This window comes from Colossoma macropomum, unplaced genomic scaffold (genome assembly GCF_904425465.1).
Source record: "Colossoma macropomum unplaced genomic scaffold, Colossoma_macropomum, whole genome shotgun sequence".
NCBI classification, from domain to species: domain Eukaryota; kingdom Metazoa; phylum Chordata; class Actinopteri; order Characiformes; family Serrasalmidae; genus Colossoma; species Colossoma macropomum.
This window is the reverse complement of record NW_023494793.1, coordinates 7045624-7117062: the sequence shown is the minus strand read 5'-3', so window position 1 is coordinate 7117062 and position 71439 is coordinate 7045624. Positions and strand designations below refer to the sequence as shown.

Genomic DNA, 71439 nt, shown 5'->3' with positions numbered 1-71439 from the left:
AAATGATGTAAAAAGTAATAATAAAATTGCCAAAAAAATGAGAGATTATGATTCTTTAAGTAAGTAAATACTCTTTCAGTGATGTAGTGTCTGAGTATGCATGGTATGCACTTGCATTTGCGCCCTGTAATTTGGGGTCTGTGAATCACATCTGCTTCTTGTTTTATCAATGGACAACTCACCTTCGGCAGAGACACCTATGTTTGCCCAAAGGTGAGTCACTTTTAGTTTTGCGCAATTTTTATATAAGGCATAGACAATTTCTGATGTATTTCTCTCTGTTTCTAGTGTGGCTTTGTTAACGGTCCTGTGTTCTCTTGTGTTTTGCAGTCATGTTTTTGGCATAATAATGGGATGAATAGAAAACATTGTATAAAAATTATATCTTTTTCATCTTTCATTCAAAAATTATTTTTAAATCTTATCAGGAAATAATTATTTTTCTCAAATCTGTGTGTGCCACAATTGTTGGTACTCTGTGCAGATCCCCTTTGCTTGATAACAGTCTTCTCCTATAATGCTTAATGAGACTGGAGAACTCATGACAAGTGACAAGACCATTCCTACATACAGAACCTCTGCAGATCCTTCCTTCAGATTCCAAGGTCCACACTATGGACTCTCCTCTTCAGCTCAACCCAAAGTATTTTTATGGGTTTAGGTCAGGGAACCAGGGTGGTGTCACATCTGTTGCTGAATCTCCTCCTCACCAACAGAGGTCTCACTCTCCTGAATATTGAGTTTTGGGCTACACCTGTTCCTAATCAGTGGCCATTTAGTATTTGAGGTCCATTCAGAGATGGGCTCAGTGTGAGGTCTTGTTCTGGTTTTCCTGACAATTCTGAGTGTTGTATTTTTTTGTGCTTTCCTTCTGGTTATGATCTATAGCTTTGGTATTTGGGTTTTGAGAATTGGATTGTGTTTCTGGACTGTTTTTCTGATTGTTGATGCCATCTTGAAGGATTTGAGCCAGGTTGCTTGTGTTTTGAATGCCTCAATAAACCTGCACCTGATCCCAACCACTTCCTGGGAGGTTCATTGTCACAGGTGGCCATGGCGAAACCTTAATTCTGTGGTCAGTAAACCATTTTTGTGTTGATTTTGAGGTGTGTTTGGGATCATTGTCCTGCTCAAAGATCCAAACTATGGCCCAGTTTAGGTTTCCTGGCTGAGGCAGTCAGGTTTTGATTTTATTTCCTACCCCAAACAACTTGTGATTATGTAGGTGGTGTTTGGTTGTAGTTTGGGAGACGTTCTGACCCCAAGACCTAACTAATGCCTGCAATTCCTCATCTGTGATCCTTCAAGATTCTTTGTTCACTCCAACTATCAGTACAGACATACGTCCTCTTCCCGGGCAGATTCTCAACATCTCCAATTGTTTTAAGCATTTAATTATTGCCCTGATAGTGGAAATGGGCATTTTCAACTGTTGAGCTATTTTCTTGTAGCCTTTTCCTGATTTGTGCAGCTCAACAACCTTTTGTTGTACATCACTGCTGTTTCCCTGGTATTTCTCATAGTGATGGATGACTGAGGGAATCTGGCCTGTGTTTCAACTCATATATATTCCCCAGTAAAACAGGAAGTCATGGCTGACCATTTAAGTGTTCCAAATCACTCAGGTGATTTAAACTTTAAAACATAAAAAATGAATGGCAATCATTATGGTTGTAGATCCTGACAGCAGCAGAAAGGAAGGACCTGCGGTATCTCTCCTTTACGCACCACAGGCTGTCTGCAGTGGATGGGTTCTGCAGCAGATGGGATATGTTCTCCATTAAGGGTGACAGCTTGGCCATCGTCCTCATCTCCCTCACTGCCTCAGCTGACTCCAGTGTGCATCCCAGGACAAAACCTGCCCTCCTGATGAGTTTGTCCTGCCTCCTTTTGTTTGCTGTTGTGATGTTGTTTCCCCAGCAGACCAGTTCATAAAAACGGCTGATGACACCACAGAGTCATAGAGTGCCAACCAGAATTCTAAAAGACCTGAGGCTCCTCAGCAGGTAAAGTCTGCCCTGACCTTTCTTGTCCAGCACATTTGTGTTGTCAGTCCAGTTTGTTTGTCCCTGGATGTTCACAGGGGTTGTTGGAGGGAGTCTAGTCCTGCGGAAGTCCACTACCAGCTCTTTGGTTTTACTCATGTTGATCTGGAGGCAGTTTCTCTGACAGCAGTCCACAAAGTCCTGAGTAAGTTTACTGTACTTGCTATGACCTCCATCTAAATGTAGCCGACAATAGCAGAGGCATCAGAGAACTTCTGCAGGTGGCGGTTTGTTGTGCTGTGGGTGAGGTTGGCAGTGTAGAGGGTGAAATATATCATACTGACATTACGTCTAGAGGATTCTGTGCTAGTCATCCTGGTCTAAGCTGTTTTTTTCCAGCAGGGGAGGACAAGAACTTTCAGTCACCCATCTCTGAACACTGTCATTTCATGGACTTTTCATTTTTTTTGCCATATAATAATGAAATTCAGAATATAATGTTTAATAATACAGTGTTTAATGCAAAAATCCTTGTTTTGTAAGTAATTGTGCACATCATTTCCATTGCTACGCTAATGTTAATTTCTGCTAGCATCTTAATTCAATTTCCTCAGTCTGAACACAGACATTCGAAAGCATGTAAGACATTCAAGATATGTATTTTACTTTTTATTGAGTAGTTTAGCACTAAAGGACTCAGTAAATACTTCAGTTCAACACCTAACACTAACGGTTTAGCTCGTTAGTTATCTTTTAGCCTGTTTGCTATCTTGTAGCCTAGTTGTTTAGAATATAAGTTGTTAGCCCCTCAGTTTAAACAAAACCAGGTTTGCTTCATTAATCAGGCTACTCGGTGCTCAATATAAGAAGAATAACAGTCCTTTCACAATACAATGTTTTAGTGACTTGGCTCATTAATACAGAATTCAGCTGCTGTGCGTATATGAAGAATTTTACAAATGCGGCTCAGCCAATCAGATTTTTGGATTGGCTCTCTGTTTTCTTGCTACTTTAAATGCTATCGGGCCACCATGCCAGTTTTCCACCAGTATATATACTACTTTATAGGCTAATCAGTGACTATTAATGCAAGTCCTTCAATTCAGGCCATGAATGTCAAAACTTTAAAAACAATTACCCTCACAGTGATGCTAACTTCTAGTAGTTTGTTAGCACTAAGCTAATGGTGATTTGCATTACTTTGAGTTCTACATTTGAAGCTCCACATATTACTTAAGTTAAGGCTTCTCCTAAGCTCTTGAAGCCATAGCCAATAGGAGAGCTTGCTTAGCTATATCTACCTAGATACCCCAGAGTAAAATAATTCCTGATTGGCCAATTTCCTGTGGAACGTTTCAAGAATTTAACCCCTTTGTTTCCACCCAAAACTTAACAATAAAACAAGTCTAGGCCCTGCGGCTAATACTGGAAACTGAAACCTCCACTGATATGTACCCCATTCATACACATTTATATGTCTTCTACATTTTCTGCCATTATATTATAATGACATTACCTCTATGAGGATTCTGCGCTATTACATTAGGTGTTGTTGGGCTTATCTTGTAATGGTTGGTGAAAATTCATATAGGATGTAGTGAAATACTCATTTGACCTCACAGCTTCCTTTGTGGTACACACACCCTTCCACTGTGTAACTGAGGCGTTTCTACAGCTACGTGTCACTGAATATTCTCGACATTGAGGATGCTCTAACGTCATATCAGTGTTTCATCACGTCCTGTGTGAGTGCTCAGACCGCCAACGAGAATAGGCTACAGGATGTAAATCAGCACCGCTGTAGTGATTACGCAACAGATCACTGACTAGTTCTTGGCAGTTTGTGGGGGAGGTGAAAGAAGAATGTAGGTTAGTCTTCTGGCCTCAGGGTTTCACATCAAAACATGTCATAGAACAACTGAATCTTTGTGAGTCACTGTTTACATTCTCTAATTAAGATGCACTTTAAACTTTCATTTTGACTATAAAATCAAGGCTGAATCACTTGGGATTCTCTTTCTCTCAGTTCAAGATACCTTTATTGGAATGACTGTATCAAGTACAACATTTCCAAAGCATAATTGCAACAGCAACTATGAGAACATTAACAACGATAGTATTATTAATAATAATAATAATAATAATAGTTTGCAAGTTGCAAGTCAACAAGATATATTTCATTTCAAATGTATTTTAAATAAATAAATATCATTTGTTGGCATTGATAGCAGGACTTGGCATTTAGCTGAATTCCCTGCAGCCGATTTCTTTGTTGGCCATGTACCAGAGATGTAGAACAGAGATCAAAGGCATTCAAGTCTGGACCTTGAATCAAAATACAAATCTGGTCTTGATTATTTAAGATAACCAGTATAACACTTTGTCATCATGCCTGACAGCAGTAGTTGGGATGAGTTGGAGTTCTGAAGCTCCAGTAAACACCTCTGGGTTGAGGTGAAATGATGAATCTCCACTGAACATCTTTGGGATGAGTTGGAGTGATGAAGCACCTCTGACCATGTTTGGGATCAGTCAGAATGATGAATCTCCATTGAACATCCTTGGGATGAGTTGGAATGATGAAGCACCTCTGACCATCTTTGGGATCAGTCAGATTAATGAATCTCCACTGAACATCTATGGGTTGAGTTGGATTGATGAATCTCCACTGAACATCTTTGGGATAAGTTGGAGTGATGAAGCTCCACTGAACATCTTAGGGATTAGTTAGAGTGACAAAACTCCACAGTATTCGGGAGCCATTTGCCAGCCAGAAGCTATGTTAGACCAGAAAGTGTCTGGACAGTTTTAGACAAGCTGTGTAACCCCCTACTCTATGCTCATTATGATGTGAGAAAAATATCGTCTAAAGTCAGAAGCCAAGGTCAGGAGCTGAACTGGAACCAACCTCTATATTGCACATCAAAGTATAAAGAACAACCCACAAGAATTATCTGAATGAAACATAAATAACATTTACATTTACAGTATTGTCCTGTTGTCACATTGATCTCTCCATACAGATCACTTAGTAGTAGTGTAAAATTAGATCGATTTGTGTTATCCATATGCTATGCACCATGTTTTTTACAATGTGTTTTCCACAAATCTGGATCTCAGAAAGTCCTTATACCTTTTCTATGTACAATTTGAATTGTCCTCTAGCCCTTCATCAGTGCTGAGTTTCTGACCACATGACCACTGCTGGCTGGATAGTTTTGGCTGGTGGACTATTGTCTACCCACAAGTGACACTGACGTATGAAAAGCAATAATGCAATGACTGATATCTTTGTACCAGTGCAACACATATTACCATGTAAGCATCACAGATATGTTGACAATGGTCCACCATCAAATTAATGTGTGGTTAGCAGTGGTCCTATCGTGGTCCCTTTCCACTGAATGACAGGGTAGAAGAGTAACAAACTATGCAGCAACAAAAGGGCTACAGTCTGTAATTGTGCACTTACAGTGGACATATACAGTAGGTGTTTCTGATAAAATGGCCAGTGAATATATATATACATATAAAACATTCATAAATATATATATAACATTTAAACATTTTTAACTGTGTCATTTTTTGAATATCGATACTGGTTTGATGTGAAACAGTTCATTGTAGAGAAACTTACTGACTCCAGTTTTCTTCGCAGTGATGGCCGCAATATCTACAGCTCAAATATAGCCATTTTATTTGCTGTCCAAAGACAACAATGAATCTACATGTATCGCCTGTGTTTTTATATGTAATGTTGATAATAATGGCATATCTGTGGGCATATTTCTTTGGGTAATATTTTGTATTTGTCTGCATGTATCTCTCCACCAAAAATATATTTTAGGCCCAACCCATTTCTCTGAATAGCTTTCTGTGACTGAGCTTTTAGAGACATAAAAAATTTCAGACGTCTGGTTCCTATCACCACCACTGTGAACGATTCTGACTCTGAACAAGTTTCTCTAGAACGGAGTATTTCACACCAAACCACTTTAAATGACTGTTTATATATTAACCATTTCATTATGCAGATACTTTGAAAAATCCAGGAATTCCTCTTTAAATTCATCGTAGCCTCAAGAAATGAGATTTTGTTCTGTAACACTGAGCGCATTTACATGCATTCAATAATCCAGTCATAATCGGATTTCTGCAGTTATCTGATTATTCAAACAGTCATGTAAACAGCCTACTCCGATTTCTTAGATCGGAGTAAGGTCTAAAAATCTGAGTAAAAAACTCTTACTCTGATTTCTTTCGTATTTCTCAGCCTGTGCATGTGTGAAACAGACCGCAGTAGCAGAAATAAGCAAGCAGCGTTGCTGCAAGACGCAGCAAAACACTTTTGGAGCGACACTGAAACCAAAAACATGCTTGACGAAATGAAGGATTTAAATATTCTTCTCCTACTAGATGATGTATGTTCATATTTTCAGGTAAGTAAAAAAAAGTTTTACTTTATGTTTACATCACGTCTTCTTCTGTGAGTTTATTGACTGGTTGCAAAGCAGAAATCCGATTACTGTCTGACTCATGTAGACCCGGAGTTTCCCCATTATCTGATTACTCAAGTGCATGTAAAAGCGTTGATCGGATTACTGACAAAATCTGATTTTCTTCAGTTTTGGATTATGAAGTGTATGTAAATGCACTCAATGTCAGTCACAAACATGGAGGCTGTAGTTGTTGCCGTCATTGTTGTCCCAGAAGGCTTGGCTGTGTCCCTGCGGTAGATATTCCACGCAGAATTCGATGCGCTGTTGCGCCTCCAAGGCCACTGGCACCGCAATGTGAAACGAGAAGGAGTCTGTGTCAGGCTCGCCACAGCACCGTTGCAGAAAGGCGCATGGCACGTCCTGCTGGGTGCGCCATGAATCAAAGGTGATGCGGATGTGCACAGCTTTCTCGTAGCTGAGGTTCCACACACGCACTGTGCCCACGAGGGCTCGCTCCGTGACGCAGCAGCTCTCCAGCAGCACCGGGCTGTGGCGCATGCGCTGTTGGAAAGCCTGGATGTCCACACACGGCTGAGCAAAGCCCACACGTAGCCTGGGGCCCTGAACGCGCTCTCCCACCCAGTGCAGGCTCTTCAGTCTCAGGGACACTGGCGCCTCCTCGTGAGGCTTCTCCTCCTTCTTGGAGAACACGCGCACGGAGGTGAGTGAGAGGCCCTTGGAGTCAGCGAATACAACCCGTTTCTTCGCACAAGCGCGGTGCCGGACTTTTGGAGAAGGGGGTCTGAGCAGGTGACCGTGTGCTGGAAGGCCAAAGCCCATGTCCATTGATATGGCCAACACGCTGCAGAGGAAGGAGAGGGAAAGCATTCACAATTACGCACATATACACTTGTGTATACACGCATATGTATGCGCATTTTAGAGGAGCAGGTGAGACTGCATCCATGTTCCTCAATGATTTTATAAGCTGTGTCTTAAAGCTGAGGATGCAGTGGATGTAGCAGAGGTCTTCCTAGCACTGATGTATAAAGGCTGCTCTTCAGCTATACTGACATGTCACAGCTTACTGACATAAGCATGTTTAAATCTTACGTTTATAACATGAAATTAAAATGTGCACTTCACTGGATTCCACTGCAAACTCTGGCACTGCAGCATCTCTTCACTCACGGCTGATTCTTCTCTATGATTTGGAACTGAGCGTGAAGGATTATGGGAGACTAAAGGTCTCAAAGGATACTCTGGCTTTTAATTTCTTACAAATAAGGGATGCATTTCTTGGCTACATTTGAAGGGTCCTACAAAACCAGATGACCTTCAATGACATAACAGCCAAAAAATGCAGCCCTCCTTGGCTGCATCCTTAGCATTGAGACGTGGCTATAAAGAGCAGTTAGTTTTGTAGTAAATGTGTCCCAGAGTCTTAAAATCAGTGTGTAACTTGGAGAACGGTCACCACCGGAACATACTGTCTGCAGTTAAGTAAACCTCTTGTGTTTTAATGACTGTTGAAAAAGTACAGCCGTATTTGAAGTGTATTTCACATGCCCATGTATTTTCAGGTGGACTGAGACATGAATGTGAATGAAATAACAGCTTGTCCAACACTTACTTTGCACAGAACATGTTGAGCTGTAAGACAGGAGTTGCTGGAAGAAGCGCTGACCTAAACGGTGCTGAAAATGAAAAAAAAAAATCAGTTATGCAATTAAAAAGATAAACAGGACAAAAAGCTTAAGTAGTCTGACAGTTACAGGCCTGTATTAATTAGTATTCGTGTAAAGCATATATGGTTTTTCATATGATTTCATTTTGTAAGGCAATGATTTGATATTTAGTGGTACTTAACCCTTGTGTGGTGTTGATGTTTTTGTTACTCAGTGGTCTGGTGGACCCTCTGCATTATTGTTTTTTTAAATCAATAGGGTTCTCCTTTAGCAGCTGTAGCCAATCAGCAGACTGTCCATATACACATATACAAATACATACACACTCAGACACAGACACACACACACTAACAGCAGGTCATGTAGGAGGATAACAGAGTGAAGGACACAGCACCTCCACACTTTTACTCCCCACAGGTTCAGCCCAACACCAATATGTGTAATATAAATGTGTAGGGGGTGAACAGAGTGAAGACACTGAACATGTGTTATTTATATGTTCAGAAAGTGAGCAAAGGCCAAGGAATCTGAGGTTGAAATAATAATAAATCATCATTTTTTTCTTTTGGTCAACACTGAAAATGGGTCCCACAGACCCCAACACCACACAAGGGTTAACGTGCAATGTGAAGCAATACGATTCCTCCCAGTAGTTCAACAGCTCTACTTTTCTGTCTTAATAAACTCCACTGTCAGGTTGATGGTTTGCTCTGCTTGAAGCGAAAAGATCACTGTTCATCTTTCACCTTTGAAAAATGTTTTTTTAGCGCAGAGTTTAAAAAAAAAACTGTAATCGGTTTTCATGACAAAGCAATCCATCAATCAGACTCAGTGTATTGTTACACCTCTGTTCCTATGTATTCTTCTAGCTAACACATTAATAACTTAAAACAATAACACACTTAAATATTTTCTGTTTACCTGCAAATTTTAGCATATTGGAAAAATTATAAAAATGTAGCATATTTTTGTTATATATGACATAAACACAGTTTATGCGATATATAAATAAACAGTAATTGTGAATAGATTGGAAAAAATTGAATATTAAAAAATACTTCATTATATATATATGTATATAATTTTTATTTTTGATATAATTTAATACATTAAGTTTACTATGTGGTTCAATGTAATTGTGAGATGTGTTCGCTGCTAATTGAATGTAAAAAAATGCTATATTCATTTATTTATTTTTGAAATAACATATATATTTTTGATATCGCTGCTGATTGAAGGCAAAAAATTGCTATATTTATTTATTTATTTTTGAAATAAATTACCCAGAAATATATATATATATTTCTGTGTAATTTCAAAAATAAAAATTATATGCATATCATTTTATATAATTTATATATATATATATACAATTATATATATAATTTTTATTTTTGAAATAATTTCATACATCATCAACTTCACTATTTGTATTTCAATGCAAATTATATCTAAATATTATATCTATATATCTATATAAAGGCTTATGCTTAGATGAAAATTAAATTAGATTTAAAAATCTTGCACAAAAACAATAGAAGTATGTAAAAAAATCTTGTCAATGCGAGGTTTTATTCCAGGATCTCCAAAGCTGTCCCAGATATTATCACCAAAACCAGCAGAGAAGAGGAACTTACTTTCAAACGGTGAACTTTCACTGCTCAGAAGTCTTCAGCGTGATTTAAGCCGCAGGTCTCACGTACGCATGTCGCAGGTATAAGTGACTAGATCAAGTGTGTTGGCTCTCAACCTGTCAGACCCCAGTGATGATCCCTCCCCTACTTCTTCCTGTCCTCGCACTCCTCACACTCGCTGGCAACCTACCATATCAGGAAGTTTCCGCCCACTTCTCCTTATTTACTGAGAATGAGTAAGTGACGGTAAGTTCAGCGCCTTTTAAGAGTCACGTAGTACATGAGGCAACATCCAAAAAGCTGTTCTAACATGTTCATAAAAGAGTTCTAGAACTAGTGCAGGTCCCTGTGTAGAACCATAACATCATATTCTAATAGGTTTACATCAGGAAAACTGCAACAAAGCCTGTCAAATACAGAAATGACATTGAATTATCATTTCATCAGTCGAGTAACATGAACATTAATTCATTTAGCATTAAGAAGAGCAGCCAATTTGTCTGATCTCTAAAAGAAGTCTTGATTCATTCCAAACTTTCCCAGCAGTGATGACCCCAACACACAGGCCAAGTGGGTTATGCTCTAACCTGTCTTCAGACTCCTTTTAAGTCTTTTAAGTAGCCATAAAATGCCATTTGCACCTGTTTTGGAGATCCATGTGGTGAGATTTTATCAATATGTTTAGAAATTTCATTGACAAAGTGGGTTTTCTTCATTGTAGATGAGCTACCAAGCCAGCATTTATAAAGTGTTGGAATTATTTTTACAGTATCAAAAAAGCTGCAGTTGCCTGTTTTATTTCGGCACAGCCATCCTTGTGTGAATTGTTTCCAGAGCAGGGGCTCTTCCCCTTCCCCTTTTACCCCTAAAGTCCAGTCATCATTCTGTAGTCAGTGTCACGCCAGTATTATTAACTCTGAGGGTAGGCTGGTTTCCTCTATGACAGAAATTAATAGCTGCCTCCAAATGTTGCCAGAACCTTGAATTATGAGAACATATAAAAAAAACCATAACATATAAAAGGTGCATAACTGTTGCCTTTTTATATATTTAAATACATGAATGAACAGTTATTGTGCATTAAATTGTGCAAATGTGTGTTCACTGTGGACTGGAAAAAAATTTATTAGATTGAATTAAAATTTCATTGTTGAATTAAATAAATTGTGCATATATATACATCATCTAAACCGCTTATCCTTCTGGGTCACGGTGGGGTGCTGGAGCCTATCCCAGCTGTCATTGGGCAGAAGGCAGGATACACCCTGGACAGGTTGCCAGTCCATCGCAGGGCAGACAGACAGAGTCACACACTCACACCTAGGGGCAATTCAGCATGTCCAATCAGTCTGACTGCATGTTTTTGGACTGTGGGAGGAAACCCACGCAGACACGGGGAGAACAGGCAAACTCCACACAGAAATGACCCCGGTCGCCTGGCCGGGAATCGAACCCAGGCCATTCTTGCTGTGAGTCAACAGCGCTACCCACTGCACCACCGTGCCGCCTATATATATATATATATAGAGTTATTTTTGAAAATTTCGTACATCAACCTATCAACTTTATTTGTATTTTAATGCAAATTATATCCAAATATCATACCTATATGTCTAATATTTAAAGACATATGCTTGGATGCAAATTATATTTTTGCAACCTCAACAAAATACCCCACACAACCCAGACGGCTTTGTCAAATGTTGGTCGTTTAGAGGCTTTGGCAGTAGTAGCTACAGTCAGAGTGGTTGGTGTTGATATGCTGAAGTTTATTAGTACGCTTACTTTCATGCAGCACCATTTCAGTGTGCAGCAGCATTAGCTTGTTTGTAGCATGTATGTAGCATTATCCATATTTCAACCGGTGATCAACTTCATACATCAGTGGATTCAACGACAAAGCAGTGATTTTTGAAAGACGAGCTCCTAAAATGAGCATCATAGCTAATACAGAATCTCGCACGACTTCAGAGGCCTATTGTTAGCGAGCAGCTCAACACCAAGTCTGAACAGGCTAATGTTACCATTTGTTCGTCACATTATCTGCACTTATTTGTGGCATTCCAGTGTAACGGTTATGAGTAGTTTGCAAAATACCCCTTGGTATTCGGGGGGGGTCCCATGTTGGCTGGCTGCTCCAGCGCTGACTGGCTGCTAACTCACTTGCCGTCACGGATGCTAGCCTCAACCGCCACAAAATGCTTTTTTTAACAAACATTCTTCTGGAAATGCTCTTTTATAGTTTGGTAATGTGCTCTTTCATACATTACCTGAGATCTTACACATCTCATTTGTCTTCGGTTTGAAAAATAAGTAACAATTTCCACCAGTATCTCGGAAAATTGGGCAAGTTTTCAGATTTACGAATATGCTACAGCATATTGCGCATTTTTCAGAGGTATTCCGGCCACAGTTACAGTTGCTAGGCTATGAAGGACCAACTGTCTGTGTGAGCCAGGTTGCTACAGCGCCATCCTTAGGCAGACCCTCACTATATCTCTAGTTAGATAAGAATAATAAAGACAGAAGCTCACCGATTGTGGGTGAAGCAGCTAAACAATGGCCTTTCCCTGAAATTGTATTTGAGCATCTATTGTTCCCTAACAGATGTTTCTTTTCAGAATGAAATAAAATAAAATTTTGAGACAGGGGGCCCAAGAGGTTAATTCAGGAGGTCTTGGACCCCCCAGGACCCCCTGCATTTCGCACCCTGGTAATAACAAAACTCCTGAAGAAGAATTGCAAGATGAATACTGGACAAACCGGTGCACTGCCCGCTACTAATTGACTATATTTGGGGTGAGGACATTTGTTTTATTAAAATATGGCTTCAAGGCAGCCTGCCTCAATTAGTCACTACAGAAGTGCTACTAAGATTAGCGCAGTGGTGGGACCTTCGCTGCTAGGCCGAATTTCCAGGCTTCGGGAAAAATCAGATTCCACACATGCTAAAGCTTTGCACTCCTGTGAACACTGACAATAGGAATCAATGCTAATGAACGCCTGGAACTATTTATGCCCTGCTTTTTTCACCGAATGAACAAATCGCATGCATAAAAGCGCCGCAGTGTTTCATATAACAGAGTAATTAGCATAAGTGTGTCTTAAAATAGGAGAAGAGAGAACATGTGGACTTCTCAAGGCCGTTTCAAAAGAAGTGTGCATGTGTGAGCATGAATATTTTTTGTCCTGATTATGCTTCAGTCATTTCATGCGAATGTGTTTTGGTTCAGATCCAGATCAGATCTAAGCAGATCTAACACCACAGAAAGTCGCATAGCAGTCAACACTGGCATTGGCCATCTAATACATGATCTCGGCGGGCCTTTGAAATATATTTATAATCTTTTGAAGTGCATGGAGCTTAGATTTCAGGTTACATCAAAAGATGCTTCATCAGATCAACCCAAAAAAAGGCTTCACTTGATAATTTCACTGGTTTCATTCAACTCAAATTATTACAAAACATAATGTCTGTTAGACGGACATCAATTCAAACTTCAAAAGCCCTTCAAATCAGGTCCACTCCTGCTCCACCGCTCACAGTGTGGATTTTTAGTATGCTGCCCTTCAAAAATCTGGGGACATCTAGCTTTTCAAAATTTTTAATACAAATAAGCATGTTGTCTTTGTCGGTTTGCAGCAACTGAACATATTAAAGATGCAGGTTTATTTTGCAAATGTTTATGACAAAAACTAAAAGACATGTTTGATTAAATACCACTTAAATACTTCTAGCATTATATGGCTTTTTAGTGACGTCAGCATTCACCAGCGCTTAAGCCTTTAGGTGTTTAAAGCACTTTTGGGCCAAAAGAATTTCATAAGTACATAAAATGTAACCTGTGCAAAAGTTATAGCACATTTTATGCTTATATTTTATGTGCTTCATGCAAACGTATTGACCCCAGTCAATTTACATGTTTTGTTGATTTTTCAAGTGAAAATAAGTTAACACCAAATACAGGGAACACACTTAAATATGACATTTTCCCTCAAATTCTGCTGCATAATTTCTATTTCTTTGTGAAGTTTGACATATTGGAAAATAAAAAAAACATAAAATACAAAATGCACCTTAACTTTTGCACAGGCAGCATTTTGTGTTTAATTTTACCCCAGTATTTTATATTAAGCAAATAAAAAAAAATAATACATTTGGCAAATAAATATATGTGATGTCTTGGGGCATCGAGGAGAAATCTGGGACCAAACTTTGCTCTTCTAACTGGCTCAGCGTATCGGCTACTTTTTTTTTCGAAAAATAAAAAAGTTTTCATATCTTAGATATTTACAACAATATTATGATCTATTTAAAGCCAAGGCATTAATGGAGAAAGTACAAAGCTAAATATATTCAAAATCATCATTTATAGGGTACAAACCGTAACGCCTAAATTTACACTTATAAAAAAATAATACTTTTTTCGTAATTTTGTTCAGTCCTGTTTTTTTTAAAAAGATCCTTTTGATTTCCTTTAGGGTGAAATTGAAAGCTTTAGATTTGTCATGAGTTTAATTTCTAAACAAAACTTTAATTAAAAAATACTGCACATTTTCATGTCACTACCGAAACACAGAGTTTTAGTCCATAGGCGGAGACTTATTTTAGCCACGCCCCTGTATTTTAGAACAGGAAGTGAGACTGCATCCCTGTCCCTCATGGCCACATGATGAGCAGTTAGATCCCACTGTTTTGAAGTAAATGTGTCCCAAAGGCTGAAAATCAGTGTAACATTAAGAACTGTCACTACTGAAACACACATTTTTTGCAGTTAAGTAAACTTTTTTGTGTTTTAATAAAAATATTATGATTTTATGAGTGTAGAACTGTTCGAAGCTGTGTTTGCCAGTCATATAATAGCTAGCGTTGCTGAGTTATGCTTAAAATGAGCTAAAAAATGTCACCACCGAAACACTCCCTATTGAAAATTTTGGTAAAGTTATGATTGCTTTAGTAGTGACAAAATGGAAGGTATAATTAAGGTATAACGTCAGTCAGGGCAGAAAGTCTAAAGTCTAAGTCACCCTAAAAATTCAAAATGTGTTTTTGAACTCTGACTTTGAACCAGTTCAGTAGAGAGATGTGTATATACTGCATTGACTGGATTTGATGGTCATGCCAAGTGTGTGTGTGTGTGTGTGTTTTTAACTGTGGTTTATAGCTTCAGTCATTCCATACATATGACTGTTCAGACTGAGGAAGGAACACAGCGATTGTGGGCCCTTATTAGCAGACATTGTGGCATGCAGTTGAGCACGTAGCAGTCAGGCCAAACACAACTTGGCAAGGCAGAGGAACTGTGTTCAGACTAGACCCAACGTTGAGCGCAAGAGTGTTACATAAAGATGAATAGGCACTCTTGTTGGTGCTGATGAAAATGGACTTATTTCAAGGAAATTGAGAATCCACAACACAACTTCCTTTCTCTTCAGTGCATCCAACTGTTGCAAGCCAGTTTAAAAGTAAAAGTAGAGATTTTTAATGCAGATCTTTTGCCTTGTCTTCTCTAATGAATACTGTTTGTCATCAGTATGTTGTGGTAGCCTCAGTTGGGACCCTCAGGATGAATGACCTTTACAGTAGGGGTGTAGGGGGGGGTTGTCATTGATTCAGTTTAGTTATGATGCTCTAGGAAATGATTCAGCACATCATGAAATCTCTGTATTTCCAAAACAGGAACCAACTGAACTTTCTGTTTCTAGTTCATTTTTCATCTGCTTGAGACATTTAGAACCATTATATTAACCACAATTCATCACTTAATATTAGTCTTAAGCATCTAATAGGGCTAGTTAGATACGCTGCTTGCTAGTTAAAGTTAGCTTAACTTATTAGCTGATATGAAATGATACTTTACTTTTCTGAATTTCCACACTTGCACAAATGTCTACATTAACACAGCATAATGTGGGGAAGTCAAGCAAAGCATATATTTCCTCTGTCAGGTGTGAAAATATGAGTGAAAACAGTTTTTCTGTGGGTGCTAGCATCGATGCCAATAGCGTTAGCATTAGCTTCCCAACCATTTGTCAGCTTAACAAACTTTTTACAAAGTATAAATCCTACAAATAGCTTTTGACACATGAACATATCATTCAAGCTTCCCGCTTTAGGAGTAATCACTCCTGATGACTTTAGCTGGATTAATAAAGAATTTGCTAAACTGTTAAACATTTCAAAATAGACCCAGCTGAATCATAACTAGGCCTCAATTTGAAGAGGGGAGACTGTCTTGTAAAAAATAACAGACAAGAACCATCCCCCTTGCAAAACAACAACCCCACTATTATCTTTGAAGAAAAATGCGGAGTGCTTGGTACAGCACGTACCCATCGTCAGGGTTGCCAGGTTTGCAGTTTCCCCACCAAATTGGGCTGGTTTGAAAGGCAGTCGCAGAAGAAAATGATTAATCTCAAGTATCTGCTGGATGGCATTTAAGCAAACGTTAGGCCGGAGATGTTTGCTGGACCTGGCAACCCAAGGGTACGCTAAAACACAGCAAACAAAGAATTGGTGCTTGTAATCTTTGGGGATTATCTTATAATTTAGTCAAATAAAAGGTAAAAAATAATACAACCCCATTTCCCAAAAAGTTTCGACACTGTGCAAAATGTAAATAAAAACTTTTTTTATATATATGCCCATTTTGAATTGGATGCATTGAATTGGATGCCAGCAACACATGCCAGGGTTCACCTCTCTATGAAAGACTGCACAAGCAAATAGTGCAACAATTCAATAATAACATTTCTTAATGTAAAATAGCAAAGAACTCATCATTTATGGTACAGAATATCATTAAAAGATAATAAGCTGTAACCCTTCAAACTGATGCGTGACAATGCATTTTCACACCTTCAGCTGGGGCGTTATTCAGCACATTGTCAGAATACAAGCGTTCCCTGTTGCAACACAGCTGCCTGACCACATACACCCATGCATTAGCCAATACCAGCAACCTGACCTAGTTTAGCAGAGGCTAGTGCACAGTTCTCTTTAATGTGCACCCTTTTTACCAATGTTCACCACACACTTCCTGTGTTATGGTTAAAAGACGTGTTAAGAGTAAAGGAAACTGCAATGACATGTCCATTGGAAACCGAGAGAAGCTTAAGCTGAAATTGCTGACCTTTTTCTCAAAAACATTCAGCATCTTTGTTTTGGTACTTACAACTGGTTATATTATCAGTTGACATAGCAGACTTACAGTCACAGCTGTGTCTGAACATTTGGGGCCCTAAGCTTAATAATTCATTTTTACATGACTGTTTTCCAACCTTCTCTTTATCCTTTAGAAGTAAACAGACTGTCTTTCTTACTGTAACTTTAAGAACGTATATATGTATCCTGCCTTCCACCCAATGACGGCTGGGATAGGCTCCAGCACTCCCACCGCGACCCAGAAGGATAAGCGTTTTAGATGATGTATGTATGTATGTATGTATGTATGTATGTCTTATTTATATAACTGACCTCTGTTCTGATTGGCTCTCCTGTATTGAGAACTGTTCAAAAAAGCAGTGTGGGCTGAAACACTCTTTATAACTTTGGTGTAAGTGGGTGGGGTTAAATTGAGTGTGTTTACATGCACTCAATACTCCGATCATAATCTCTCATAATTTCTGCAGTTATTTGATTATTCAAAGGGTCATGTAAACAGCACACTCAGATTTCTTAGATCGGACTAAAGTCTAGAAATCCGATTAAGAAGTCTGATAAAGAGAGCTGGATTTTAGCTCAGTAATCAGATTTCTCAGTGCATGTAAACTCTTACTCTGATTTCTTTCATTTCTCTCAGTCTGCGCATGTGCAAAACAGACTACAGTACTGGAAATAAGCACTTTTGGAGTGACAGTGAAACCAACTACATGCTCGATGAAATGAAGGATTTAAATATTCTTCATCTTCTAGATGATGTATGTCAATATTTTCAGGTACACTGGCACGATGTTTTAAAAAAAAGCCGTGGCATGAAGTTTGAGTTTTATATTACTTTTATGTCACAACCTTTTCTGTGAGTTTATTGACTGGCTACAAAGCATAAATTATCAGAGCGTTGATCAGATTCATGACAAAATCTGATTTTCTGCAGTTATCGGATTATTAAGTGCATGTCAATGCACTCATTGTTCGGTGAAAAGGCATTTATTTGTAAATTAGTTGGCTTTTGTGACATCACAAAAACACTGTTTTCGCAGCTTAGCTTCCATATATGGACTGTATGGAGTTGGGAGTGAATGGTATGTTTTGAAACTGTCTTGAAACAACAATATTTACACACATCATCAAACTTTCATTTAAAAAAAAAAGGCAGGACGTTTATGTTTTCTATGATATGAGCCCTTTAAAACAAACAAACAAACACGAGAAAACACAAAAACTCCATAGCTAGGGTCCCCTGGTGACTCAGGGGCCCTAAGTGATATCATTGCTTGCACTGTTTATAGCAAGGAACATCCCTGCTAACAAGAATACAGCAACAAAAATGACAACAACAAATATTAAGAAGTAAATAAAGAAAGAATAAGAAGAATTCTAATGAAACCAATAGAGTTACATCACTATGTATTTGAAGCTCTGATCATAATAATAATATGAAAGAGGAAAAACATATTTCCAATAGTAAAATAACTTCAGATGCATCATATAGTAGATTCAGTAATTGGTCCTACTTAATCTGAAGGGCACCTACATAGTGACTTCATAACACATGTATAAGCATTGAATAACATTCATACAGCAATAGTTGTATAAACATCTTATGCCAGTAATTGCAGGTGAACATATGTTTTTTGACATCATATTGACATAGTAGAGCAAAAGACATTCATAACACTGTTATGAAGTATCATTCCCAAGTAATGAAACTTACAAAACAGAGCCCTAGAGACCATTTATTAGCTCTAATAACAACTGATTATTCAACAAACATTTTTATGGATTATGACTGTAGGGGTACTTTCAGGCCCCTTATGTCAACACAATATCATTAATACGCTTTATAAATATGTTGTAATGCTTGTCATGTGTTACGAAGTCTCTATGTGGGTAGTCTTCAAAAGAACGTGTTACTGGACATTTCCACATTTACATCTTAATCATCTGTCTTCATGTCCTCAGCCCTGTCTCTTTGTGTATATAGTGCCAATGTCCTTCATTTCAAGTGCAATTTCAACAGTGACTTGCCTCAGTAGAGTTCCAGTAGAGGTTCAATTAGGAGCCAGTTTAATCAAAATGTCCCATATTTTGTAATACTTCGCTGACTCAGGCTATAAACCCGCTTCTCTCAAGCTTCTCAGACATTCTAGCGGTTTTTACATTCCATCGAATGTTGAAATTAACCAGCCACAGACTACGAGCACACATTAATCATTTATATTCTCTCATACATTGCAATTCGAGACATTTTAACAAATAAGAAGTGTTAGAAAGAGAAATGTTCCATACTTTATGGTAATGTTTAATAGTAGCACAGAGAATCAGTCTCTGCAGCAGAGATGATATAGTATAGACACTGAAACCTCCTTGTTTCTACACTCATTGTCCATTTTATCAGCTCCACTTACTATATAGGTGCACTTTGTAGAAAAACTTTGTGAAAGGGCGCTAACAAAGTATGCAGAGAAACAGATGGACTACAGTCTGTAATTGTAGAACTACAAAGTGCTCATAAATGGTAGGTGGCGCTGTTAAAATGGAGGAGGAATGTAGAAACAAGAAGGTGGTATATGGAAGTTTTTTGGTGCAAAATTCTTAGTAAAATGCACAAACTATACTTTAAAAACCATTTTATACCCAAAGCAAAATTGTTGCACTTTGTTAAAAACAATGGGAACATTTTTTGTTCATTGTGATGATCCATTAGGATCTAAATCTGTTTTTATCACATGGATATTGTACTTATTTACATGGTTAACTCAATTTTTTCTGGTCCTCCAGATGGGCAGTCCAGGCCTACAGCGAGCTCATAATGAATGGCTGACATTAACAGGCTCGTTAGCTTAGTATTAGTAATCGACTTCCACTGGACTCATACTTCCTTACTGATTGTGGAGTTTTTGGCTACTTTCATATTCCAAACACATACCCTGGAGACTGGGTGGGTGAACCCTGCCGCAGCACGGTGACTTTCCATTGGCTGAATGGGCTGTAGACTGAACCTGAGGTCCATTTAACAGACACTTCGCTTCATACACACTTAAGAACAAAGTTGAACAACTATACATGGTTTCCCTATAAAAAAATAGTTACCAAGATTCTCAAAATGTGAGCTGGAATGCCGTTCCATCCCGTCTGTTAACTCCTGGAATAGGGTTCTGATGCGTTCCAGCCCATTTTCACCCCTGGCAACATGCTTATATAACTTACATTTAAAAACATTAGATTCAAACTAAGGCCCAATCACATTTCACCCCTCGCCTCTACCACTTAACCCTTTGCCCTCCATTTTGCATGTTCATGGGTAGGGTGTCCCGATTTTAATTCAGCTAGAGGGTGAAGTGTTAGGGCTACATGGCTCTCCAAATGGAGTGTTTTCAGAGGCTCACTCTAAACAGAGTGTTATAGGGGAAAAAAAAACTGGCAAGATGGCTGCACAAGCGACCAAAGACACCCACAAATGTGAGAATTTTCTCTGTTAAAAAATTATAATAACCAGGTGTTATTTTAGTTTAATAATGTATTATGGTCATTTTCTTCATAACAAGCATGAACAATTGCTAATGTCTTAGTAGCTAGCTAGCTAAATTTCCCGTTCCACCTTAAATAGTGCAGCAGTTCTGATGCCGGAAGCACCAGAATGTAACTGCTGCTCTACTAAAGGTGGAACCCCTTCCTTTTAAGGCATATGATGCCCTAAATGTAACTAAGGCCCAGCAGTGAGGTTCCTGAACTTTACCCTCCTCTGCTGTCACTGCAGACTGGCAGGGCAGGTAGGACTACAGAGCAGCGCTAGTAGCCTGTTAATGAAGTAACGTTTTTTATTTGAGAGTTGTTCCATTTCGTAAGGGAAGATTTCAACCACTGCACCTTGCAACTCAGTTTCAAGGGGCAAGGTGACACTCGAAACAAGGAGCAGGGGTAAAAATAAGAAACTGGGCCTAAGACTCCATCACAAACTCTAGTCGTGCAGAATCTTAAGGTTATTTTCCCAATTTTTAAAATGGTTCTCAAAACTGTTCACAAAGGACTGTAGGTGAAGGTTACACCAGCTGAGTCATTGGACTTCTTTGCACTTTGTTGACAATCAGGAATATCTGGTCCAGCAGCTCTGTTAATTACAAGACGGTTATATTGCAGAAGCAATTTGCTAATGTTGTATTTATGGAAGACGTTGCTTAGTTGCTTTTTGGACTGTGCAGTTTCAAATTAGGGCGTTTTCTTCATGAAGGAACTTGTTCACTCAACTTTTCACTTGGGAAGTACATAAAAGAAGGTTGTGAAACAGTTGTAGATCATTATCTAGTTATCAGCTGGTATTTATTGCTTAACACAAATGTAAATGTGAATAAATTGTGTTAATTGTGAATCCTCAAAAGTGACTTTGCCATTAGCATTGATTACTATTGGTACTAGGGGTACCTCACAATCCGATTCGATTAAGATTCAGAGGCTGTGATACGATTATAAAACGATTATCGATGCATCCTGGTGCATCTTTTTTTCTGTACAGGATTTCTTTTTTCTCTGTGTGAGGACTTGGTACTTTTAAAGCAAAGTATTTGTAATGATCTATAATGAATTTACTAATATCTTTTATTAATAAATCAAATGGAAGTGATGTGGCAAGTGAACTGGAAGTCTCTCATTCGCTGCTTTTGTTTGGAGCACACACGACGCTGCTGCCACTCATCTGCGATAAAATGCACAGTTACTGTGACATAAAATCTGTGGCATTGGGTGTCCACGAATCACATTACAGCTGTCCTACCCGTTTTATTCAGTGATTCCATAACTTTGGGTTTGGTCTCGTTGTAGAGAGTGTGGGGGAGGTGGCAGGGGGGGGTCGCTGTGTCAGTAAAATATCTTCGAGACGGGTCGCTGTATCTCGGCTCCAAAGTGTGCAACATAGCGCGAAACCCTGGATCTCAACGACTGAGAACAGACACAAATCCTTGGCAATAAAAGTTGCGATAGAGTTTGTAATTTGCTTCCAAGTTGGGTGGAAGTTTTGACATCGCTTGCTCAATGGTCCTCTGGTTGGCAGCAACTACAACCGGACGGAAAACGGGTGGAAACATGTAATATGGTTTCTAATGTTTGTCGTTTCCAAAATATTTTAGTTTAGTGTAACACAACCTGGCCCTTGTCCAGGTTCTAACGCTGTTTTAACAGTAGATGGTCTTAAACGCTGCTAATTCACCACCCTATAACCCTGAAGGTTGGTGTGCAGACTGCAGGTCACATAGCAACGCAGAGAGTTTCGCCTAGTTAGTAGCTAATGAAAAGGCAAAGAGAGAGATTTAAGACGAACATTTGGAGATGAATGGACTTATTCGCAGTTATAAGCAGCGCAGTTGGTTTTTTAGCATGGTAAATCTGCGACGAGAGACTGTCACACACTAAAAAGTTGCGAAGCTAAAGTCAGATTCTCTTTCGAATTTTCCCGTTCCACCTTAAAGGGTGACGCATTTATGTTCTGGCGCCTCAGGAAGAATTTAAGGTGGAACGAAAAAATTCGAACAAAATGCTGGAGAATGAGAAACGACTTCAGCTTCATAAAACAGTCAAACGTTGAGAGACATTTTACAAGAAACTTCTACTTTTGAAGAAAAGTTTTCTGGCGGAGATGGGAGGAAAGCGGCTGTAGCTTAAGCTTAAAGCAGAACAGAGTAAGTCGTTTTCGTTTATATTTTTTAACCTATACTAGGACATTATCACACACTGAGACATACTGGACATTAAATGTTGTGGCTCTTCTTAACATTTGGGTTGTGACTCCTGACCTAACCTAGCTTTTAATGCAGAGGGAGCCGGTCGGATTTCTCGCTCATCCAGTAGTGTTTTTGTTATGTGCCACCACAGACTGTCCGGGCGCTGCACATCCTCACTTCCAAGTTCCGCCTTTTGCGTTCCGTCAACATTACGTTATAAATTAAAATTTAGATTTTTTCCCCCACCTCTAATCGCTACAGTGTTATTTGATTGCTTTGAGGAACTGTTTGCTTCTTTCCTCCACTATGAAGAACATTCTGACTTTGACTTTGAGAATTACTGTTCACCAGACTTCATCATCTGGCCTCGAAGGGTGTTTATGTATTCCTCGATAAAATTGACACTACTTGAAAGCAGAGTAAGATGATTTTAACTCAGATTCCTCCTGCATTTATGAAAGCTATCGTCACAAACACTGTCTGTAGGAATTCTGTGAAAACAGACCTAAGATGGTAACTGACTGAATTAGAGAATGGTCAAAGATGTGTCAAGCACATCTGGTAGATCAGTCACCATCATTCTTAGAAGAGTCCAGCTGAGTGTTACTGAAAGGGAAGTTCACTCAGAGCTTAGTTCCGTGGAACGCTCATGTTCCAATGAAGGTGATTTGCCACACATATGCTGATAGGCGCTCTAAAAACAAACCACCTCTGATGTGCAAGTCATTTCCAATACACCACAAAGACCAAAAAACACCTTTAGAGTGTCATAAAATGACAGACAAAAATAGCACATCCTGCAGACGTCAGAGACTATACTTCAGTTTTATCATTTTTCAGCTTTAGGAAAAAAATAGAGAACATATTTACCATAAAAGTACACAGAAGCGCCAACAATTAAATGTAATATCACATTCTCAGTATTTAACGTATCCACTCTTCACCATAGCATCCATTATTTCCAGGAGACTCTCTTCCAGTTTTAGAGAAGCATCTGCAGAGTTTTCACACCTCCAAATTTCAGTTTTCGAAGTTGAATATATTTTCTGCTTCTCACAATCCAAGTAATCCCAAACACATTTAGTGATGTTGAGGTCTGGACTCTGGGGTGGTCAGTCCATTGTTCAGCTTTTTTGTTTGATGTGTCCGTCTCCTTTTCTCAGTGAGGCTTCTTGAACACATCCTTTCAGACCCATAGCGCTGAGTCGTCTTCTCACAGTGGAAGGATGGATGTTTTCCGATCTGAAGCAGCTTGATTTTCTTCTCTCTCTCAAAGATGTGCTGTTTATCTGATGGGGACGGTTTTGATGGTCTAAAAGGTCTTGCATCTTTATTAAAGTCTCAATTTCTTTGTATCTTTGAATCATTTTTTGAGGTCCAGTTCAAGGAAACTCCTGTTTTTTTCACTGTTTTTTAAGTGAAGAGTAGTCTGACTTTCCCCACAGGACTCTATGAGTGGCACTAACTACACTAACAATGCCAGCATTATTCTTTATTACTATGATAATTTATTTGTTTTTTTACAGAGATCATTATGTTTTGTAGTAAGTTCTAAGACAAATTCATAGTAAACATGAAAGTCTTTACACTGTAAAAACAGAAATGTACAGACAACCGAAAGCCCACGCCGGGACTGTTACCATCATGTCAAACAGCAACACTGTGTTAGCAGTGAGGGTGAAACCAAGTTATAATGGTACTACATGTACATGACTGTAAGACTTACAGTACAGCATTGCAAAGTGGAACACAGCCACTGCCACTTCTATTTCTCATTATTGCATGTTTTTGGGGATGGCCTAGTTCACACACAGAAATAACCCAGCATAAATACAGATTTGGAGCAGGAATTTTGCCCCTCAACAACAGGCCTAGTTGTCAAAACTAAATAGGCATAATTACAAGCAGCTGCTGAGGCATAACTGGAACTGTTTCTGCCCCAAATGTGCCAGTGGGCATGACACAACAGAGCACAAAGAAAAAGAGAACAAAGAGAATGAATGGAGAACCACCACAGAGGAAGGAAAACATCAGCAGCTTTGTTTCCAGTCTTCTAGATAAGCTGTATAGCACCACTGGCCACTAGAGGTGCTATAGTGCGATAACGCATCAAGTGCTGGGAGCCCTCCTCCAAGTCTACTACATACTCCCTTAAAAAAAAAATAAATAAATAAAATATAAAAGAGAAAGAGAGAGAGATTTATTACTTATAGGAATAGTTAGCAAAACAAGAACAGAACTAGAATATTACCATAAATTCTCCCCTCACCTAAATGTGGTCAGTTATTTATGTTTGTGTCTGAAGTTTGCCTCTTTAGTTTTGCACTGGAGCTGAAAGGCTAATGTATCTAACAAGTGTTGTACCCCAACAATTAGCACTATGCAAACCGACTGCCTAAATCCCATGTGTCAAACACAAGGCCAAGTCAGGTCCGTGACACAGTACTATTCAGTAAAATGATTTTAATTTTCCATTCTATTGAAAATTATGTTCTTTTCTATGAGATGCACTACAGTCCCCAGCATGCACTGCAACAAAGTGTGTGTTCTGACCACCTTCCATGCACAACAATCTATGGACCAGCACTCACACAAAAAGAAAAGATGCCTGATGTCTAGTTCAAGGAAACGGGCAGTTTAAAAAAAAAAAAAAACCTAAACAATTTATTTTTTATTTAGAATTATTTTTGAACAAGCATTCAGTGCCTATTTTGCTGTTGCAGTTTTGGCATATTTTGAATGAACAATGGTCGGTTCAGGTCCTGGTAAGATATTAAGTAAAAATGAAAATAAAAAAAAAAACAGCTGGCCCATGGATTTGCTGTGATAACTTAATATGGCCCTTTTAGTGGTTGAGTTTGATATCCCTGGCCTAAATCATCACACACTAGACTCAAAATCCATACTGCAGAATTCAGGCTTGGCTATATTCAGCCATATTGCATAGTTAAAAGCTTGTTTCTAGTTAGGCTATATATTTCTACGCTTTCTCCTAGACAACAATATGACATACAGGCTGTGACCAAAAGAACCCCATTCCTTCATTAGTATTGTGCTATATGGACCTTTCTACCACACTGTGTAGTAAGCTCAAACTGTGTTAAAAAAAAAAAATCAATCAAATATTCAGACCTTAAATATTTACAAGGAATATGTTATGACTTTTTTAAACCCAAGGGATTAATAGAGACATTAAAAAGCTATATATATATAAACAAAATCGTAATTTATAGAGTACTTTCTATAGGGAAGCGGCTGTCCCAAACCCTAACCCCTAAAACTTGTGAAAATAATACTCAATTTTCTATGGTGTTTTTTTTTTTTTAAAGATATTTTAAACTTTTTTTTCATTTTTTAATAAAAAACTTTAATCCAAAAATGCTGTCCAATATTTTCATGGCACTACTATATTTACATGTATTCTCTGCAGATAATGAGTTTAATTATTTTCACGCAAAAAATATGAACATGTAATTTAATTGGGGGTATTTAAAGTTTTTCAACTGTAAGCAAGTCTGTTTGAGATTACTCAACAATTTGATGTAATCTGAAATAACTCTGTGATGATTCAAGCATGCATTATGGATGATGTTAACTGCTGGGTTAGAAGCTTCCATTACTTGTTAACTGCATTAGCTTTGCAGCGTCAGTGCAAAACTAAAGACTTCAGACACCAAACCTGTCTTGGCTGATTGAGTACATCTGGGGTGAGGGGAGAGTTGTGTACACTGGACTTTTCACCAAACTATTTTTATAAAAGTGTTTTTGAAATCAAAGAAATCCAAAAGCCAAATCAAAAACAGCCTAATATCATGAGTAAAGCGTAATTTTATGACCATTAAAATGTAGCTGTAAGGTTAAATATTGGGAAGAACTCTACCTCTGCTCGTCCGTCTCAGGCTCCACCAGAATGTTCTCCTGCCTCTCCTTCACTCTCAGAAAAACAAATGAGTCCAGACAGGGTTCAGGAACTGCGCATACACAAATAAGTAAATAGGTTATAATCAAAGATATCAAAATATTTTAGTAGTCCTCCTGACACTAAGATAAACTAAGACTCCTGAGACTGAGAAACAAAGTGAACAAAAGCAAAGCAGCATTTTTTTCATGTTTTTTGGCAGCGTTATATGAGCTTCTGAGCATAGAGGAGACAGTAACCTCTGTGCCACTGTGGGGCCAAAGAGTTTCCCACCGTGGCATTGTGCCATTCTGTGCTGAGGCGGACTTGGCTGGTTAATTTCATTTATCGTCAGTTGTGCCACTAAATTAGGACTATGAATTACATAAAAACCTCCTGAGATGACAGCAGGTCAGACACAGCAGCAGTGTCAGAGGACCAGGATTTTTTCCACTAGGATTTTTGTTGCGGTCACGGTGGCCAAGAATGAGTACAACTGTGTTCATGTAACTTTCTTGTCGTGCTAATGTTGCCTGTGTTATCAACAATCAATCTAAGCACTACCCACTGCATACTCTCCAAAGGCCTTAAATAAAATAAAAAATAAATAAAAAAAAACTGTAAAGAAAATAAATATCTCCCTGTTTTGGCCCATTCAGCATGAAGCTTACGAACATGAATTTTCAAATTATGTCAAAAACTGAAAAATCACAAAACTACGAGATACGAGCAGCGATTTGTTGGCATGGCTGATAAGTGTTTAATTTTCGGTGTCTTCACGGCTGCTGCCAAATTAAGCTACATTTCCCCTGCAAGTAATGTATGATTTAGTTTTTACCCATTCTTTTGGCTGATTCTATGGAGATTTTTAACCATATTTAGTTTTTGGACTCTCTTTGGTTTTGAAATAAGCCTAGGGGTCAGAAAGGTCAGGCAAATGTAAATCAGTAAATCTGCCTATCAGTGAACACCTAAGTCATTACACCACTCATCTAAACGGTTCTGAGCACGGCTTTGTGTCTAACTATGTCTGGGTGGAAATTCCCCTGAAACAGTTACACTCTACTACTAGCATGTCCAGGTTACTGTGGTAACTGTTCAAATCTCATGTCTTTTGTGCTCACCTGCTTTCAGCATATCAACACTCTGCAGATTTGGAGGCATGTGTCTCAGAGCTACAGCCTTCAGGTAAACTTCTGTATTAGCCAGATACCTACGGACAGTGGACCATGACATCATGATAACAGAAATGACTGGTTCATAGGTCTTCTTGTGGAAGCCATTGTTGTGGCTGGTGTGGACAAGCAAGACACTCACTCTTTAGCAAAGGCAAACTCCTCAGGAGAAAGAAATGATGGATCACCATCTGCCCGAGACTTCTCTTTCTCCAATACGTGAGGGAAAAACTTCTCTATCTACAGGAAGGAATTACAAAGAAAAACATTACCAAACACAGGGAGACAAAACCTCCATTTTCCCTATACTATGAACTTTCTGTTCACCAAATGTAGCCAGACCAAGAAGGCACAAGTCATCACACACTTGCCTCAGTAGTGCCTTCGGGTAATCTAACTGCTTACTTATGTGGTTTCTGACACTGTATAGCTTACTGTTAGTGTTACTGTTAAGGAATGGTTGGAGAAAATTTACAATTTACATAATTTTCCACTTACTCCAGATGTAGTCGATCAGCCAAAGCATGGTGCCCAAATTTAGTTTCTTTAGTTTTAAACTTAGACTATAGCTGCAAGGCTAATGCTGCTAATAAGCACTAGATGTCAACAGTCACCTAAATCATTTCTACAAATAGAACCCAAAACCTTCTCTCCGCCCACTCAAATCACATCCAGGGCTTCTTTATGGTTGCATAGAGTTAGTGAAATTGTTTAGAGGACAGCGTGACTCACTGTGGACTATAAAAATGAACAAAACCTCTATGTGTAGCTGAACGCAGCGGACAGCCACTTCAGACAACAGGAGTTGTGCCTTTGTGCTGCATCTTCATTTGCATACACATCCCTCAGACCTAAAGACATTAGATGTTTGTGATTTCTGTTGTTTCTATTCATGAACATATATCTTCAGTTCATACATTTAAAATGAAGAGTTATTTATAAATGCAAAAAATTAGGAATTGTAAATGTAATCTGCAGTGCCCAAATGCCTCTGTGATGTGTGGAGAGTCGGATTCGGCAGTTTGGCTGATCAACTACACGTGTAATGAGGGAAAATTGTGTAAATGTGTTGTTTTTTTCTTTCTTTAATCATTCCTTAAGCACTTTCAGCAGCCATCCTCTTCTGTCTCTCAGGTACCTTCTGCAGTCGAGAGCGGAGGTAGCTGCTCAGGACAAAGCGGATGCGGTCAATCTCCATGCGGTGGACGCTGGCCTTCAGGTCTCCTTTCCTGACGCGCTGCAGATTCTCCTCCTAAAATCATTTGAGAAAGCAGACTTATTTGGGACTATCACTACCCATCATACTGTCTAAGGATACTTAACATGAGTCTAACTCACTCAGATGTTACTGAAACCATATGACACCCTGCAAAATATCTGCAGAGTATTTGAGCAGTTAAAGGGGAATTCTACCTTTTTGTTTGTCTGCGTAATTCAATCTTTGAGATGTAAATAAAGTCATTCAGAGTGGTTGATGTGAAATGGTTCACTGTGGAGAAACTCACTCACTATCTTTACAGTTAAGGGTCGCAATGTCTACAACAAAAATACAGCCACTGTATTTACTATCCTAAATGATCAGTGAACCTACACTCGTCTTCTAAAGCTTAACCTTTGTGAGTTAATACTGATCATGATAAAATAGTGGTAAATCAGAAAAATATGTTTTCTTTGAGGACTATTTTGCCTCACAGCACCCTACCTGTATCTCTTTGAAATGAATCTTTTTTTTAAATATATGTTTTAGTATGAAAGCTTGTCTCAAAACTATTGTAAACAATGCCTCAGGGACTGGGCAGCATATCTGTAAGTATTTCATGTAATAACTTTGTGAGGAAGCGTTTAGGGGTATTATACACCTAACAAATAAGACTTTGTTTAGGCCTCAACAAGTTAATTAAGCAAAAATGTTGAATAATTGGTGGAATTGCCTTTCAGCACTTTCACCAGCATGATGGATTTAAATGAAGCTAAATGTGCCCTGGAACATCCTGGCCTCCAGGCCTGCAGTTCGAGAACACTGCGCTGTACATTACAGATTGCTTATGCAGCAAACCAAAACACCCTCATCCCAGTCATCCCACTCATCCCTCCATACCATGTGCATGAGTTGCTCCATCACACACTCCACCAATTCGGATTTGTTTTCCAGAAGCTCCGGGGAGAATTTCTCATTGAGCCATGCCTGAAACAGAAGAACAGCCTGTCAACAAGGAGAAGTATTCGCACAAAGCAGGTACAGGAGAAAATTAAAGTCCTTCTCTAATAACATAACCAGGCAGACTGTATGTCTAAAAGCTTTGACACCCCTTTCACATAGTGAATTCAGCTACGTTAAGGTGCATCAATTGCTGACAAAAAAGGAAGAGTTTCAAATTTTCAACAAAAACCACTGATGTGCAAACAGTGTCACTCAAATGATGTCAAATGATCCACTGTGTAGAAACTTACTGACACAGATTTCTTAACAGTTGTGGTGAACAAAACCACAACACAAATATAGCCATTTTATTTTCCATTAAAAATGAGCAATACTTTTAAATGACGACTCAGCTTTTCAGTTTTCTTCGATTCAGCGAAAGATGCTGACTGCAGGTTTTACAGCTACCAAGAAAACTCTCGCAATGTTGGATTGCTCAACAGCTTTTAGCTAAGAAATTCTGGATATTTAGCTTTCAAAGTATTGTTCGGACGGAATATCTTACAGCAAAGCTAAACAAGGCAAAACAGTCAACAATAGGAAACTGGGAGAATCTATATGACTCTATTCAAGAGCTTTGGTTTCCAATTTTATTACGTAATGTTGTTCAGTTGTGGAGTTGTTTATGTATTGTCTTGATTTGTGTGTATTCCTTTAAATGTATGTCACTATCCTGGCTTCTCCTACCCCTTACCTTTTCTCACCCTTGTTGTAAAACTTAATGTAAAATGCATTAAAAAGTTGATCACAAAAAAGAGCAGTACTACCTCCATCTTCTGGGCTTTTAAAATCTGAAGAAAATAAGGCTGCATCCAAACCCGCACAGCACCATACTAAATAGCATGCCACCATTAGAAAGTTTAGTATGTATCTTATAGTAGTATGCATTTTTGGACGCAGCGTAAGTTTTCTATCGAGAATTATTTTCCCTTAAAACACCCTACAGGTACCTCTCCACCTTCTCAAAATTGGGAGTAAAAGGGGTGAAAGGCTTCAGCTACTGTATTCATAACTATGTTGTGCTTTCTGTGTGGCAGCTTTTAGGGGCATTGAATGCTTCAGACGTCTGGTTCCTATCACCACCATTGTGAACAATTCTAACTATGTAACCAAACCACTCTGAATGACTTTGTTTGAATCTCAACTATTTAATTAAGCACACATATGTTGAATTCCCCTTTCATTGCCTTTTTACCCTTGATTTCTGAAGAAACGCTGGACAGGAAGGTGTCTACAAACTTTTGGACATAAAGAGTGAGCATTTCCAATGGGGTTTCACCACTGGAGCTGCAGTTTAGCCTGAGACTACACAAAAAAATGGTTCTTCAAGGACTTATTAGTAAAGATAATGGTTCTATTTAGAACCATGAGTTCAATATAGAACCATTTCATGCTTCAATGGCTGGTGGATTGGCTGTTCAGGTTGATACATACTGTGTTGTATATGGTTCTAGGTATCTTTCCTTTTGAAAAACGGCTCTATATAGCACCAAAAAGTGTTCTGCGTTACACTTAATAATGATGGTTTTTCAAGGGTTCTTTAGTAAAGAAAGCGGTTCTGTATAGAACCTTGAACACTTAAAGAACCGTTTGCATGATTAAAGGGTTCTTTGCACCATGACATTGTTCCTCAGACTGATGGACAATGTAGATGGTTCAAGACGGTTCTTTATAGCAACCAAAAAGGTTCGACTACCGTTACAGTGTCAAGCTTACCAGAACCTTTTTGGGTACTATATATTACCCTTTCCTCAAAAAGGTTCTCTATAAAACCGTCTATAGCACATTCGTGCAGATTTTCCATCAATCTGAAGAACCCTTTAATCACGCAAAGGGTTCTCTGAGTGCTCATGGTCCTATACAGAACTATTTTCTTTGCTAAAGAACCCTTGAAGCACCATCTGTTTTAAGTAACACGATGTCAAGCTTGTAACAGCAGAACAGAACCCTTTTTGGGGCTATACAGAACCATATACAACACATCCACCTTCAATCTGACAAACCACTTCACCATGCAAAGAACCATTTAAGCATGAAATGGTTCTATATTTCACTTATGGTTATAAACAGAACCATTATCTTTAGTAAAGAACCAAAGACCTCTTGAAGAACCATCTTTTTTTTAAGAGTGTAGGTTATGCCCTGCCTATAAGTTACTGTTGCTATATGAGTGCATGTCTGATAGAACATCTCCTCCGGTAACAGGTAAACAAACAGCTCTCGTTCTTCAGGAGCTCTCCTGCTCCACCCACCCACCTCCTCCAGCCGGGCGATCAGCTCAGCCGGAGTCATAACATCCTCCTCCTGGCTCTCTTCTTCTCCGCTCAGATCACCAGCGTCCGAAAACCTATCCGCCATGGCGGCGATGCTAATCGATTAGCACAGTCCCTTACGGCTTAATGGGCGCGTTAGCACAAACACTACCGAGCGGTGACTGACTTTAACAGTTTTAAATACCCAAAACCGACAGTTAAGTAGCACGTTAGGGAACCGGGACCACTCAGCAGAGTGGTCGAGCAGATAAGCGCGGAAAACAACAGCGAAAGTAACCCGTTCGCCGACAGACCCTCCGCACCGCGCTGTTTACACTCGGCACGAACATTTCGCGCCAAAAGACCCGCGTTCATGTGATGTCATCTTCTTTTCGAGCAGGTTGGGGCTGCGCAGATCTGCGCAGTGCGCGGTATGGACGCAAGTCCCCAGTAGAGGGCTGCGCAGCGCGTGAAATGTTCTGCAAAACACTGACGGATGTCAACAGTGGCATGTAATTGTATTGGATGTTTTGAATATTTGTATCTATTTTTCCGACGATAAAATGGATGATAAACAAGGTTTTTTTAAGTACATAATTTTATCGTTATAGGAAAATAAAAATGAATAAATAAAGAAATAAAATAAAATAAATAGTATGGTCTGAATATATCTTTATTAATATGTTTTATCATATTTTTATTATTATATAATAAACAGACTTACAAAAAACAGTATTTTTAATTCACTCGTAAGAAATATATTAAATTTTAATTTATTAGAAAATAATTTAAATAAATAATTCCTTCCTATTATGAATATGTTTTTTTACTAATAATTTCTTGCAAATGTATTAATTTCTTCATTATTTTAAATACGTATTTTGTCATTTTCATGTGTATTTATTTATATAACTGTTACTCGCGCACTCTGTCACTCACCCGCACTTATAATCAGCGTTCGTTAGACACAGCGTGTAATTTCTGCCTTCGGTTGTGTTTTACTGCAGTCCTCCCAGCGGCAGGGGCAGCAGAGTCCGCTGTTCCCTCTGAAGGAAGGCAGTCAGATAAGCTTCCTCAGCGAACTGACAGTGGATCACTCTGCGGAATGGCGGCCAGGTTTCTCCTCCGAACTGCGGTTCGAGCTGCTGTTACCAGCCGGGCTCTCCCGGCCCAGGCTCAGGCTCTGACTCGGGGAATGGCGTCTGGAGGTGATTTTTAACTATGTGTTAACTAATACAGCCAGTGTGGACAGAGTGGCGTTACCTTAGCAACCGAGCTAGCTGGCTAACCTCTTCAGCTGAAGGACGCTGGGTGTTCAGTTCAGCCAGGTTCGGTCAAACACAGCCGCCCTGTGTTTATAGTAGATCTTAAAGCCTGTACTGTCAGTGTTTTCAGCAGCCTTTGGGTTTCTATACAGATAACAACTAGGCAAATGAGCTCATTTGCCGGCTTGACCTCTGAGGTGGTGCCGTCATTTTGTAGTTCGCCATTACCCGGTGGAGCTTTATCTGACAGCTCTGCCAGACCCCCACTGCCAGACCCTCACTCTCTGATGTTGCTGTGGTCGAGAGGCTTAGTAGCTAACTTACTGTTCGTTGTGGTTCATTACCTGGAGGGCACGGAGGGCAGTGCGTAACTTAGACACCCTTAAACACTATGGCTGTGTCCCAAATGTCAGTTATGAAATGTGGACATACGCACAAAAATATTGCAGTATATATCGTATAAACCAGTGGTCTTCCAAGCCTGGTTTTGGAGTGCTGCCTTCCCACAGAACCTAGTTCCAGCACTCTAAAAAAGTGGTTCTTCAAGGGTTCTTTAGTAATGAAAGTGGTACTAGATAGAACGATGAACACTCAAAACAACCATTTGCACAGTTAGAGTTCTTTGCATTGTGTAATGGTTCTTCAGATTGGTGGAGAGTGTTGTAGATGGTTCTGTATATGATTTTTTTTAGATTCTGTATAGGACCAAAAAGGGCTGTTCTGCTATTGTTTACAAGCTTGTCATCATGATGATAGCAGAACCCCCTTTCAAGAAGGTTATATATGAAACTATATACAACACATTGTCCACCAGTCTGAAAAACCATTTCACCATGCAAATGGTTTTTTGAGTGTTCATGGTTCTATATAGAACCGTTGTCTTTACTAAAGAACCCTTGAAGAACCTTTTTTTTTTTCCAAGCGCGAACCACAATCTGCCACACCTGCTGCAGCTAATCAACCTCTTTCCAAATCCCTAATTGGCTGGATCAGATGTAATAGAGTTAAGTAAGGGGTGGGGCAGCTTATTGGACACAGGTTGGAGCTAAACTGTGTAGGAAGGTTCCTCTCCAGGACCAGGGTTGAAGACCGCAGCTGTAGGAAATTGTGCACATGCGGCTGAATCTCAAATGGTTCTTTGTTAGACCTATTGTTTGGGTGCCGGAGTAATTTTTTAAGACCTACATAGTGCACTACATAGGGAGTAGGGATCTTTTTTGTGATTCAGCCTAAATGACCATGAAATAAAAGCATGTATGTGGTGCGGTCGAGCTGGGGAGATTGACCACGCAAGTGAACAATTTAAACGTGTGGCAAGCCACTGCACCAAATTATACTTTAGTACAGAAAGAACCAAAAAGGTTACTGTAAATAGAGTTTCTCTGTTAAAATGTTTTCTCTCATCTAATAAGATTAATAAAGATGTTCATTGCACCATTTACATTTGCTGTACTCATGAGAGCTGTAATTGCTTCTGAACAGAGGTATAGGTCTGAAAGTGTGGGGGCTGAAGCTGTGGTGCTGCGGCTCTGTGGATGGATACTATTGGGTTGAGTCCTGGGTCTGAGCTGTTCTTCTTTATGGAAAACGTGAACAACGTTTGAGAAAACAGCACCCTGTGGTTAAGAAAAATATCCCAAAAACAATAGGTTTTGTCCTGTGTACACCCCCTAAATGTCCCTGGCCCATTGAATTGCTAGGCAGTTAACTAATTTAAGTTTTTCTCATATATGTGAGGTGTATACATATATGATGGATCCCCAGTGCCATCTTAAGAGCTGCTTCATTACTTTATTAGCTTGAGTAGAGTGTGTTAGATGAGCCCCTTGTGGGGCGAGGGATCGAGTAAACACCAGTGTTGACTTAAGCAGAAGAACTTGCCCAGAAAACATTGCGATCTGACTCATTTCCCTTTTCAAACCCCAAAATAATGGCGGACAAAGCTGTTTATAAAATATAAGGCCTTTAGGTTGCAAACTACTCTGCTGACTCATTAACATGCTAAAGGCTATGTGGCTAACAAGAACAAAAAGAAACGGCATGGCTGTGCACTAAGTTTATAGCCAGACAAGGCAATTACTCACGTTATGTTCAAAGTTCTTAAACGTTTTTCATTGCAAACTTTGCATGGCTAGCTGATTAGCTCACTTAGGCTGCTCACTGTGTTCTGTTTGAATAATCCACTCCCCGCTGTCCGCTCTTCCCCCTCTGCTGTGAGTGGCCACTTGCGTAACGTAGGTCTGACACACATCTGAGTGGTGAGTCAATATGTGTGAGGGCAAGTCACTGGTGTTTAGAAATTGTTTAATGTGGGTTTTTTGTCTGTACACCTAAAGGGGAATTCCACCGACTTTTCAAAATCGATGCGTAATTCAGTCGTTGAGATGTAAACAAGGTCAAAGTTGTCTGATGTGAAATTAATTCTTGGAGAAAAACTGACTCAGATTCTTGGCAGTGGTGGTGATCGGAACCGGAGGGTGTGATGACTCTGTAGACATTTTATTTACTATCCAACATGAAATACAAACTATAAACCCAATTCCAAAAAAGATGAGGTGGTAGGTAAAGTGTACATAGAAACAGAAAGCAGTGATTTGTAAACTGTCTGTAGTTGAAGAATGTATTTGAAAAAAGCAGATTTAATATTTTACCATGTCAACCTTATTGATTGCTGTAAACAATCCAACAAACAATTCCAAATTTGATGTCTGCAACACAGAAATTGATTTCTTAATGCACACATTTGGGGATTTTACCATCTTCATTTCATAACATTTCTCCAGATTCTCTAACTCTTAATAAATCTCTGTGCGTAAAGGGCAAAGCTAAAAAAAACAGAGTGCAGTGGTGTAAAGCACACTGCCACTGGACTCAGTGGAAACGAATTCTGTGGAGTAACAAATCAAGCTTCTCTGTCTGAGAGTCTGGGTTTAGTGAATGCCAGAAGAACATTACCTGTCCGACTGCATTGTGCCAACTGTGAAGTTTGGTGGAGGAGGGATAATGATATGGAGCTGTTTTTCAGGGTTGGTCTAGAACCCTTAGTTCCAGTGAAGGGAAATCTTAATGCTTCAGCACATAAAGATATTTTGGACAGTTGTGTGCTTCTAATTTTGTGAGAACAGTTTGGGGAAGAGCCTTTTCTGTTCCAGCATGACTGAGCCCCAGCGCACAAAGCAAGGTCCATAAAGGCATGGCTGGGTGAGTTTGGTGTGGAAGAACTTGACTGGCCTGCACAGACCCCTGACCTCAGCCCCATCAAACACTGTTGCAATGAACTAGAACAGAGATTGTGAGTCAGGCCCCCTCATTCAACAGTGTCTGACCTCACAAATGCTCTTCTGGATGAATGGGCAAAAATTCCCATAGACACTCTCCAAAATCTTGTAGAAAGCAGAAGAGTGGAAGCTGTTAGAGCTGCAAAGAGGGAACCAACTTATCTAGCAAGTATTGCAAAAGCTGAGCAGAACCTGGTTACAATGGTTCTGGCTGGACAAGTACTGCTTTTTTCTGCTGGAATGCCACACATGGAGTTCTTGAAGGAATAGCCAGTATTAAAGCATGTTTTACAATGTTCAGGGCTTCTTTTTCTATTTTTTTTTTCTTTGTCGGTTGTATTAGAGCAATAGAACTATCCCGAATAACATCCCGGTTATATGGATCTACAGTTCTTGTGACTGCAATGTGAGGTTATTTGCAATAATACCCTCCCCTTTGGGGAAACATATTCTTGGACAAAGCGCTTTCATAAAACTGCAGAGCTTTATACAGGTGAATGTGTTTACTGTACTGGTGTGCGTGTGTGTTTTATAAAATATGGATTTGTATTGCTTCTGCACCCCAGTATGGAGCAATATGCAGCAATCTGCCTTTGGCTGAACGTTTTGGCCAGTGTTTGCAGTGACACAACCTACATTTGTGCCTTCTTTCAATATCTGCACACAGGAATCCCGACTGATGAGGAGCAGGCCACTGGACTGGAAAAGATTGTGCTGAGTGCTGCCAAAAAGGGGGCGGTGAGTATCGACACATTTTGTGTTTAAATTTATATTGTATGCACAGATGATGACCTCCTTAACATAATCCACACTGTCTTCTTTTCTCAGGATCCCTACAACATCTTGAAACCTAAAGAATATGCAGGCACTAAGCAAGATCCGCATGTTGTGCCCTCCATCTCTAACAAGAGAATCGTTGGCTGTGTTTGTAAGTTATGATTTTAAGCAGTTTGGGTTACCACTAAACCTTTTTTTTTCTTTTTAAAACTAATTTCTGTACCAATATTTATGTGGTGCTGTGGCTTTGCACATAGCTGGAAAATACAGAATGCCATTTCATTGTGCATTTTTGCAAGTATTATAAAAAATTGACACCATGTAAATCTTAACTGGAAAGCTGCTACTTATAGTCCTTTATAAAACAACTGTTTATATTTACATGACCAGCATTTATTCCATCTTCCAAGGAACCCCCTCCCCACATGACTCCCTGTTCTGATCTTTTTGTGTAGGTGAGGAGGATAACACGGCTGTGGTGTGGTTCTGGCTGCACCAGGGAGAGGCTCAGCGCTGCCCATCCTGCGGTGCTTACTACAAACTCGTCCCTCATGAACTGCCCCATTAAGTAGTGGCTGTTTTGCATCATTTAGGCAGCCTGAACATGCCCAGTTTCATTAATTCCATACGTACCTCTTAGCTGTTCCTTATTCCATAAATATATGCAAGAATTGCAATATACAGGGACTTATGTATTGTATATACCAAGACATGGACCACTTTGCAGTTCCCTATTCTGGAAACAGGAATGTTGCATTCCAGCTTGCTTGTGGCATTTTTTCCGCTATGCACTCCACAATTTAGGTTTATCTTTTGAATACCTGAAACCAGCTCATAAATGACCAAGGACAGATCTAAGAAGTACTTGTGTAGGACTTTATATTTTAGCTTGCAGTCTTCAATTACTTCCATTCCCATTTAATACAATAAATGTTCCATTTAAGTGCATATTTTACCTCTTACTTGCATATGTGGCATTCCTTTACATACTACTCCTCTTAACAAAAGATACTGTCCATGTTCAGGTTGCCTCTGCTTTACTTTGTAGATGACATTGACAGCTGTTACTTTCCCCGTGTTGTGGGATTCAGTACGTAATATTTTGCTTCACAGCACTTGAAACGTGAATAATGTGCTTCAGTTTAAAGTGTTCTGTATTTATCTCTGAAGATCCTTTACAATAAATGAATCTAGTGTTAGCGGGCATGTTTCTTGACTGAGGTCATTCATAGAAAACAGCTTGGTCAAATCTGAAATGGCTTTCATATCAAATTTAATTTCTAGAAAATAAAGTATTTTATTCACAGTTTACAAATGTACATGTAAAAAAGAAAAAAAAAAAAACACATTGCCGCTGATTTGTTTAAATGGTGACATTTAATCGGGAAGGTAACAAATAAGTTACTTAAGAAGTCTCTTCCATGAATCCACGACTGCTGGTTAGTTTAAGTTGCATTTGGTTTTGGTCCTTAGTATGCAAGTTGAGTTTTAGTCCATTAATACATAGATATTGGTGGCACATGTATTAGGTTGTAAATAAATAACCACCAGCCATGCTGGAGGCCAACAAAAATGTGATTTGGATTTGAGTAGTACCACTGAAATATTATCTTTTTTTTTATTTATTCAATTTTGGACTAACCATGTGTGTTCCAGATTGAGATCTTTTAGACTGCAGTTAATATTAATAAATGTACTTTTTATGCTGGGGTGACAAATTTTGTTTAAAACCGGAAAAGTAGAAACAGTGGTCAAGCGATCCAAAATACAATATTGTCCACTGTCGTTTTCCACCTAAGGCAACGTCCAAGCTGTCCTTTTTAGTCATGGCTACATCGTCATGAACATGAGCTCATCAAAGTCATCGGAGTGCAACCATTAGCAACAGGTCCTGATCTGAAAGATTAAGGTTAATATGGCTGAAGGCTTGCCATACTGTAGCTGGCAGGCGGCGGCCAGAGGGGCAGTGGATAAGGATATGAGCGCAGGGCTGCCTCGTATGGTCCAGGGAAGGAGGATCCCACTGGTAGGGGATGTGTGGGATGGGCTTGGGACGGTGGGACAGCGAGATGAGCAGGGAGGAGGACAGGCTGGAGAGTTTTCACTGCGTCTACTCTATTCCATTGGTCTGCTGCATCTACTCTTGCCCGTTCGAAGGCCGGGAGCAGGTAAGGCATGGGCAGTCCAGCCTGTGAGTGGACAAGGTACTGGTTGGGCAAGGGCTTGGGCACCACCATCTTAGCCTTGTCCTCTCTGTCCACGAAGGAAATCTTCTTGATGTAGGCCTCAGCGCTGCTAGGTCTTTTGGGATGGGTCTGGGGATGGTGTGATTTGTAAAGTGGCTGTAGTGAAACAGGTCTCCGGGGCAGGACCTTGGTAAAGCTGGAAGCGGAGGGCACCCAGCAGCTTGAGCCAATGGAAGCAGGTACAGGTATCCGGAGGGCAGACTGCCTCCCTCCGACCTTGGTCTCCACGGCCCAAGCTGGCAAGCTCCTCTGATTTTTGTCCGGATGTGTGTGACTGACCTGCAGGAAGTCTCGGTAATTTGGGCGGGGAATGGCAGCAAGTTCTTTGGGGCAGGGATAGCGGCTTAAGGGCTTGCAAACTCGCAAGCTGCCAGACTCGGGGTGAGGCAGAGTGCTGAACTGTGTCGGCTTCTGCTGCTTCTCCACTTCAGGAGCTGGTGTCCTCTTCTGCGCTGGGACGGCCACGCAGTCCTCAGAGGACACAGAGTAGGGTGAGGGGCTTCGGGAGAAGGAAGCAGAGGGAGAGGAGAGCGGAAGAGGAGAGCCATCGGAGGCGTGTCTGATGCGGGCTGGAGATTGGGAAGTGGAAGAGTGGGACAGCTGGATCACCGAGGGTCTTTCTGGCTCACTTCCTTCTTCCAGAGCAGCAGAGGGCACTGCACTCAGGCTGGCCTGCGCCAGACGCTTCTTCTTCTCCAGAGGGGAAATGACCAGAGCAGGGCTCAAGGGCTGGAGGAGGGGCTTCTCCCTGGGACAGGCATCCTGGAGCAAGCCCTGCGCAAGCCGGTCACTCTCAGGATGCTCTGAAGACATGGACCACGGACTGGTGTGAGAATGTACTCCCCTCTCGCAATGGTGATCTGCTCTGAGCTTCTCCTGGGAATAACACAGAGCACATTTCACAGCAAGGGTCAGATTGTTAGTCCAGTTGTGCTTGTCCCCAAGCATGGAATTCTTAATGGATCACAATCCTCAACAATGTCCTTAGACTATCTAGATTTGCCTTCCTTAGCGATCAATATCTATGAAACACAATTTCCCATTTTAATAAAAATGTTTTGGTAACAATAGACTCTGAACCTATTTTTTCATAATAGCCTTTACACCATCTTCTTGTTATTTTTGTGCAGAAAAAGGCTTGTCCTGTTCCAGGTGACGGAGGGATCTATTACTTTCAAATTTTACCACTGATACATTGATACTCCTGTCCATCTGTCTTCAATATTAAAATGTACCTTAGGTAACTCAATGTGGAACAAGTATAGAATCCATCTTTACAGCGATTACAGTTCTTAGTAATAATACAGAGAATGTTCTCTGAGCCTAGAACAGAATTCAGAAAGCATATTCTTCGGTTCACTTTGATAAGTATCTTTGCTTTACCTCCAGGTCATCGCGCTCTGTTGTTCTTCGCCTTTTCTTGCCCTCTGATTTGCTGCCCTTGCTCTCATCATTCCTCTTGTACTGTTTGCGAGGTTTTGAAGGTGGAAGGGGCTTATCCTCCTCACCCTTCCGATGCCTTTCAAAAGGCAAAACCAACCTGGTAAGAGAAACAAGAGAGGCACAACCATGACCAGAGAATCTAACAAAGTTGAATGGTACAGAACCTTCGACAGCAGGTTCTAGCTCACTCTTGTTCTTTTTATGCATTGTATATGCTCTATAAGACTGTCTGGGCAGATGGCCATGCTATAACGTCTGCATGAGAAAACTCCTCCTACCAAACTCATGGTTGAAAATGAAACTTGCATGGGGCGACTGCTGTTGAACCAGCACCGTCAGTAGATGGCAGCAGAGAACTCAAATTAATTGTATATTGAGTGAAAGGTAATACAGCAGTTGCTATGTACTCTTTTGTTAGACTAGAAACAGGAGCATCAGTACCACAAAGACTGATGAAAACTGTCAACAGCATGTCAAAACTGAGAGTTTACACAGGTGTCAAGTTCATTTACACCATTTCCTTTCTAGACTGAAGACATGTACATGAACACTAAGAGTTTGTGGTTAGGATGGCATAGAGATCAGGGAACCGCATTGCCCTACATATTTTACTGTTGCCCCTGCTCCCCCACACATCCGATCCAACTAATCAGTGCATTAACAACCTCTTACTGAGTTAAAGTGTGTGTGTTAAAGCAGATAAAGCAGAGGAAGCACTAAAATTTGCAGGGCAATTGGCTTCCATGACAAGAGTTGGGGAAAAGACTGAGCTATAGCACTGCTGAGGCAGTGAGGCCCCAAGAGCTTTGCTCAAGGATGCAGCAAACACAGTGTATGGATAAAACCAAAAGCCTCATAGGTTGCAGCCCTCTTTTAGGAGAAAAGGATGGAAGTTTTAAAGTACACTGATTGCATGTTCTTCTTCACAAGCCAAGCAATCCCAATTACCAATGTATAAATCTTATATCAAATGTCTTGTATCGAATCTCCTTCAGCAAACGTTGGAAACTTGCACGCAGCTTAGGTGGTTCTGGGTAGTTGCTCGTGTGAATTTTAGTGTCTCTTTGAAAGGCAATGAATGTCAGTGACTCCTTTGGGAACAGCTTTTGTTGTGAGGACAGTTGTAACTGGTTTACTATGGTTTATTCATGGTAATGTACGAAGTAAAGACTGGTCAGATTAAACTGTGGTAGATTCGATTTTTTATTTAGTGTTTGGGGTATTTTTGTAATTTTATGTGTTAAATGTTATTGTTATTTGCTTTTATTGTTCCTGACATAGCTTTATGCATGAGCCTGCTGACCCCCTGATTGTAGTCCTCGCTATTTGTGCACATTTCCCTACAAATTTCATATAAATCAGAATAATGTCTTGGTCTGGATTTGCATGCAAAAGTGTTTCTGATTACAGTTCTTGCTACTTCTTCCCTACAGTCTTCATATGAATTTTCCACATTAGCTACAGCCACTGTGGCTACTCTGGCTGCTTGTTTAAAGGCTTTGAATCAGAATGATGACTCTCGTTTGTGATTAGTTTTACAATTAGCCTTGCAATGGCTCCTCCTGCAATGCAATCACCTAAACCGAGCTGTTTCAGACTTTAGGCTGTGGTCAAAAGTGTGACTCTGTGAGACTGCATGAAGCAAAGCGAGGCTACCAGCAGCACTGCTCTATTTGATCTTACCTCTCATAGTGTCTGCGGGTGCAGGTGGCTGCGCTGGTGCTGCCTGGACTGCCACCCAACTCATCGTACACGTTCTTCCACAGCCGCCGAGCTGTTACCTGATAACACACAGGCACATATACACATAAGAACCCTCACATTTACCTGTAATCAGAGATCTTTCCCAGTTTGGCTGAGATATCAAGTAAAAGTGTTTCATAATGCCTCATAATCCCTGAAGAGAATAGCGAGATATAATCAAAACTGTTTTGTTTTTAATAGACCTTCTCACTGCTGGAGCTATCAGTATTAGTAAGTAACGATTTGTGATACCTGTTCTCTCAGAGCAGTGAATTGCGTGATTAATGTTATCAGCCCAAGCCCCTGTTACTCATAGCGCACCACTACTGAATCGCCATAATTAGTCACCATAAGTTTCACAAGGTTTCTCACACAGGCATACACGCTGTATTTTCCTCTCTTGATAACGGTCTGGCTGAAGCATCACTAGTGCTTGATATGTTGTTTGATGCACAAGATTACTGTAAGATTGCCACTTGAAGAAAGAACGATTTCTTTTATGCACGTTAGTAATTCATATAATCTACTTCAGTAAACCCCTGTTACTCATACCATATTAAGACTGTGTGTGTGTCTGTGTGTGGGAGTGGAAAGTTTTCAGGTTTGTCAAAGGCAAGCGGGCAGCATTTGGCTGGTCAAGTGTGCCTGGCTATCACTAGTGGCAAAGAAATGTCAATTTTATTCAAAATCACCTTCTTTTTTTATTAGATTTTTCCAGTTTCTTTGTTTTAATATACTAATTTTGTTTTTAGACATTTTTAGGGGAAACTTAATTTAAAATGTTTTTCTCACTTTTTTCTCTCTTTTTTAATTTAGTCATGTCCGATTCCACCTGCAAGCTAAGTCTCCCTCTAGCAAGCTCACTGCTAATTCTGTTACATCAGCTAACAGAGATACAGGTTGGCTAGCACTGTGCTTAGTGATGCATCCTAATTATGCTCTTTTGGACTCCCAGCTACAGATGACTGTGGCATCACTGGAGATGAAACTGACAGTCTCTCAACAACGGGGCCAACGTTAACATTGCTGCACCACCCAGGAGCCCACCTCTTGGCTTTTGTATCAATGCTTGTACATTGTTCTCGTGCCCAAGCTTAGCTGTTGCTATGATCACCGAGTTGAGGATTAGTCAACAGCTAATCAGATTTGTTAATATGTAATTTCTCTGCATTTCATGTAGTCAGTCAAGTGAAATTTATGGCTCAAATTGGTGGAAGAAAGTCCCCATGAAGGAAAAACATTAAAGTCTGGGACGTGTACTTCTGCTCAACCAGTTCAGACATGCTTCCTGATACAATGTTTGACATGGAAGTATGTCACGGTATGGAAGAAAAAGGTGTCATGATTTCACATTGTGACTAAGAAATGTAAGTAATTAAAGATGTAGTGTGTAAGGTTTAGTGGCATCTATTGACTGAATACCCCTCCCTCACCCCTCCCTTTCCAAGCGTGTAGTAGAACCTACGGTGGCCCATCAGGTTTTCTGCCATCACCCATCCTGATTACAACAATTCGCTTCTTTATGTTTTCGCTTCTTTGATGACTGGGATTGCTCTTTTGTGTACTAAAAAATAAGTCTGATCCTGTATTTGTCAAAATTTGGTTTCTCAAATTTCTCACAACACAAAAAAGATTAGCCAGCACCGGCAGCAACCACTGATTCTTCTTCTTTCTGAGTCTTCCAAGCCGTGCTATAGCGCCAGCAAACTGAAGCTGCCACTTCAAAGTAAAAATACACAAGGTGCTCTAGAGTCAGTGTTTGGTTTGTCCGTTCTAGGCTACTGTAGAAACATGGTGGCCTAACATGGCGACCTCTTTTGAAAGAGGTGCCGTCCCCTTAGTACATATGAAAGGCTCATTCTAAGCTAATCAAAACACAACAATCCACAGTTACAGGTAATTATACACTAATGAAACATACTACATTCCATTTCTGCTAATATATCCCCCTAAATCTCACACACTGCACCTTTAAATGTAAGTATTAAGTAATTATTCAAGTATTAAGCAAGAACTTATTTGTGTCTTTGAGTTTTATTTAGCCTTGCACTATTATAACCAGGTGTTTTTTTTACTGTATACTTAAGTGTCGTTTTCCACTATACAAGAAACTTCACATCACATGAGACCCTCAGACCAAAGCCTTACTGGTCAAGCTGTTGGTACACTGATACGTACTCTAAGCACAAACACATACGCACACACATGGAGGTGCAAGGACACACAGCACGAGTGGAAACTTTTGGTTGTTGGACAACAAAGCAGAGTAGGGGGTAGCAGGCCTGCAGCTTTGGGCTGGCTGGCTGAGGGTGACGATGGACCCCCTCTGCTCTCATTGTGGTTATAACAGCCACTGCTTTCAAGTGAACTCGGGATGAGCTCAAGCCAGCTCAAGTTTCCATTGAGAGACGGTCTAGCTATTGCTGTGACCTCCTTCTCAGCTCCACCGCAGCAGAAGGTGTGATACTATCGCACAACATGCGAATGGACTAGGCGCTATCTGCGGACTGCCACATAACGCATTGTTTGCGTCAGAAAGGGATGAATGGTGAAGACAGGCAGAGTAACTACAGATGTGAGTGGTAACTAGCTCCGTTCAGCTCGGTTACTTGCACTTACGTAACATCTGTACTTCTCTGGGTACTTTCAAAAGATGGTACTTTTACTTCTTGTAAAAGTGTGTTTGTGAGGAAGGTAATGTACTTTGTCATCCATACTGAGTAACTGATTCTCTTTTTCTGGTTAAATTGAATTTCTTTCTGTTCTGTTGGTTCAGCTCTTGGACTGCTTCGCTGTTGCTTACACTTCTCAGTTTGGAGCTCTGGCATTTTATTTTAGAACAAAAGGATCCCAAAAAGAGAAGAATAGAGCCTAACAAACTTCACTTCCTCACTCTTATAAAAAAGATGGTTCTCTCTCTCTCTCTCTCTCTCTCTCTCTCTCTCTCTCTCTCTCTCTATCTATATGTCTCTACCCTCGCTCTCTTTGACTCCCACCTATCCTTATGTGTACACATATATACGTGTGTGTAATGATGTCATACATATATATATATATATATATATATAAAAAGATGGTTCTTCAAAGATTCTTTAGTAAAGGCAATGGTTCTATATATATTTAAGCATTTCAGTTATGACACACACACACACACACACACACACACACACACACATATATATATATATATATATATATATATAAACAGCGACATATGTATTATATATATTATGTATATACTATATATTATATAGACACATGTATATATATATATATATATATATATATTATATATATATATATATATATATATATAATATATATTATATATATATATATATATATATATATATTCCTACAAATATGGTTCTTTAAAGGTTCTTTATTAAAGACAATAGTTCTATAGCATGTCAGAAGTATATATATATGTTGTATATGGGAAATGTAAGTAATTTTATGTAATATATTTCTACCCTAACACTTGTTGTTGTAACAATACTTTTACTGGTGTATGGGTTTAGGCTACTCTATGTGAGGTGGCAAAGCTGTGAAATAGCTTGTCTGAGATTGTGTGAGTGTGTGTGAGTGTGTGAGTGTGTGTGTGTGTGTGTGAGTGTGTGTGCGCACATACCGAGTCATAGCCTCCCAGTGTCTCCACGGCTTTGTAGATTTTCCACAGATTGACTGCAAGACAGAAAAGCCTAAATGTCATAATGAACAGTCAGAGGTTTACGTCTCCCACTGCTGGGGGCCGTTCACTGACATAAAAGTTTGGAATATTAATTGCTACTTAAGTAGAAAATTTACCAACTGAACTGTGAGTTGCTGTACCTGCTGCTATATAATATATAGGAGCAATTCTTTGCTTAAGGGAAGATTGAGATCCCCTCAAAGAAAAAAAAAGTCTACTTAATTTATTTTTATGTTAAAACCAACCAAGATCTAATTAGTCATTTTTTTAATAATAGCTCATTAATGATGTTTTCTTACTCGTTATGTTAAAAAAAAGTAAATTGTGCCAGAATTTCAGAGAATTTCTCCTCTATTACACATGAAAATGTGTTAAATTCATTAAACATCTGCTATTTTCTCACAATGAACTAAAACTATATATATGTACAAATTGGTAATACAAGTGTAACACAGTTCTTAAAATTTATACCTAATGAACTAAAAGGACTTTTATTAAGCATCGTAACCAAATCAGTCGGAGAAATTTCATTCAGAATTTTTTTTACATATATATCAGGTATGACATGGCAGCTATTTAGTTGGGTTTTTAGGTCCAAGAGTAAATGGCTTTTATTCCGTAAAGTAAGAGCTGGTAGCGATGGTAAAGACATATAGAGCTGGTAAAGACTAGTTTTATGTTTATATATATATATATATATATATATATATATATATATATATATATATATATATATTTAAGGTGACCACTGCTGATGGTACACAGTGATGGTAATGACCAATTATTTGATCATCCCACAAATAACAATAATATAAAAGTATATTTGAATATTGGTGTGATTTTTTATTAAATTGTGCTATTGAGATGAAATGCTGGAACTGCCTTAAGTGAAATATCTGAAGAACCACCCTTGCTAGTAAGCATGTTCTCGGAGAGTCTTCTTTTATGGGTCACCTTTAGGCTGTTCTGTAGATGAAATGAACCTCACACATTGCTGTACTCACTCTGTTTAAAGCCCAGGTGAGGTATTCTCTCGATGGGCGTGCCTCTCTCCTTCATAAAATGGTATAAATTGATGACGAAGGCTCTCTCCTCACTCTCCGACTGACCAGTCCTGGACTCCTCTGTGCTGCTGTTGGTTTGTTCTGGGTTCTCCATCTCCCTGTTGGACTAAAAGAACCAAAGATTGTTGACCATTTTAAGACAGTGTATAATCACATTAGATTCAAAATGCAATCCAACAATCCAATGTGCACAATGTTCCCCTCACCCCAGATGTAGTCCATCAGCCAAGACCTTTTAGTGTCTGATATTTGCTTCTTTAGCTTAGCAGTGGAGCTACAAGGCAAATGTGGCTAACAAGTAATAGAAGCTCAAACTCCACAAATTGGCATCATGGAAACTGCAGGCCTAAATCATCACAGGCTTGACTCAAATAGCATTGACTTGTTAAAGGGAAATTCCACCGATTTTTCAAAACGTCTGCATAATTCAATCCTTAAGATGTAAACAGTGTCATTCAGAGTGCTTTGATGTGAAGTGTTGCATTGTACAGAAACTTCCCCACTCAAATTTCTTTACAGTTGTGGTGGTACTATCCAAAACAACCAGTGAACCTACATGTGTCTCCCAAGCTTTTATATATAAAGTTTTTGAAGGTAGAATAGTAAAAAGTAGTTTTCTTGGGGGACAAGTACTACTCAACTTTGAATGGATTTTAAAAATATATATAAAAAATATTATCTCAATATCAATCCAAAACAATATGTCAGACATCAGGTAGCGTATTCATAACCATTTGATGTAATAATTTTCTATAAGAGAGGTTTTATAGGCATTAAAACTCCTCCTTCGGTTCCTATTACAACCACTGTGAAGAATTCTGACTCGCTAAGCTACTCTAGAAAGGAGCATTTCACACCAAACCACTTTACAGTTACTTTGTTTACATCTTAAAGCTTTAATCATGCAGAAATTCAGTGAAGTGCACCCTTAATTAAGTTTCAGACACAGTATGACAGTGTTGTCTAAAGAAATACAGTAGTAGCATCTATTTTGAAAGTCTGATATTTTTGTACTTTTTTACCTACAACAAGATAACAATACATGTCATAAATTTCATTTTCCACTAAACTGCCCTCATATATGTATGAAAATACCTGAGTAACATATTGTCTATGTGAACAATATGTTTTGTCCTGGAATTAATATCTATTTTGCTTTGAGTAATTGTCAAATTTCACTTTCATGTAAACAGTCTGATTTAAACAACAACAACAACAACAACAATAACGACAACAACAATAATCTGATTCACTTTCTCATCACCTCATATCAAATTACAGGTGAATATAGGTTCGTGCCTCCTCTTTCCGGGCCCAGTCATAGTAAGAGTGAGAAAACGAAAACACGGCAGGTTTTTACCACCACTTTCAATAAGTAACCAGCCATCCTGTCTGAAGGGAAACGGAAAGGCTGCTGGGGGTTTCACACAGGAGTCTGTGCAGTGAGCTGCACTCTCAGCTTCAGCAGGAATGCACCGGTGCACAGCGTCACAAACAGGAGACACTTACTGTAAGAGCCATGCACTGTCTAACACTGTCTTCAATTTAGAGAAGAATCTAGAAGTGAGATGTGTGGTTGGCAGCACAGTACAGTAACTGTTTTCAGAGCCTGCTGAGAAGCTTTAACAGGCCAGACCACTGGTGACTGTTTGTCTGTAAAATTTGTCACCCATTCAAAGCCTGTGTTAAATATTCAGTATAAAAGTGAATTCTGCACTGATACACCAAGTTACTATGTTGCTTGACAACCATATCTGACTGCTTAAACATTCACTTCAACGTACCGTTCACTTCCAAGTCCATCCAGTCCATAAATGACAACTGAGCTACAAAAACAGCCTGTTTTGAATTGACTGTTTCTGTGATGTCATGAGAACCGACTCATTTGCATACATCCACCTATTCAGCCTACTGCAGTTTAGCTCTGAGTGCTTTTTTGGAATGAGGCACAATACCGAGCAGCCAATCAGTACAGACTGCATTTGCGTAGATCAGTCTTAAATGTACAGTAACAAAAGCAGCCAGTGTAATTGTAAGGGATATATATATATATATATATATATATATATATATATATATGTGTGTGTGTGTGTGTGTGTGTGTGTGTGTGTGTGCAGAAATAAGCAGACATTTATCAGTCTGTCAGCTGTGTGCTGATCAAAGTGGAAGTGTCAAAAATGCCAGTGAGATAAATAAACAGACAGGATAAAGCAGCCCATTGAAGCTCAGGCCACAAGCAGGAAACGAAAAAAAACAGCCCAGCAGAAAACACACCAACTGTCATAGGATCAATCACACATTTAACCGCTCCAAACGTTTAACGAAGTGAGAGAGGATCCGTGGGTGAGATGGCAAAACAGATTATTAGCTCCAGCAATTCATAACAACCCACAGGAATGACAAATCAAAAATGAGATCTCCTTGTGAAGCCCGTATCCTACAGTATTATTGTTTTCTCATTTCTTTCCCATGTATAACATTTTTTGAGGTTTAATGTACCAAAAACATTCCCAATTAAATTTTACATGACCATTTCCATTCTATTTTAATCCCTTAGAGTTAAACAGGCTGGGCCTTTAACACTGAGAGCTCTGGTTTGATCTGCCATCCTGTTTTGCGCCTCATTCAAAAAGCACTCAGAGCTACAACACTCCGTATAACTTCACTGTGAATATACGCTATGATCACAAAAACAGTGAATTCAAAACGGGCTGTTTTTGCTCCTTCGTTTCCCTGTAGCGACTTTATGGATTGGTGAATGATCAGCATGTTTTAAACCTTAAATATCTCTCCTTGATGTATCAATGAGACCAGGCGGAAAGACTTTGCCTAAGTCTCTCCTGCTGCTGAGATATTTCTTCTAAGCCAAAGAGCTCAGCAATCTCACGTGTCCCGTCTTGTGTTTGTGTAGAGATCTCACACATACTGTGCTGAGATTTGCAAAGATAACAACACTCATCTTCATCTGCAAATGAAGTGTCATTTCTCATAGATCTCTCCTGTATTTCATGTCTAATTTTTGTCTAATGCAATTTCTCCTAAGACCTTTTAGGAGAATCGTTAAGTCTCCTAAGCTAACCAAGAAAAAATGATCAAAATCCTTAAAGCAGGGAACTGCAGCAGCTTCACAATGGCCCATTTGTATGTTACATGAATAATTTGCAAAAAACCAAGTCAATTCTACACAATTCTCCTCTTATCCAAACAAAATCGACCTGCCAAAACATGTTTAGCATCTTAGTTTTTCATATATGCTAAGAAGCTAATGCAGCTAAACAATGGGAGCAGATGTGCACCAGTTAGCATCAGGCAAACATGCCTAAACGTTAACATTCTTACTTCAAACTGTGTTAAGTTGTTCCGTAATCTTAAATAGACTTGCTTATGTGGTGTGATGATAGGCATGCAGTTAGCATGATGCTAATTCCCAGATAGCAAGCATATTGCTGCTGTCAGAACAAACCTTGTATCTTCAAAATAATAACTTTACAGGAGAGAAAAGTTACTCTTAATGCTTAATAAGTTAATGTAACCAGACTTATTTCCAAGTTATGTTGGGCCATTTCCTTTGGTCCATTCATCATTCACTTTACATGCAGTGTAAAGGGCAGCAGGCATTTTCAAATTATGTCAAAAACTAAAAAAAACTGTATGCCACCGCAGGTCCACCCACGGAACACCCAGATTATCGTTCTGCATACAATAATAGTTTTAACCAGTTTTTAATCTCCTCAAACAGATTTTAAACGTGCGTAGCCTTTTATTTTGGAAATAAACTAAGATAATTATAACAAACAATTGAAAGAAAAAAAATTAATAACTAGGCCTAATATAAATTATTGTTGCTGATGCTGTGCTATATTGGTTACAGCTGTATAACCAGCTTTATATATGATATTGCTGTTAAAATAATTTCCTAAACTAATTCACAAAGTAAAAATAGGCAATGAAATAAAGAAATAAAGGAAAAACATGTAAATTTGACAGTGAGGGCAAAATGAGCGATGCCAAGTGACATTTTGTCCAAATGTCTGCTTAATCACGGGTGGGCAGCCTGGAAAACCCTGAACAAAAAGACAGTGGGCTGCCAGCTTTGCCATCAGCGGGCCAGCAGTGGCCTGCTATCCTCTTGCTATCTGGGCTGATGGCTCGGCTTCCTTTAGTTAGCTACATTAGCCTTGTAGCTCAGGAAGACATGAAACACTGAACATGTCCACGTATGATTTTTTTGGCTAAAGTATTCCTTTAAACGGACTCACAGAAACCAGGTTGTGAGTACTCTGCCCAGTTAGCTAGCTGTGCTAAAACACCAAAAGCCACATGGGTCAGTTCTGTGTTTTGGCCTGGAATCTCCACTCCTGTACACGTTTCTGCAGGGTAGGAAGTGAATTTACTTTACTGTAAGTTCTGCTGCCATCAAATTAAATCACTTACCAAAACAGCTTGGTTTTTATATTACCCATCACCTGGCTAAGTGAAACAAAAGTGGGAAAACATACACTATAAATGTAAATGATTACTGGTACTGCCATTTCTCATTTGCTTCAATGATTCAGTGATGGACTTTTATTCTTCCCCCGCAGAGTGTTCAATGAGGTGACATTCAGTTACCGTATTACACTCTTTATTATGTAGCGTATTACAGTTATCATTTGCTACATGCTGTAATTTGTGTCACTGTCTGCTTTTGTGCTGGTTTATTTGTTTGTTTGCTTGTTTGGTGGCCAACATCTAAACCCTCAAGCAAGATTTCAGTTTCAAAAAGTACGCTGACAATATCTTGGCCAAAATGACTTGGCATTGCATCAGTCAGAGGAATCAGATTACAGCAGGCCAGTCAACAGAGCTCAGATATACAGTAAACCCTTGACTTTCCATCTGACGTCTGCAGTGCTTGTGCTGGGGCTTCATGTATATGATGCACACGGTTCAGTCACAGGGTTTCAGGCTGAATTGAGTTCTTCAGCCTGCAAACTGCTTCCCAGAAGCAGGCCTCTGAATGACTAATATTGAGCATTTAGGTCCCTGCTGGCACTACTGAGTAATATTGAAGATGTGGGCCCCTGTTTCTGTGTACTGGAATGAGTAATTATGAAATCTCTTCTCTATTCTGTGAAGGGAATAATATTGCAGATGTAGGCCGCAAAGGGGTAACCCTAAATGAGTCAAACTATCAACGCATCCACTATCTCTCAAGCCTACATCATCAAGGAGGAAGTTATTTCTATCAGCCTAGCCTCAACATATCTTTTTCTCTTTCTATGGCATGACTCTCTGACCAGAGTTGACTCATCTTCACTGAAATTTCACCCGCAGCGTTTAAAAGGCTGCCATCTGCACAAACACTTCCTGTGAAATTGACAACTTTGAAAGCAGTTTCGGGGAAGATTGTACTTTTGGGCTTTTCTTGGAATCTGATTCTCCTGGAGCAATTTAAATAGGCAAGAAAAGAGCTTAGCTATGAGGATTAACTACAGTATTGAAGGAACAGTTCTTGACAAAAATCTAATATTGTTAACTATATAAAAAATGGACAAAATAGTGTTGCTACAAACAATAGCTATAGGCTGTATTTCGTCCATTTTTTGGATAACACTATGTCATGTAAGTCAGAAATCACAAACGCAAATCTAATTTGAGTTTACTTAACAACTAAGTGTGGTTTGAGGCAAATGTGTGATTATTTAGTCATGCAATTAGCGCAGTGCTAATTTCTGAACAACTGGCTGCCTTTACTTCTTAGCTGCATTAGCCTCGCGGCTCCAGCACACAACAAAAGAAGCAAATGTCAGACACTAAACATGCCTTGGCTGATCAGTTACACTTGAGCTTAGGGGCGAGTTGTGTACATTTGACTTTTCGCCGAGCTGTTCCCTTAAAATATAACCAGGGCCAGTGTGAACCTGCTGTAGTGGCTCGTTCCTCGGCTGTGGCTGAACTTCAGCAAGACTATTTCACTTATATTTAGACCACAAAGCTGTTAAATGTTACATCCAGGTTTCAAACAGGAAGGAGCTCGTTGTCCGACTACAGACCCCCCGCCCACCCCCCACTCGAAACCGCAACTAAAAACAGAGCGTGTACCAGCTGACATGACAGACTTTGCCGTAAGCAGCATCTCTTAAATTTCCACCCCATTCACATTGCGCAAACATGCGTGGGCCGCAGGCCGTGGACGTGTCAATAGCACCCTCAGAGCGAAAGTCGAGGGAGATGCGATCGGAAGGCCATGCTTTTGCCACCGAAACCGCATGGCGTACAAATTGCAAGCCTGCAGCCACTTTGGGCCCCTTTACCAGCACCGTCTTCTATCATAATAATCATGAGAAAATGGCCCTCTAGCCTCAGGTGGGCGTCCAATAAATGGAATAAAGACAGATCAAGCAGCACGATGCATGAAGGTGTCAGAAATTTACCCACAAACAGACAAGTTTTCAAACAGCAAGAGTGGGAACACTGAAACCCAAAGAATCATCAAGAGGAGTAATCATACTAAGACTAAGTGATGAGTGTTAACCTACTGGAAGTGTTGTGTTTTTTTCTGCCCTTAAAAACTCCTCTTTCTTGCAAAATGACAATTGAACAGAGGAAAATTTCAGCCTGACTCATATCGGCTCTGTCATGTGAATACATGTGAAGATCCGCTGAAGCCGTAACAGAAGTAACGCAATTAGGCCTGCCACAAACATCTCATCACCGCTTGAACTAAATTTTCTGAGCTGAACATTCTTAGTTTTCATAATTCCTCACATCACAACGGAATATGAATTGGGTGCATTTTTATCAGTTAGGTCATGGCAAGTGCATGCAAATATAAGAAAGAAGAAATCTCATTTATTGAGACGCATCAAGGTTCTTACGAATGCAGCTGATGCTATAACATTTGTAGAGGGCAGTGGTGAGCAATGTTTGTTTATTTGAGCTCGAGCTGTGCCTGTCGTCAGTTGGGAGCTACTAACTGCCCGTTACAGGACCAGTTTTAACAAGCCCTCGTCCGCTTGGCCTTGTCATTTCCCTCTGGGGGAATCCCAACACCACCTTAAGGGCCGTTCTATTACTGTTTTAGCTCAAGTGAGGGCTTTTAGATGAGATTAAGCAAATTTTATGTATGTTACACCAAAGTTTGCATGGTTAGCTGATTAGCTCACTGAATGCGCACCATCTGAATAATCTGCCCATCACTGTCCCATCTCCTCCTTGTGGACCATTTAATAACAAATGTGGGATGCACAGCCAACAAGTTGTATTGGTGAGTGCACTGATGAAATGAGGCCCAAGTATTCGACAGCTAGGAAGCTTAGCTAATCAGCCAATTTGACCACTTTGGGCTTGTATTTTAATAAGTGAAAGTGATAAAAAAGAGAATGAAATTGTTATACGCAATTATTCATATGGCAATTAATCAACAGCTAAAATCTCATGATCATGACAGGCCTAAACACAAAAACATCTCACAAACCGTTTTACAATATTTGCTCATCAGAACTGTCTAGACGCAGAACCGCGATAAGCCGCAGGGCTGTGGATTGAGAAATCACTCAGAATTAGCGAGACTGCAGATGTGTTTTCCTGGTATGTTCTCACCTGGTTCAGTGAAATTTTCTCCTCTGTTGTCTCTTCACACACTTCTATCTGCTCCTCCGCCCCGCTCACCTCTCCACGAGGGTCCGACACTAAAAAAGAGCACCACAAAAAAACACACACTTTAAGGTAAGCTTCTTATTAAGCAAAGTATTAAGAATTCAGACTCTGGTAAAAAATACCTACAGTACTGACTGTTTTTAAATGGCATGAATATGACTGTCAAACCGTTTCACTTTACGGATGCAGCAGATACCCACAAGTGCCTTCAGTAAAACCACAAGCAGCAAACACAAATGCTGTGAAAAGCATTGCGGTGATTCTGGTGTTGTACAACCAAACAATAAGTGAAAAATTTCTCACGAATCCCAAGCTTGTTTTTTTTTTCCATATTGCAGACTTATTCATGATTTATAAGCTGTTTGTTTGTCCAAATCACTAATGATGTAGGCTGTCCTAATCTCTTTTCCACTGTCATTAATGTAAAATGTAATTTTTCAGGGCTTCAAATGTATGTATGTCAAAATAGGTGAAAACGTGAAGCTCCAATTATGTGCACTCTTAAAAAAAGATGGTTCCTCAAGGGTTATTTAGTAAAGATCCATATAGATCGTTATGTATAAAACCCAAAAAAGGTTCTTCTACTGTCATGATGTCATGCTTGTAACAATAGAAGAACACTTTTTGGTGCTATATAGATATATTTTCAAAAAGGTTCCATATAGAACCTTATACAACACATTCTCCATCCATCTGAAGAACCATTTCACCATGCAGATTGTTCTTTGAGTGTCCATGGTTCTGCATCCATTATCCTTGCTAAAGAACCCTTTGAAGATCTTTTTTAAGAGTGAAGGAGGTACGATAGTTGTGCAAGCGCTACAGCTGAAAGGCCTTTTGAAAAGGCCTTTGTAGTCATTTTGGTTCATTACAGCGCAATAATGCACAAGTGTATATATGTATAACATACGCTCGTCCAACCATAATTCCTGACCCAACGTCATAGGTGACGTATTCCAGATATATCATGCAGAGGAAGTAAGGAGCTATTCGGTACCAAGGCTGGATATACCAATACTAAAGTCAAGGCACTCTTACTCCTATTGTACTGAAAAAGTGCCTTAATTTCCAAGGCAAATACATTCAGGAATGTTGAAAAAGGCCTTATTTCAACTTTCTCAACAATGATATATTCTGAGGGAAAGCTGGCACTGTTTATTAGTTTTTATTAGTATCTACTGAATAATTTTCCAGCCGGACAGAAGGAGAGCTGAACTCCATAATACAGCGGTTTAAAGCAGGGTCGCACCTGATTGGCTGGTGATTCAAAATAAAACGCAAAAATCCAGCCAATCAGCGCGAAACCCTCGAGTCGCTGCTCAAAGACCCGCGAGCCAATCACGCGCCCTTCACGCGGGATAACAAACGCAGCGCTGTGCTGAAGAAAAACGGCCATTTTCAACTCTAAAGACGGTTATTTCTGATAACGGAGTCTTAAAATAACGTTCAGAAACTGAAATAAACACGAGAACCAGCCCAACACGGTAAACCGCGAACAAACACAACACCTGCAGGTATGTTTTTACAGTTCAGTTTGAAATGTGATGCTCTGTTTACGACTTGAGAGTATGAGAAGAAAATTATTGAACATAAACGGCTGTGTTTCTAGATGAAGACGTCAGAAATGTGTATGTATGTAAGATATAGGCTATTCGTCAGAATAAGAGCTTTCAAACGCCCTTTGAATGAAAGCTGTAGGTTAAAGATTTTCAGAGATATTATAAGAAAAGTGGGTGAAGCCCATTTTGAGGCGTCGACGACTCACTGGGCTTCAGAGCAAACTGAGTTAAAGTGCCCATATCATGGAAAACTGAATTTCCCTTGCTCTTTTTTTTAATAGAAGAGTTGGTGTAGCATGTAAACACCTTTTAAAGTTTTAAAGGTTCCCAGTGTTCAGTTCAAGTACATGCAGGCAAACTAAGCTACAAAAACAGTATTTTTTGTTTTTGTGATGTCACAAAAAACAACAAACTCGCATATATCCGCATATCCAGCCCACAGAAGTTTAGCACCACCCATTCATGGTGAACACAGAAGTTGTAAGACAGGGGTTCCCAATTCCAGGACCCAAAACTATGCACTTTTTGTGCTTTCCCTCGTCTACACCCATTTCAGCTCTTTAACAAAGTAACAAGCTTCTCTTTTGCTGGTTCAGGTGTAGAAAGATCACTGTATCATTGACTTCTGACTGTTTTTGGTCCATAAAGCTGCACAAACGTCACTAGTTATGAAGCGAAGACTTTTTAAATAGCCTACTCTTTGCAGAGAGAACTGTGAGGAAAATAAGAGAAAGAAGAAGAGAAAGAGAAAGAATAAGACAGAGAGACAATGAGAGAAGAGAGAGAGAGAGAGAGAACTGTTCTAATATGAAACCGCACGATTACAACATTGCTTCCTGTCTGTGTGTATAAACCACAGCTCAGTGCTACCCTCTACTAATATGAAACACTTGCTGTATATACAACAACACCATCTCCAAAATTTAAAGGGCCCATATCATGGAAAAATAAAGATTTCCTTACGTTTTTGAAGTGAATGAGTTTAATGTAGTTTGTAGTTTAACACTGTTAAAGTCGTACCTTTCACTTTTCAGTCCATTCAGTTCGTACATGGAAACTAAAGTGCAAAAACAGCCTGTTTTGAATACTGTTTTGTGATGTCACAACAAGAGCACTTTAGCATATATCCACATGTTTAGCCTACATCAGTTTAGCCACGCCCATTCACAGCGAAGTTATGAGAAGGGTTTCAGCCTGGACGGGATACAGGGCCACCAACCAGAACAAAGCCTAATTTACTATAGCAGTCTTAAAGGAGAATTTCACCGATTTTGCAAAATTTCGGCATAGGTCACTTAGTTGTAAACAAGACATTCAGAGAGGCCTGGTGTGAAATGTTCACTGTAGAGAAAACTTCCTGACTTTGACTTCCCTTAGCAGTGGTGTTGATAGGAACCAGGGGTCACCATGTCTACAAAACAAATATAGCCATTTTATTTACTATCCAAAACCCCCAGTGAACCTACACGTGTCTCCTGAGCTTTTATATGTAATGTTGGTGATGGTAAAATAGCAGTGATTCTAAACAAATAGCTTTGTTGGAGGACAGTTTTGTCTTATAACACCCTGCATGTACCTTTCTGCAGTGAACGGCTTTTAATAAAGACTCAGAACCATCATAAAACAGTGTCTCAGACATCAGGCAGTGTATTTACAGCTATTTCACATGATGTCTTTTAGAGGCATTAAACGCCTGGTTCCTGTCACCACCACTATGACCAACCAAGTTCCTCTAAAGCGGAGCGTTTCACATCAAACCACTCTGAATGACTTGGTGATTTAATAATGCAGAAATTTTGAAATGTTGGTGGAATTCCCCTTTAAAGGTACAGTAAAAAGCCTGTTTAATTCTAAGGGATAAAGAGAGGTTACAGTGGTCACGAAAAGTTAATTATGGCTGCTTTTAGTGCAGGAAAGCACACAAATGTCAAACTTGGAGCTCAGGGAGAAGAAATAAAATACAAGGCTAAAGTAGGACGTGGGCCCTTTATCCAACTGAAACATCTTCAAGACTCATTAGGTCTAATCCTGTATTGTAGGTATCCTGGGAAGGCCGTGGGAGCTGCTGAAGCACAGCTTGGCGGTATCACCCATCAGTGGTTGGTCATAGAGTCAGCAACAACCACTGACTAAAGCGTTTGTCTGTTTTTTTTTTTATTCTTCTTCTCTGCAGGTCAACTTTTTGTGCTGAAATATAGATTCAACCATCAACCAAACCGTCCACCAACTTCCTCTTCACTCCAATCCGCTTATATTGCTGTGTGTGAAAACCCAGGACGCTGCGCTTTCGAGATCACTCGCTTCCTGTGCTGCGGCATTCTCTTATTTTACGTCCTGTACCACAGACTCAGGACCCATCGCGGTGGTCAGCCGATGCCAGAAAACATTTAATTTCCATGTAAGTGTGAACACAACAGGAATCTACGTTGTTGACCTAAAGGGGAATTCCAGTGACTTGTAATATATATTGAACTGACTACAATTCAGTTACTGAGTTGTAAACAATATCTTCAGCTCAAACATAGCCATTCTATTCACTATACCTACGTATGTAAACTATATATTATATTACATATAAACTATCATACCTTGTGAATATGCACCATGTTCATGACCATTTCATTTAATAATAATGCATTTAATAATAAGTTTCTTTGAGGGAGATTTTGGGGGCATTAAAATATTCAGATGTCTGGTTCCTGTCACCAACACTGAACAATTCTGACTTGGTTTCTCTGGAACGGAGCACTTCCCAATGACACACAACCACAATGAATGACTTTGTTTACACCTTAAACATTTACTTATGCAGCCTTATTATGCACAATTTAAAAAAAATGGTGGAATTCCCCTTTTAATGAACACTTAGCCCCTATCTCAGCCTGAAATGCCAATATGATGTCATTTGCATTATGCTAATTGGTGGCTATTCACTGTTCACCAATTTCTGACTGGACTATTCCTTTAAGTACCCACACATTAATTACTCAGCCTCATAGCTGCACAGCCTACATATGAGCTTCAAAGTTATTGTAGTTACTGAATAAAAAGCCTGCAGAAGGAGTTAAAGGGGAATTCCACTGATTTTTCAAAATTTCTGCATAAATATATTCGTTAAGATGTGACAGGTCATTGTGGTTTTGTGTGAAATGTCCTGTTTCAGAAGAACTGAGTCAGAATTGTTCACAGTGGTGATGATAGGAACCAGATGTCCAAACCGTTTAACGTCTCACCGTTGTCAAGTTATGACACAAAATGGTTATGAATGTGTTGTCTGAATACTTGGAGTTAAAGTTTTGGGAGAAACTTAAGTCCACACATGGTGAAGAGGTACATGCAAGGTGCTTTTTGGCAAAACGGTACCCTTTTTTTCAAATTTATCACTATTGTATCATCATTACCATTACATATAAAAACTCAGAAGACTTATGTAGGTTCACTGGTCATTTTTGGATGATGAATACAATGGTTATGAGTCAGCTGTAGACATTGCGACGCCTGGTTCCTGTCACCACCACTGTAAAGAAAATTCAAGTTGTGAAGTTTGTCTATAATTCATTTCACATCAAATCACTCTGATTGCCTTGGTTTACGTCTCATTGGTTGAATTATTCATTTTAAAAAAATGAGTTTCCCTTTAAGTAAAAAGGCAACAGTGTAGATTCTTCTGTATTATTTTTTTTGGAGAACTGCTGAATCGCTCCACTTATTTCAAAGGCTTGAATATTGTGATATTAGAGGCGCTCAATACAGCCAGACTCGTTCAGTTCATTGTTTTTCCCAAGCAAGATGCTGTAATAAAACTACGATGTTTAAAAATCTCGTCCTGTATCACACCTGACTGAAATAACAGCCATTCACCATGAGCTTCAGGTTAATTCTCTACCCTGTAATTTGAAAGATAAGCCTTATCAGCCCTGATAAGATTTATAGGATATTCAGTATGTTAGGAGTTTATCAGATGCGGGGTTTTTTACGCTAGCAGCAGTACTGTACATGTTTCTGTTTCCCTTAACCACTTCCTCAGTTCTGCCTACAGTCACAAATATCTAACCGAGCTCATACGCTACGCAATACAACCCGGCGCTTTATCTCGTCTTTATGTGCCGCTCTGCTTATTTTGCTGATTAGAATTTCAAACCACACGCTTGCTGAAGCTAAAATTCTTACTGTAAAGTACTTACGAGTCACAGACTGACATAAAAAAACATGATTGATCATCAGTTACTGCTCTCAAAAAGCCATTCTTAGGCTAGAGGAGTGTCTTTCCTGACCTAAAATGTTAAATCTGCCACTGTACGTCTTAGCACATTTCCAGTAGAAAGTAAGCCAATATAGTAAATCCTACAGCAAAGTAGTTTTATAATGCGAAATTACTACAATATAGTATAGTAATGGTACTATATCAGTACATAGCAATGTTAAGTTTGCTACATATTTCTAAAAAAAGGAAATTTGTAGATTTAAGATTCTAACACATGTACCCTAGTAATATCACTTCATTTGTAAAACAGGTTGTTGTAAATAAATAAAAGTGAACAGTCAGCTCTTAATGATCCTCCACAAAGTTCAGTAATATCACATCGGCGGACGTACCCATTGTAAACGTGTGCCTCGCCCAGTGCTTCTGATTTCTGCGTGTTCTCGCTCCTTCCTTCACCGCGCCGTCTCTTGTCTGCACTCTAGTTAACAGCTCCACAATGTGCGCTCACCACAAAACAAAAGCCTTTCGAAATCTTGAGGCACGAACCAGATTGGTCTTCCCGCCTCTCATTGGGCAAAACTATGACTTCCTTACTTCACTGGGGCAAAGGACCATGGGACCTTGAGTTTTCTTTCAGAGAGTGTCGCTCGCTTGTTAATTTATTTATTTATTTAATTTGTTTTTTTTTTCATTTGATGTTCTGATTATACAGTAAACAAACTACAGCAAGAACATTACCTTGTATTCATAAGCATTTTGATTTTGTTCAGCAACAAACAAAGTTTGCTTGACTGTGTTTCTTAGACAAATATAAATAATGAAATCAATGGCTATTAACAAATTTATTTCGAAAACAATTTTTTAATGAAAAAATAGATGGGGAGTTCCACTGATTATTCCCCCAAAAAAGTAATTACATGGATAAGATGTAAAGTCAATTAAGAGTAGTTTGTTGTATCGGAGAAACTTACCAAGTCGGAATTGTTTACCATGGTGGTGATGGGAACCAGACATCTGAGGAGTTTAATGCCTTGAAAGTCTACCTCACAAAATTATTACATGAGATGGTTATGAATACACCACTTAAGACGTCGTTTTAAGCTAGTTTTAGAGAAGATTTAGAACTAAAATGTATTTTTAAAATACTTTTACGGTGGAAAAGGTGCATACAGGAAGTTTTGAGTCTGAAACCGACTCAAGTTTAACAGAATTTTGTGCAAAACTGACCTGAACTGACTTAAAACTGACCCTTAGGCCCAATCCCATTTTACCCCTCATCCATACCACTTAGCCCTTAGCCCTCTGTTTTGCACGTTCACGTCTAGGGTTAGGGTGTCCCAATTTTTGTTGAGATAGAGGGGTAGGGCGAAGTGTTAGGGCTACATGGCCCTCCAAACGGAGGTTTTTCAGAGTCACACTCCAAACAGAGTGTTATGAGGAAAAAAAAACAGAAAAACCGGCAAGATGGCTGCACAAGCGACTAAAGAAACCCACAGATGTGAGTATTTTCTTTGTTAAAAAAATTACGATAACCATTGTATTATTTTAGTTTAATCTCGTTTCAATGTATTATGGTTGTTTTCTTTGTAACAAGCATAAAAAAATCACTAAAGTACGTTAATGTTTCGGTAGCTAGCTAGCTAACTTTACCGTTCCACCTTAAATAGTCCAGCAGTTTTGACGCCTGAAGCACCAGAACGTAACTGCTGCACGATTTAAGGTGGAACGGGAAAATTCGAACAAGAACCTGGTGAATCGCTGACTTCAGCTTCGTATCACCAAAGAATTAGCAGTGGACGATAATAAATAATTGTCTTATACCCCCTCTTTGAAAGCATACGATGCCCTAAATGTAACTAAAGCCCAGCAGTGCTTTCAACCACTACCCATTGTAGCTCTGTTCCAAGGGGTTAGGCTGACACTCGAAAACAAGGGGTAGGGGTAAAAAGAAGAAATGGGATTGGGCCAAAGTGTCCAGTAAATCCTGATAGGATAGTACTGGTTAAATTACTGTATAGTGACATTGTAGGTTATGGATAATTTAAATAAAAACATAAATGATATGTATTAAAATAATCAACTGTTCAAAATTAAGCTGTTTTATTTCCCCTGCATCCATTTTTTACATATCCAGAAAACAAGGTCCGAACCCAACTGACGTGGTCAGATATTTCTGGCTCTAAACAAAATTCCTGCTTCCTGTCACCACAGCTGTGAAGAAAATAGTAGGCAAGTTTCTCTACAGTGAATCAGTTCATGGAATGACTTTGTTTACATCTTCATGAATGACTAATGCAGACAAATCGGTGGAAATGCTGGTTAAGTAAATTTTGTAGTAGTTTTTGAAAGTAGCCAGCAGAGTCTAAGCATGCATGTATCTTCCTCAGTTCTGTTGTAAAAGGATCTCAGGTGGCTCATCATGAAACTACTCGAGAGAACGATCAAGAATATATAAAACAGCGTCAAGGTAAAGGGTCACTGCGTTACTCGAGTGCTGTTTCATAGATGATCTGATGACTTCACTGTAAGTGCAAAAACAAGTCCTTCTGTGAATAGTTGTGACCTAACGTTTGACTGGCACTGTATTTATATACTCCTTTTGTTCTGCTGAATTGCAGTGCAATACAGCTACTTCTGTTTTCATTAGTGTTTCTCAAAAGATTCCCTTTAATCTGTCAGCCAGTGAAGACAGATAGACTAGAACTGATGTGTAGTTTTCCATTTACTTTAAATGAAGTAATCAGTGTAGAACTTTACATTCATTTAAGCCTTAAAAGTCACAATTATCACCAACACTAGCACATTGAAAGAAGTGGAGAACGTCTGTTGAAAGTGCAGATTCTAAACTTTATTAATTAATGCTTGTGTTGTTTTGTCATTTTTTGACTGAATATAAATGTAGTTTATTGCATAACTTACGATGTACAATCTTAGGCAAAAGTTTGGGCACCCCTGGTGAAATTACACGTTTTGTTGAATTTCTAAGTGAAAATAAGTTCTCTTCAGAGACCACACTTCTGTACATTTCAATGCACATTTACTGTTTATTTGCTAAATATTAGAGGGGGGGGGACATAAAATGTGGCCAGTGCAAAAGTCATGGCGCATTTCATATTTTAGGTTTTATTTTTTTCCAAATATGTTAAACTCGGCAAATAAAGCGAAACTGCATTGAAATATATAATGCCGTTTAAGCCTGCTTAACTTGGAAAATCAATATACAACTGTAACCAATATGTAAATATATAGTAACATTTGAGTAATATAGTCAAATAATAGTGTTAGCTTGTGTCAGTTAACCATTACCAATTTTAACTTAAATTGTTCCTATTTATAGTTATGTCTGTTAACCCTTAATATCCCAAGAGTTAAATACACTAGAGAGATGATACTGCGATGCACCTGCCCATTCTATAAGATTTACATTGTGAGATGAGAAGGAGCTTGTACGCTTCTTGTAAAGGAAGGAAATCAATACTCAGTCTCTTTGGTGGGGGGTTTTATTGGTAAAGGGGTCAGTTGAGTAAGTGGTTATTATTTTAAAAATCAGTGCTCTAAAGTCCTGAGACAGCGCATGCACTAACCTTATGACTGCATGCTTTTTCATACAAACCTATTTAATAATGTCTACATTTATGAAAATATGTCTGTGTTAACAGACAGACATATATTCTTAGCATATTTTTTGTGGTTTGTCGCTTTCTTTTGAAAATGGGGGGAATTTGGGTCACCCTGAAAATGTTTTGTGATAAATCTACTCAATAATAATGTCTACATTTCTAAGTCTCAGTATGGAGACGTGCCCCGTACTGTTTTTTCTTGTGCATGTTTGTGCATATTCTTGTGTAAATAGTGGAGAAGGGGGGTTGCCCTGATAAAGAACACTAGCATGCTTAAAAGTCTGCGTTTATGAATTTTGCAACTGTGCCCCATACTGTGTTTTTTGTGTGGTTTTTCTTGTTCTCTTGGAAATGGGGGAGAGCGGGGATTGCCCCGATACAGAGATGTGCGTGAGTCTTAAGAAGCACAGGTGAAAGTTCTGTTGAGAATTTCCCCTTAGCACATATTACCTAAACAACAACTTCAACAGAGAGTTTGATAATAAGCATGTATTAAAATGACTGGCGAGTTGCTGTGTTCTGTAATGTCTGAAGTGCAGCACCTTCCTTCTATGGTAACAGTTTGTAACCTATAGTGTGACTAATGCTTTGTGAACACTGTTTGAACAGTAGAATTACCAGACTAATATTTACTCCTGCTATGAAACGAGAAGTGTTGGACAGTCAGTGCTAATGGTAAATGTAGAGCACCACCTCCAGTTAACCCATTAAACTGTAAAGAACCTCACTCAAACTGCAAAAGTTGCAGCTTAGCTTCACAGTAGTTACTGAAAATCATTTATGGTAGATGCTGGTTAATAGGCCTCAATAATAATAATAGACCTATAGTTCAAGAAGATAAAGGGGAAATTCCACTGATTTCTCAAAATTTCTGCATAATTAAATGGCTGAGATGTAAACAAAGTCATTCGGAGTGGTTTGGTGTGAAATGCTCTGTTCTAGAGAAACTTACAGTCAGAAGTGTTCACAGTGGTGGTGATAGGAACCAGACGTCCAGAGTTTAAGGCCTCTAAATTACACAAAATGGCAGCAAACATTACCATCATCACTTATACCATGCCTCAGACACTGTTTTATGATAGTATCACAGGTTTTACCCCTAAAGCATGTGTGTATTTTTTAAATACATTCATGGCGGATAGGTACATGTAGGTAGTTGTAAGGCACAGTTTTTCACAGTGGTGGTGATGGGAACCAGACGTCCAAACCATTTAATGCTCTAAAAGCTACATCATAGAAAGTTATTACATGAAAATGGTTACAAATAGACTGTCTAATACCTGAAACATTGTTTCACAGAAGTAAGGTTTTGGTATAGATTAGGTTTTGACGTAAAACTTTTTTTTTTTAAGTCCATGCATGGTGGAGATGTGCAACCTCATTTCCAAAAAAGGTTGGGATGCTGTGCAGAATGTAAATAAAAATAGAATGCAATGATATGCAAATCTTGTAAACCTTATGTTTAAAGGAAAATAGTACAAAGACAACATATCAAATGTTAAAACTAAATGTTGAAAAGTGAATGATAAATTTGATGCCAACAACACGTTCCAAAAGAGTTGGGACGGGGGCATATTTACCACTGTGTTTCATCACCTCTTCTTTTAACAGCACTCTGTAAGTGTTTGGGAACTGAGGACACACTGCTGTAGTTTAAAAAAGTGAAATGTTTAACCATTCTTGTTTGGTAAAGCATTTTGGCTGCTCAGCAGTTCTAGGTCTCCTTTGTCGTATTTTTCATTTCATAATGCGCCAAAAGTTATCAGTGGTGACAGATCTGGACTGGAGGCTGGTCAGTTTAGCAGCTGGACTCTTAATATAGAGCAATGCTGTTGTAATACATGCAGAATGTGGTTTGACACTGTCTTGCTGAAATAAGCAAGACCTTCCCTGAAAAAGACGTTGTCTGGATGGCAGCATATGTTGCCAAAACATGTATATATCGTTCAGCATTAATGGTGCCTTCACAGATGTGCACGTCACCCATGCCATGTGCACTAATGCCCCCTTTACCATCATGAATACTGGCTTTTGAACTGTGCACTGATAACAAGCTGAGTGGTCTTTAGCCCAGAGGACACAGTGTCCATGATTTCCAAAAATAATTTAAAATGTTGATTCATCAGACCACAGGACACTTTTCCACTTCCCCTCAGTACATTTCAAATGAGCTCAGACCCAGAGAAGGAGGCAACATTTCTGAATCCAGTTTATATGTGGTTTCTTCTTTGGATTTTAGATTTTTAACTTATGTTTGCGGAAGCAGCGCTGAACTGTTTTCACAGGCAGTGGTTTTCAGATGTGTTCCTGAGCCCATGCTGTGATTTCCTCTACAGAATCATGTCTGTTTTTAATGCAGTGCCGCCTGAGGGCCCAAAGATCACGGCCAGCAAATACTGGTTTTTGGCCTTGTCCTTTACATACAGACTTTTCTCTAGATTCTCTAAATCTTTTGAATGATATTATGTACTGTAGATGATGAAAAGCAAAAGTTCTTTGCTATTTTATGTTGAGAAACGTTATTCTTGCATTGTTGCACTATTTGCTCGTGCAGTCTTTTGGTGAATCCCTCCTCATCTTTACTTCTGAAAGCCTCTCTGGGATGCTCTTTTTATACCCAGTCAAGTTACTGACCTGTTGCCAATTAAGCACCAGGTGATTTTTAACATTACACAACTTTACCAGTCTTTTGCCCCCGTCCCCAGTTTTTTGGAATGTGTTGTTGGCATCAAATTCAAAATGGGCAAATATTTTTCAAAAAACAATAAAATTTCTGTTTCAGCATTTGATTTGTTAACTATTTTCAATTAAATATAGGGTTCAAATGACTTGCACATCATTTCGTTTTTATTGACATTTTGCACAGCGTCCCAACTTTTTTGGAAATAAGGTTGTACATGCAGGGAGTTGTGAGACAAATAGTCCCTAAAAACATTTTTTTTTTTTTTGAGATTTACCCCTATTTTACATTGATCAGCATTACATAAATAATACTAATAAAACTCAGAAGATGCTTGCACGTTTAATGGTGGTTTTGGATAGTTAATAAAATGGTCAATATTTGCATTGTAGATGTTGCAAACTTTAGTTGCTCTCATCACCACTGATTAATTCCGACATTGTATGTTTCTCTAGAACACATTTCACACTAAATCACTCTGAATGACTGTTTACATCTTAATTTATGTCGAAATTTCTATTATGTAAAAATGGCCTTCTAAGCAAGCCAGTGTAATTTAAATGATTTGTATTGCTGTTTATTTTTTAATATTAGGAGATTAAGGCCCAATAGAGTATTGACGCTCTATGGGATCCAACCCGAAACCGAACAGCATCTGCGTTTCTAAACCGGGGTTCAAAAACAGAAAGCCCCATCCTGATTATGTAGAAAAATGACATTCAGTGTTTTGAACCGCCGAGCTGTTATGATGTGCTGGTAGACCGTTGTGTACTCGATGGTGCACTGCAGCCGGTATTTTGGCTGCTGAAGTTTCGGATCTGTGTTATGGAGGGGCCTATCTCTCTTCTCTGTCTCTCTGTCTTCCACCTGCCCGGATAGTCCCTGACATTTAACCAAGTTTAACCTTTAAATGTCAGAAAGAATAACAGAGGCCTCAGCCCAGAGGCCAGGCACACCAAGGGAGTTTCTCGGGTGAAAATATTAGACAAAACATCCGCCGTTCTGTCGCGCTGGGAGACAGAAGAAGTGCCGCTTTTCTGCCATTTCTGCCACACAGCCTTCACAAAACCTGCAGCAGTGTGGACGGGCCTGAATAGCTGAGTGAATTGGTGAATGTCGCACATGTGAAATTGTGCACGCTGATATCAGAGGAATGGAAATGAGGGAGGTTTCAGTGCGGGAGATTTCGGTATTGCGTCTTAGTCAGTCTGAGATCACACCATACTTTCAGAACGTCCCTGGCCCCACATGCGTGAAGCAGCTTAAAGATAAACTGCTGATGTGTGAGCCGCAGTCTTTTCTCTGTGTAATCATTACCGCTGGCCACTGAGGCTGTGATGTCATCTTGGAGCTCGCTCTTAGCATGCGGACGTGTTCCCGGTCTGGGTCTAAGATGATGTTCTATATGGGGGAAAAGGAATGTTTTTGAAAATCGCTCCTGTGGTTAACCAACAAGTTCCAAAGCCTGTTTTTGTTGTACACACATTTTTTCCCCTGAATATCAAGGTGTGATTTGAATTATGAGGTCACTGTATAGTCTAAATGGAATTTTTATGCATATGCTAAGTGCAGGCTAACAGTTCTATGCATTGAATTGACATCCTGAGATTGTCAACCTCATTAGAATGCATCATGCAAGCCAGCAAGCTTTGTTAAGTTTGTGCTTTTGGCAGTTGTAGCCTGCAGATGTAAGTAGCTGCTGTAATTTAGCTGCTGATTTACCGAATGTGTTGTTTAGTACGTGTTTAAATTGCTTCATGTAACACTTAAGTTACATGGAACATATGTTGCAGGCAACTCACTAGTAGCATGAAAGTGTAAAGCCAGCCTAAGATATAAAAATGATAAAAAAAAGAAAAACCTGTGATAAATGCTCATTTTGAGCATTGCACAAATGACTACCTAGTATGTAGTATGAAGCTGATACCTTGGCAAACATTTCTTTATACTTTTTTGATTTCAAAAGAGAGAATCATTACAGACTATAGTACAAATATATGTCCACGTCATGAGTTTTTGCATGTTTTTGTTTTCCTTTGCACCATAATCCATAATACAAAGAAGATAAATAAGTTTAATACACACAAAGTGTAAAGGGTTTCAGGTGCACAAGAGTTTTATTCTTATTTTATCATATCTTCATGGTTGTATCTTAGAGGTATTATTGAACATTTTAAATAAACAGTAGAAGCATTGATATCTCAAACAAATCATTCAGGGTGGTTTGATGCAAAATGCTCCATTTCTAGAGAAACTTGCCGAGTCAGATTTCTTTAAATGGGGGTGATAGAAACCAGGGGTCACAATGTCTACATTGCACATTTAGCCACTTTGTTTACTATCCAAAACCACCAATAAACCTACACATGTCTTCTGAGTTTTTATATGCAATGTTGATGATGGCAAATCTGAAAACATCGATTTACTTTGGTTGACTCTTTTGCCTTATAACACCCTGCAAGTGCCCTCCACCATGAGTGGAATTTTAAAAAATACATTCATTCCAGAATCCTTAAAACACTAATAAAGCAATATCTCAGGCATCGAGCAGCATATTTACAACCATTTCATGTCATATGTTCCTGAAAGGGGGAACTTTTTGGAATGCATCAAATGCTTCAGACGTCTGGTTCCTATCACCTCCACTGGGAACAGTTTTGAGTGAGTATGTTTTTCTTCAATGCAGCGTGTTTCATTAAACCACGGTGAATGACTTTTTCATCTTAAGGATTCAGTTCTGCAGAAATTTTGGAAACCCCCCTTTTACGTCAAGCCTAGCCTACAACTCTAAATATACTCGTTATAAATAGGCAGCTAAATAGCTAGAGCGCACTTGGTGGAAGACATGGGCTGGGTGGGGCACAGTGGTCTTCTAAGGCAGATCCTGCACAGTATGCACCACAATGTTTTGACACACAGACAAAAGACCACATTTAAAAACTACCATAAAAGTATCATTTTTTTTCATTTTTGATTTTATTTTTTTCAGTGCTGTTTCACACAGTGCACTGCACACAATTGCACTCTCTATGTAACAAAATAGTTGGTCATTGTTTTTTTAAGTACAGTAGGGTATTGTTGATCACAATACCAAAATTTATCATGGTAACAGTAAAATATTGTTTTACTGTAACAGTAAAAATAACAAGTGAAAAAAAGAGAAGATTACATCATCAGACAACCATCCAACTTCTAAGACTGAACTTTGACGATGTGGAAAAATAGAATGGAAACTGTAATATTTATTTCATCTTTAAGGTTTCTAATTAATTTTCTTTTCAGTACATGTTTTCTGCGTGACACTGTAAAATGAATAACTTGTACTTAATGGCTGTTTTGGTCGTAAATTAAATGAATGGCCTTTGCTTCCAGTCATTTTCTAATCTGTTTTGGTCAGAACTAAGATACAGAGAGGAATGTGACTTGTTTCCTTTTTTCTGATCAAAATTGTTAAATGTTCTTTTTTGTTCTTGCCTACAATTGAATGATTAGGGTGGGCAGGGGCCCCCCAAGTAGGATGTCACTGAGGGTCCCCAAATGTTCAGAAACAGCCCTGAACGGTTTCATATGAAACCGTCACATACGGTCATCATTTCAGTAACACACTGGCTCAACTGAAATGTACTTCCCCAGCAGTCTAATTCATATTCACTGACACACAGCGGAAAAAAATGTGAACAGTCTTCAGCTCGGTGGTAAAATATTACACGCCACACCAGAGTGGATTGAGCGCTAATATGCGATCGCTGACTCGATTCTAGACTTCCATATTAGTAGAGTAGGCTGCTAAAGTGGGGTAAGAAGAGGGAGTTCTGAAGTTGTAAATACGCTCAGTGAGTCACAGAGTGGAACAGTGAAGAACATGCAGACACAGTGTGAGACAGAAGAGACCTGAAAAGGAGAGAAATCCCCCTTTTATTCATCTCAGGCAGAGAGAAAGAGAGAGAAGGAGTGGTAAAGGTAAGGTCAGCCAGCCCAGCAGAAAACAGACGTTAAAGAGTTAACCAGAAATATCGTCATTCCGGTCAAAACTAACAAGTCTTCATTTGACTCACAGTCCTGGGAACAGAGAAACAATCTT

The 71439-nt window shown here is 39.2% G+C and overlaps 4 protein-coding genes across 4 annotated transcripts; 1 reads left to right on the top strand and 3 right to left on the bottom strand.

Annotated features, from left to right (window-relative positions):
• Positions 1–6603: 6603 nt before the first annotated feature.
• Positions 6604–9882, bottom strand: zgc:77112 (uncharacterized protein LOC406459 homolog). The gene is made up of 3 exons (XM_036577969.1): positions 9750–9882; positions 8058–8121; positions 6604–7286 (listed from the first exon to the last, which is right to left on the bottom strand). Exons 2-3 carry the CDS (start codon positions 8069–8071, stop codon positions 6647–6649), a joined length of 654 nt encoding a protein of 217 aa, XP_036433862.1. The 5' UTR covers positions 8072–8121; positions 9750–9882; the 3' UTR covers positions 6604–6646.
• A 13546-nt stretch (positions 9883–23428) lies between these two features.
• Positions 23429–32506, bottom strand: gins4 (GINS complex subunit 4 (Sld5 homolog)). Its single transcript, XM_036578308.1, has 7 exons — positions 32152–32506; positions 29794–29880; positions 28834–28947; positions 27838–27935; positions 27645–27733; positions 26503–26593; positions 23429–24772 (listed from the first exon to the last, which is right to left on the bottom strand). The coding sequence occupies exons 1-7, from the start codon at positions 32251–32253 to the stop codon at positions 24676–24678; spliced, it is 678 nt and encodes a 225-aa protein (XP_036434201.1). The 5' UTR covers positions 32254–32506; the 3' UTR covers positions 23429–24675.
• A 675-nt stretch (positions 32507–33181) lies between these two features.
• On the top strand, positions 33182–38670 carry LOC118813140 (cytochrome c oxidase subunit 5B, mitochondrial). The gene is made up of 4 exons (XM_036578309.1): positions 33182–33355; positions 37358–37428; positions 37519–37618; positions 37923–38670. Exons 1-4 carry the CDS (start codon positions 33253–33255, stop codon positions 38033–38035), a joined length of 387 nt encoding a protein of 128 aa, XP_036434202.1. The 5' UTR covers positions 33182–33252; the 3' UTR covers positions 38036–38670.
• Positions 38671–38820: 150 nt separating this feature from the next.
• On the bottom strand, positions 38821–61562 carry arid5a (AT rich interactive domain 5A (MRF1-like)). The gene is made up of 7 exons (XM_036578307.1): positions 61451–61562; positions 55239–55327; positions 47595–47760; positions 46531–46583; positions 42840–42937; positions 41097–41253; positions 38821–40589 (listed from the first exon to the last, which is right to left on the bottom strand). The coding sequence occupies exons 1-7, from the start codon at positions 61452–61454 to the stop codon at positions 39378–39380; spliced, it is 1779 nt and encodes a 592-aa protein (XP_036434200.1). The 5' UTR covers positions 61455–61562; the 3' UTR covers positions 38821–39377.
• Positions 61563–71439: the final 9877 nt, after the last annotated feature.

Coding starts and splice junctions, on each gene's coding strand:
- gins4 (XM_036578308.1), bottom strand. CDS start 32,253: ATGGCGGATAGGTTTTCGGACGCTGGTGATCTGAGCGGAGAAGAAGAG. Junction 28,948..29,793: donor TGGAGCAACTCATGCACATG/GTATGGAGGGAT, acceptor AAATGATTTTAG/GAGGAGAATCTGCAGCGCGT. Junction 27,734..27,837: donor GAGTTTGCCTTTGCTAAAGA/GTGAGTGTCTTG, acceptor CACTGTCCGTAG/GTATCTGGCTAATACAGAAG.
- LOC118813140 (XM_036578309.1), top strand. CDS start 33,253: ATGGCGGCCAGGTTTCTCCTCCGAACTGCGGTTCGAGCTGCTGTTACC. Junction 33,356..37,357: donor TCGGGGAATGGCGTCTGGAG/GTGATTTTTAAC, acceptor ATCTGCACACAG/GAATCCCGACTGATGAGGAG. Junction 37,429..37,518: donor GTGCTGCCAAAAAGGGGGCG/GTGAGTATCGAC, acceptor TTCTTTTCTCAG/GATCCCTACAACATCTTGAA.
- arid5a (XM_036578307.1), bottom strand. Junction 41,254..42,839: donor ACCCGCAGACACTATGAGAG/GTAAGATCAAAT, acceptor TTCTCTTACCAG/GTTGGTTTTGCCTTTTGAAA. Junction 40,590..41,096: donor CAGAGCGCGATGACCTGGAG/GTAAAGCAAAGA, acceptor TGTTATTCCCAG/GAGAAGCTCAGAGCAGATCA.